The following is a 60,948-nucleotide window of genomic DNA, read 5'->3' as shown; positions in this document are numbered from 1 at the left end:
TTTTACTTTTGGACAGAGCTAGGCTAGCTGTTTCCTCCCCACTCCCATTCTTTAGGCTAGGCTAAGCTAAGCTAGGCATCTCCTGGCTCCAGCTTCATATTTAAAGATGCAGTATTTAGTGGCATCTAGTGGGCTGCGAAACTTGCAAAAAACACGCCAGAGCCGGTGTTTGGTTTGTCAATTCTGGGCTTCTGTAGAAACATGGTGGTGCAACATGGCGGGCTCCTCTCTCTACATAGATATAAAGGGCTCATTCTAAGGTAATGAAAACACAATTCTTATTTTCAAGTGATTATACACTAATGAAAACATGCTAGTGAATATTGTATTCCATTTCAACCAAGTTTGTTCCGCTATATGCCACTAAATTCTACACACTGCACCTTTAATGGACAAACATGAGCATAGTATCAATCTTCTTATCTAGCTCTTGGCTAGAAAGCAAATAAGTGTCTTTCCCAAAATGTCTCACTATTTCCTCTACCAAATACTGTTTATGAGGCAGGTAGCGAGACTCAGACTGGTAGCCTTTGGATAAATAGATTTTAGTTTGTTGGAGGAAATCTGCAAGGTTGGAACAGAAACATGATTCTCTGTTTAATTCAGTCTACATAATTTGTAAACTACCACTGATATTTTCCCAGCTTCACTTTTCACAAACTGAAACTCTTTAAACCGCTTTAGGCCACTATGTAGACCTGAATATAAAATAGGTGTCGGAAAGGATTAATAATATCTCAGAACCTGAGGTACACTTGACTGAACTGAACTAAGGCTGATTGAATGTCTAAAAACACAGTGTGCGAGGAAAAATAAATCAACCACATCTCATTTTGTCCAAAGGAAATACATACAGTGTATTTCCCTGGGGGTAGAGGCAGTCCATTTAGCAAGCAATCAAGTAATCTGATGAAGTGAAATGAATGGGAGTGGGGTGGAATGGTTAATCGCCTGTGGAAGCATTTTATCTCGTAGGAACACATTTAAAGAGGTATTCTGTCAATGTAGGCTATGTTGGGGGAGGCTGTGAAAAATCACAGTCTGCCGGGGTGTGAATCAATGTGTTCTCTTTAGCAGAATACATAATTTCTGCCAAACATGATGATTTGCTCTTAGACGCCGTTCAACATTGCACCCGACAGGGAAAGAAAACACAGTATGAAAGGATCACTGCAGAGAAACATCAATCAGAATCTGGAGAGGCAACTTCAACGTACTGGAAAATTTGCGCAAAATAAGAGACCACAGTACAGATTGCCTCAATTCCTATTTATACCCCCATCCGTGTCATCTACATTACAAATTCAAATATACTCATTTTTTCCAGGCTCTGCCATGTCCATTTGCTGTGGGAGAGAAAAGAGCGACAGGCTCCAGTTTTCAGCGGACAAGTGTGATATATGCTGTGACTGTTCTCCTCTCTCTCACCACGGAAACGCTTCTCATCAATAAATCCATTGGCAGTGTCACCATAAATATCACACAAGATCTGCATTCTGCTATTCTGTCTTTTAAGTCTTTAAGTGCAAGCCAAATCTAGCTATTCAGAGTGATATGTGTCACTTACTACTGCATTTTTGTAGTCGAGATTTTGTCTTAAAAACATTATCAAAGCCCATGAAATATTAGAATACATTTTAAGATATGTACTATAACGTCCATGTCACCAACAAGCTCCCACAAGTCAAACTTCCGTCATTAAAACTTCTTGTTTAATATCACGGAGAGAACCATTATTACAATAACCTCCAACATTACAAAAGGGATAAAACACATCATAAATCAACACCAAATGTGTATGTTGAATTTCAAAATTATTTCAGAGAGTAGAAGCAGCCTTTATGCTCCAAAGCCACAAGAGCACTCTGTGTTTATCATCTACTCTCCTGCTTCCCCTGTCATCTAGATAACATTTATTTCACTATTTGAAAGAGCATATCACATCTTAATGCTTCCAAAGTAATTTTTCTGTGATTAATCCTCCAAATTTAATAATAAACAAAATCCTATTTGTTAACCCTGCTGTAATCTGATCATATATTGTCTGTGTCATTCAGGGAAAAATTAAGTATGTTCAGATTACATCATAATTTCTTGTTAACGACTCATCCAAGTGTCACAAATTCAAGAACTGCAAGCACATGATCATGATCAGAAACAACCTGTCATATTCCTCACTTTGCAGCAGAGCGCCTGTGGTCAGAATCATCTGTGTAGCAACTCCGAGCAAGTGACAAGTGACTCATTATCAAGGACGTGTCCATTGATGTCATTAACAAAGCTATGGTCTATCTAATTTACAGCTAACACTCTAAGTGTGGCGGTAATTGCAAAAGGTTGAGATATTATCCACAATCGCCTTCATAATCAAAGTCAAATATCCTCATCTACTCATTTTTAATGTGTCACACTTATGTTCAAACTGCTCAGACTGGGAATGGGATCATAAGATTTTTTTTTTAATGAGAAAATGAAAAGTTGGCAAATTATCAATTACATTCAAGAAGTCGGGATTCAAATTGCTGCATGACTCAAAGTGAAAAGAACAACTTCTCTTGAATCGTATTTTGGAAAGCCAAGCCTTTTTTTTTTTTTTTTTTACAATATTCCTCGATCGAGTTCCTGGTGAGTTCAACTCTACCAGAAAAGACACAGGGGTGACTAGAGGCAAATAAGCAACAAGCTATCTGCCTTTGATGCTGAATTGGATGGTTTCACAGACAAGGATTAGATACGCCTGATCCTACATTGAAGTAGGCTTTCAGCTGAAAAAGACTTACATCTAGGCATGTCTGTGAAACTGGCCCCTTAAGTATTTGGATAATTCCTCCTATGCTTACAGTGCTGAAGTGTTATTGCAAATTTGGGTTTCATATCGATGCTGTATGAACGCATGTTTTTGTGGGAGCATAAAAACGAAACTTTTCACAGTTGCTCTTATAATCCTAAACATTTTCCCATACTGGATGCTATCAAGGTCGATTGCTGTTGAAGTCTTTCTTGCTCCTTGCATAAATTAATTCTCTGAAAATGAAGAGTTCTGCAAAATGGAAATGACACATGATCCAGCTAATAAACTAGCTAATGTCCAGCTAAGACATACAGTAACTGTTGAACTGGAATTGGTCATGGTTATTTTAACTAATTTACCGACTGAATACTTATATGGAAGCCTCACTGCTTTCTTCACTACATGATCTACCTAATCAGATGGCAGTCAGTGGTGGTGCATAAGAAATGCAATGCTATCTCTGTATCTAGGCCTCACATGTTTACTGCACCGTCTGGAGTCCCTCCTGAAAGTGAAAGTGTGTCATCTAATGTATGCAGCCAACAGCCACTGCTCCTGAGCTGTTCTGGGTATTGGGGATTACATAAACTAAACTGACATGCAGTGTGGAAATGGCCTCCTATCAGTGTGTGTGTGTGTGTGTGTGTATGTGTGTGTGCTGCTCCTCCTATGGTTCCTCTCGCTCCCTGACAACTGAAGCCTGAGCATCTCCAAAGAGTTGCACCGTGGGGAGCCTTGTTTTGCATTATCATTAAAGACACATATGGGGTGCGGGAGACTGTAGTGCTGCATGTATGCCACAGCAGATCAAAAACTAGGCCTACACTGTTTGCAGAGATTGCAGCAATATACGGCGTCTTTCTGTAGACACACTGAACTGAAATTTTAGGATGTTTTAGAGTGCGCTCGCTATTTTGTACCGCGTATTTCACAGGGATGCACCCAAAAGATTAGGATGAGACGGTGCTAGAGACAGCAGAATCACAGCCTCGTGCAGCGCTTCTCATTTTCCTGGGAAGCAGCCGAGTGGCGTCTAGGCAGCATTTGTCAGAATGTGAAGATTTCTGGCAAGTTTTCCATCAGAGCATGTCATCCTGAGCGAGAGAGAAACCAGCTTGTCTCATGCGGCGCCTTCAGTAGGGTACAAATGTTCCAGCAATGTGGTGCACTTACAGAGCTGAGATTAAAAGATGCACTTGTGTGGAATTTTACCTTTTCTAATCCAATAAAGAGGCAACAGTATCGTCTCTGTGTGAAAAACTTGAAAGATACTAAAGATTATTTTACTCCCTTTTCATGCTGTTGTTACAAAAACATGCCCCCCCCTTCCTCCCCCACACATACAACCCCCCCACCCCACCACCCCGTATCCTATGAAACAAAAGCATCATCAATGAGTAACTGAGAGAGACTGCAGGGCAGAGCTTCAACACCGGGGGAGACAGAGCGACTTGGCGTGGGCACGACATTTTCACTCAGCAGCTGGTGATCAACCCAATCAGATATGGTTGGAGAACTCACTCTCGTCTTTCCATCTCTCTTTTTCTTCTCTCATTACCCTCCGAGCATCTTGATTCATGTCTCCATCAAAGTTAAATGTGGATGATAGTCTGTTTTTGTCATCGTGGATGCGGATGAGTCACAGTTTAATGGATGCACAATGGTGTACAGTGAGATCTAAAGTATTTTTAGGATGTATTTTCTTTTTTATATAAATGAAGCCTGCCATAAGTGTTTTCAATGTTCATACACATTTTTAAGACATAATAAGAAGATTAAAAACAAAAGGCATAATGAGCAAGAACAGGCAAAAACAATAATCCATGAGTAAGTTTGTTTTTACTTATTTTGAGTTTCATTTGACAATATTTAAAAGGGTACATTGACATCAGATGTGGTCCATTTATTGGGCCGAACAAATACAAAAACAATGTTCAGTACATCCTTCATTTTCCTAATAACAACATAAGGCCGCTAGGGTTACCGACAGCATTACCACACCAGACACGGTGTTGAATTCCAGCATTATTATTATTTGTGCATGTTTACCGCTTAAATAACTGAAATGTCTCCACTGGGATTTGTTGATCATTAAAAACAGAAAATGTTGCATCCTATTGTAAAACAGCGCTGCATTGTCCATTAGGACAAGGTGATACAATCTCAACAGATCCCTGGAATATCGCTACTGTTTACGACACAGGTTTGGTGGATACAAAAGCCCTATATGACCTGCCAGAAAGATACGGCTCCAACTGGCAAATATCAATTTTATTGCGGCTGTGTGGACCATATTAAATTAGCATACAATATAACGCCACCGTAAAAAATCTTTTACTATCTAGGACATGTCTGGAATAACAGATGGCCACAATAAATAACCCTTTTTTAATAAGAGGATAGAATATTTATACTGCACTCACAGGCTAAAGACACGAACTGATGCAAATGGTAAAGCTGTCACTTCTTAAGTGTTCAATAAATAAAGCATGAGCACTGTATTAAGAGGCCAATTTCACCTGTTCCAAAGCAACTTTCTCAAGTCTTAAATCACGGGAAACTCAACGGGAAAAGCCAACGGGACTTTGCAGGATTGCTAGGGACCATGCACAGCTACTGTAGGAAATTGTCACCATACTCTACCAGCCCCTTTTTACCTTTATCACCCAAAAAATTCCCTCCCCTCCCTCTCTGGTGCTGACCATAATCTTCCTTTTGGTTATTTGGTCCATTTCACTTATTATCAACACAAATATGTACCACTCATAATGCCGGTGAAAGCCTTTATGGACAACCAGGAACTTTAATCCAATATGCCTGGAACTTATCGTGTGCCTTCACCTTACTCAACTATTCGATAATACTCTTTTCCAATGCACTGTAGGATTGTAAATGTACAGTAAGAATTTCTTTGCACATCTTGCACTGTCCCCTTGGGCTTGTACTATATGAGCTCATATGCACAGATGTTAGCATGCTCCTGCAACATCACCTTCACACATTACTGTACATTCATTATATTTGGCAAATAAAAGGATTCTATTCAACTCCCCCGTTGTGGTACTGGCAAACTCCAAACTCCATTTATCTTATGTTGACTGTGAGTACACCTTCAGAATCAATAGTAAAAATCTATTTAAGTACGATCGCCCCCTAACATCAATTCCTAACAAAGCTCCTTTGAGACTGATGGGCCAACAGCCTGCGGAGGTTAATAGTAAGAAAGAGGTCACCAATTGCTTCATTCAGTCTCCTCCATTATCTGCTTCTGTTACCAGAAACTGTACTCTTGATGACTTCTGTTCATAAATCAAACCTCAAGCACACAAGTATACAAGTGCTCATCTGAGGAGGATTTGGCTGGCGCTGGTCCAAAAGATAAAATCTCCATTGTGCATCTCTGACACAGAGAGGAAAGGGTGGTGATAAAGAATTGGGAGAGGTCTGGAAAATCAATCAGGCAGCCATCTGGCATTGCCAGCACTCTGGAGACACCCACAACAGTCTACCCCTCTACTGACTCTCCCTTGGTCCCTCTGCATAGCCTGGGGGACCACCACACAAGTGACCACAGCTCAGAACAGGGGAGATCTATAGTTGTCTGATTCTGACGGATGGAAACAGAAGCAATGTGTACAAACCAGTCCAACCCACCAGAGTAATATGCATACACTCAAGGGAATGCCTCCTTGCTTGTGCATATTCTCAGCAGGGGAGCATACATACTGTAAGTGTGCAGACACTCTGTCATCACTCTGACTACTGCTGTCTTTCCGTGACAATATATACATTCAGTACAAGAGCATTTCCTGGGGGGAAATCTTTAAATAGGATCTTTTTTTTTTTTTTTTTTTTTTTTACATCAGGCACTTTATGTGGGCTCCAAATGGACAGGTAAGATGAAGAAGAAGCTCCAGTTCCTACCTTACAAATTCAATGTCTGTGCATTTACATTTACCAGCAGTAAATGTATGAATTCCCACTTAGTTAAGACTAAAGTTGAGATATGTCTGCCGTGAAGCTATGAAATAACAATAATTTTAGTCTCATCTAGAGAATACATCATTTCAAACAAACAGTTGACACCACATGAAGTAAATCCATAAAATATGGCTATGATTTAGTCTTTTGAAGCTGCATATCATTTAAAGAGCACTATACAGACGCAAGTACCAAGTGACACTACACTGAAAAAAAAAGCGCTTACTATGAAAAACTAGTCAAATGACTCGTGTAAAATGACTCGTGTCATTTTACTTCAGTTAGATTTGCATTGCAAAGTGACTTCAGTCAAAGCAGAACGGAATGAGACTGGAGTTTCTCCTGTTATCAGTAGTTAGGTGATTAAGTTGAAGAGGTACTAGGTACTTGCATTAATGCCTGTGATCCGAGGCTTTTTTCTAAGCCACTGGTGTGTAAGAGTAGCAAGCACTCAAAACGTCCTGAAAGGTTCTTAACAAAATACCTGAAGATTTGTCCCACTTTCTCTTGACAAATACAGAACACAGTGATAGAACAGAACTTGCAGAGAGGAGCGTTGGCCCCCTCTACAGGAGAAGACGACAATATTTTAATATGCTTCATGATGTGCCTCTGAAAATGCCGGCCACGAGCTGACGAGAAGCTCCGGGTTTGTTGACAGAGGTATAAAGCATTTGTTCTCATTCAGATGGATGCACATGTTTCAGCGCAAGATTGCACCAGTAGTGGAGTGAGTAAAAACAAAGAAAAATTCCAGCATGTACAATTGTGCAGGTTATCACTAATTCTCAAGCATTTCCATGATTAGAAAAATCAATGTATATTCCAGTAGGCTCCTGTCTCCCAGCAACAGCATCCAAGAAAGAAAATCGTTCCCATATATATTCAAAAAAACTTCAGAAAGTAAGTAGTCAGTATAATTACTTATTGGTCCATTAAATCCAGCTGGCACAAAAATGTGCAAAGGTTGATGTTTGGAAGAGAGCACATGTGCCTCTCTTCTCTTTTGGGCTCCTTTTAGAGCAAGGCAAACGTATCAAAAAACATTTAGCAATTCAATTCAGTCAAATCCCTCCTCAGGATACTGGCCCTGAATTAAAAGTATTTGTATACATATTGTATATTCTAGATTGATACTATTATGTTCTCTCCTCAAAGAACCACTTTTGGTGGAGGCTCCCAGAGCAGGGTTGGAGTGATGGGGCTGGTGTCCCGTTGTCGGTCTTATCTATTGCTTCAACACACTTCTGGCTCATCACGTGGTACAGGCTGCCATCCTGAAAACAGCCAGATGTAGAGTGAGTATTACAAGAAATGTTTTGTAGTTGTATTACAACAAAGTAACATTAATAAATGCTCCTCAAATGGTTTCTGCCAGCAAATACTATTTAAGGGCACAAAAACTCCATAGTCTAAGAAAATTCAACAAGAAGAAAATTAGAGAAGAAGAACAACAACAACAAAGAAAATTTAAAAGGAAACTGTCATGTGGACCTGAGTCAGATTTCATGTCACATCTTGTAAACATTCCATCTTTCACTTTCACTGCCATCTTGTTACTTCTTATCTCATAACTACTTCCACTGCTGTCTCACCATACACACTGCCTCTTTTTTTTTTTATAAAGGTGGATTGGATAGTGATCAATACACGTAGTAAAATGAGCCAAGTACAGATACAGACACTAAAAACAGAAATATACTCATTACTTCTCGGAGGACAAATTTCTGGTCCACTGGTATAGGTTGCCCTCGCTTTTTGCATGGCTGGACAGTCAGGTATGTGCTGATGTTGTCACCAACAACACATCCAGCAGGTTCCCTTGTGTTGTAACGGATCTCACCATCCATGGAGTATTCAAAGAACTGTGGGAGGAGACGCAACAGCTCAAAATCTTTTTCCACTTCAACACAAATGATGGAAACACAACTTTTATTGTTACAACATTTCAGTCATAAATGATCATCACGACGGAGTCCAAGCCACTGTCACGGAATCTGCACAAGCATATGTACAGTGTATGAATGTATATGTGTGACTCAGAATAAGGATATGCAGCAAGAAAGCAAGTGAACATGGTGTACTGAGAGATGGCTTCTGTGTGCATTTGTGTGTACACACACACACACACACACACACACACACGTGTACTGCTTGTGTGCTATGGCACAGACTACGAATGAAAGTGATTCTGCAGCATAGAGAGCACTCCAATACAGCAGACAGCACAGGCACTGCAGAGCCAACTTCCAGCAGAGACAACATCAGTGTGTGTCCACAGAGGGCTGCTGGAAAAACAATGGTAAATTTCACAGTGCCTTAAAGACTACCACAGAGGATAAAGGCGTTGTGAGATGCACTCTCCTTTGTTTGTATCAACAGAGCAAACATATCATTTTTCAACCTGGGATATGCAAGAGAGTCCACTATTCCCAGATTTGTAAAAATGCAATTACAAACCCCTGCAGCCTATTGTGAAACAAGAAGACTGTATCTTCGCTTTGAGGGAGTCCGAGCTGGTATTTATGACCATGATTGCTACTGTCTCTTAGGCAAATGGAAAACAAGGCATCATGGATAATAGAAGAGTAGGGAGGGTCTGTTTTAAAGTTAATGTGCAATGAGATGACTGTGAGAAGGAAGGGTATGGGAGGAGAGAGAAAGAGGAGATGACAGGTAATGAGAAAGGGAAAGTTAAAAGTCAAGAGAAAGATGAGGAGGAGGAATAGCATGGTGAATGGGCGGGGGGGGGGGGGGGGGGGGGGGGGGTAGTATAGGGACTGACATCTGAAGAACTATTTGAAGTTCATGTAACAAATATGTTGGCACAACTCCAGATCATTGCAGATGAATCAATCAATTATAACTTGACATGACTATCTCACACAAGTGAAACAAAGACTAATAAGATGACACTTGAATTTCTCAATGTTTAAGAGAGTCAGGGTGATTTCTCACCAGACCAAAAACATTTTTACAGCCTGTGGCCTAAATGACTAATGTCCAGTACGGTACCTGGTTCTGACCCATGCCGTGGCATGGATAGAGGATGACTCTTTGGCCCACCACGATGTGTTCATCTGCAGGGTTGTAGTCAAAACAGTGGTTGATCTTGCCGCGGTTTTTCAGCTGTAATAAGCAAAAAGCAGTCATATCGATTGATCTTTTCATGCACTGATTAAAATACCACTTACAGGACTTCATACATGGGTGAGGAAATGAATGCCAAACTTAAACTTGAGGTAAGGAAATGTCACTTTTTATTTTTTTTAAAAAAGTCTCTTGCCTGCACTGCTCAGCCTGATGAGATACAATCAAATTGGTGAAAATAAGTAAAAGCACACACTAATTTGAAGCTGACAAACAACTCTGAATGTATTCTCACCATTCCAAACATGCCTGGACGATCCTCGGGGACGTGAATATCGGGGTAAATATTATCCAGGTACCACTTGAAGTTCTTACAGCCCAGCTTCTCTCTAAGCTTCCTCCGCTCTGTCACGTCTCCAAAGGCCTCCTGGAAACAATGACCACAAGTGATAATTCCACCTTGTTATTGTAGCGTCACCTCACTGCCTCATTAACCTGAAATCCAAGACAATATTAGGAGGAACACCGATGCTACAGGGATGTTACAAGAAGCTAATTATCAACCAGAAGTATTTTACATCATATTCAAATAAAGACTTTGTATGTGAACGTTCTTGATGCAGTCAGAGAGCTACAGTGTCAGAGGAAGTATTCTGACTGATGGCTGAATTGGTATACAATAGCACCATCTATAGTTGTTCCATAACTACACAATTACATCCCAACAAACAGACCTCTTAACAGCAAACCACTCCTACATCCTGGTCGAACAAGAGCCAAGAGGATAGATCTGTTTATATTACACGTGTGTGTGAGTGCGCATGTGAGGATATTCACTCTTAAAGTTTGCACGTACAAACTATACTTGTATGTGCATGGTTATGCACACACACACACACACAAACCACAGTGATGATAGGTGAGTGAGTTACCCTGCATGGTAGCACACAGTCTGCACTTTGATTTGCCAGTGAGCATATGTTCAGCACACCTACCCTGCTGGAAGAAGGGTTCAGCAGCGCTGCAGGATGATGGATGTTGGTGGTTTGCCCAAACACAGCACTAATTGTCCCTTCATCAATTTATTTGGTCGAGAGAGGGACTCCCAAAGGAGACAGTCCTTTTATCAATGGGAAGGACCAGTAAGGACCATCAGAGGACAGTGAGGGTCAGTGTGGACCACCACAGTATATGAAGCCAACAGGGAGCAAGTTAAAGCCCAGTACAGGTGCTACTTAAATGCCAATAAGGAGCAAATGGAAGCATGAAAAGTGACCGAACAACATTCCAGTTTATGGATCAGTAAGGGGTCAAAAACTAAATGGAACAACTAGAGGTCAATCTGATGTGCACAAGAGACCAGAGATGTGCCAATTAGCAGAGAGTAAAAAGGCAGTGGGAAAACAACAGAAGCATGCTTACAGATGTTTCCCAATTAACTCTTTTTTTTTTTGGTCTGATACAAGTTGCATTTTGAATCCAGTCTATTTAGGTTTCATGCTGCATTATTACTAATTAACTAAGAGTTGCATAACTCACATGGACTGACAGGTAACTTACCATCTTGACAGTTTTAGATAACTGTCATCCTTTAAACCCAATATACAATGATACTCTACTGCCTACCTGAATAACAGGGAAAATTAGTCATTCAATTTATACATTAGCTCAAGTTATCTAAATTGTTGGCTTGGAACTTGTTAGTAGACTTAAGGTGGAGACGTAGTTTAGTGATAAGCTATCAGTTGATCAATTGACCGTGCCATGTGTGTGTGTAGCTGCTGCTTTGAGAAAGTCTAAGAGCTCTAAGAGTTACAGTAGGAATATAAGACAGAACATCTTGACAAACTTTAGTTAATCATTATTTAGGTAAGGCTGTTAATGTCTGTGTAAATAGCAGAAATTCTGAGAGAGCCTTGTGTGTATGTGCGCATGTCTTCCTATTTGTCTACGAAGACAAGCAGTGTAGTTCAGAGGCTTTGTCGTATTGTGTTTGTCGTGCCACCGCGAGGTTGGCAAGGCTACCTCCTCTCAGGGAGATGAGCGCCACCTGATCTGTGTTTAGAGAGCCTCTCCACTTAACTACACTGTCACACACTGGCCCGGCCCCTCCCACGCATGCACACACACACACACACACACACACACACACAAAGGCAGGGCACCCCGTGGGTTAGCACTGCTCTCGCCCTGTCAAGGACAGGTGGATGACACCACGTTGGCACAGAGTGACACGGAAAGGTGGTAATCACACACCGGAACACCCTGACACCCCTGTCACCTTGGGTGTCTACCGCTCATGTATCCCAAGTGTCACTTAATCAGGGGAGCTATTACACCACAGCGGGACCACAGTGTGTATGTGTGTAGTTTGTGAAAGAGGAGAGTACATGTCATTTTGTGTGTGTGTGTGGGGGGGGGGGGGGGGACTGAGAGTGTGTTCACTGGTGAAATCAAGTGATTAATCTGACAGTTTTGTGATGAGTGCGGCTGCAAAACAATACACTGCCTTCACAACACTCTATAAAAGGAAAGTTTGGTTTTGTTTGATACTGCTAAAGCACACACACACACACACACACACACAACATCTGTGCAAACTCACCAGTCGTGCATGGGGGTTTCGATGGTAGTAGACCTCTTTGTATTCATCCATCCAGACCTCAGCGGCTCTCACGCTGTTTGCCAGAGCTTTGCTCCGTGAGTAAGGGGCCTTTTTAGGGAACACATGACCCACATGGGAGCATGGGTGGATCTCCAGGCTGCCCCCGCACTGCCAAATCTGAGGGACATCAACAACAACAACAACACCACCACCACGAGGATTTGGTTAGCTTCTCAGCCATGATTCAATCAAGCGACACAAAGCGAAGCCTTGTTGTGAAGGGGCTGAGAAACAGAAAAGCTGGTTTTGTTGATGGTGGGAAATATTTTTGGTCCGTTCCCTTTGGGAAATTGTAGTTATTGGAGGGAAGGGGTGTTCAAATTCTTTGCTGCAATTAAAGCATTAGGCTCTTCGGCCTTCTTTTAATAGTTGTTCAGTTATAATTCTTTCAGTATGGTTTCTCAAGGAATGAGGATGTGGTGCTGGGTAAATATAAACCAGATCTGGTCGCCTTTTTAATGCTGTTTGTTGTGTCTTAGTGCTAAAAATAGTGCATATTTCATGTCAAAATGGAGACAGTGTATGAATTGAGCTTTTCTTGCATAAAACCAGGGGCTTGCACATGCAGAATATGTGTATATGTACATGAACACACACACAAAGACATTATTTCCTACCCTGAAGGAGAATTCCAGATTCTCCCCTCCCCAGACCTCCATCCCGGTGTCATACGTCCCCAGGTAATGGAAATATTTCTTGCTCACAGCAAACAGACCACCTGCCATAGTAGGAGATCTGAAGAGAAAAATAACAGTAATAAGTATCGTTCATCTTAAGACATATTTACTTACCTGTCCAATACAAAAGCCATTAGCGTGGCTTTTATTTGTCTAAGTATTAATGTAAGACCTGTTCTGTAAAGTTGTCCTAGAACCAACAGACACACCTGATGACATCAGTGGGTGAGCGACGGCGTTGCTGCTCGTGGCTTGGGACAGCGTGCCAGGTAAAGACCAACCGCCAATCAAACCCCCCAATCTGAGGTTCACCGGAGTTCCCTAAATACTGGAAGGTGTTCCAGTCTATCACATCAATGACAGGACACACCACAGCTGACGGCTCCTCTTTGATCCTGGTGGAGGAAGGAGAGAAGTCAGCTACAAAGAGCGCTCCGTTAACTGGCTAAAGAGTCAGTGCTTCACTCTGTGACACTTCAGTTTGGCACTTTCTAACCACAAGGCCATACTTGAGACAGTAGAGAAAGAGTCCTTAAATGTTCCTGCTGAGAGTCCTCTAACCTTTGAAGCAGGGGCTCTAACCAGCCCTCATGACACTCGCAGTGACAGTCCAGAAAGGTCAGCACATCACCCGTGGTAATGGATGCTCCTAATAGCCGGGCCCGCACCAACCCCTCCCTCTTGGTGGCCCGGATCAGTCGCACCTTCCTCAAACCTGAGATGTACTTCTCCAATGGCTCCTTCAGGTGAGCTTCAAGAAATCAAACAAACCAAGATAAAAAAGCACATCTGAAAAGAGACTTCTTCTGTATGTGCACATATGAAGGCCGTGTTTATATTGAGAGCAGTTACGTTTTTTCAAAATCACTTTGAACATTATATGAATAAATGAGACAAAGACAAGAGAACAATTACAATCTGCTACACGCATTCAACAACAGCAGCTGGTAAAGCTGATAAAGACAAAAAAAAGTGTGTTTCAGGGAAATCACTTGCCAAGTATCTTGTCTTGAAGAAATTACACAGCAGAAATGAGATTTTTGAGTTATCTCATCAACCTGTGGTTCACCAACAGATCATTCTGGGTTGTTTTATGGGATATGACTAAACATATTTGTAGTTTATTAATCTATTACAATAACTAGTTGTCTGTTTTTTTTAATTCTTCCTTTTTGATTGTGAACTACTAAGTTGTTTTCCCCCTCTGTCCACTTCCTCCTCCTCCTCCTCCTCTAATGCATTCCATCAAATAATCTGAAACATCATTCAGAGGCAGGCAATGCTTCATTTCCAGGATTGGGAGCCAAAACAACTTAGAACCACTCCCTTAAAGTGTCGCAGTTCCTTCTACACAGCCTGGGCACAGACAAGAAAACACTGAGTGACTTCAAGCTACAAGACCAGGAAATCCTTGATCAGAAAACCCTCTTTACTTAATATGTAACTAAGTTTTTAGGTCAGTTAGGAAAATGAAGAGTCTGATCAAGAGCAGTGTGCTTGACTGAATTTACATACTATATTCCTTACTATTGTATTATTTGAAAAATATTCTGCGTATTCACATGGAGGAAGAAAAATGGCCCAGACAGGTGACACTGATAACTGTGAGACTTCACCTGGATGTGTATAAGATTACCCTTCTCCTATCATCTAGATCTTAGTTTCACGACATGTCACTACCATCCTCTATCTCTGTTCTCTGCCAACATGTCAGTCTACCCTCCTCCGCTCTACCTACCTCCCACGTACTAGTGACTGCCACTTGTCTGTGTGCCTCCTTGCGTGACTCCCTGACAACATTTCTGTCTTTTGTGACGGTCGACCCGCCAGCCCGCCTGCCCATCAGCCTGTCTGTCTCAACAGAACGTGGACTCTCCCCCACCTGCCTGTTACCTCTGTCGCTGTAGTCGTCCACCAGCACCACCTCTTTCAGCAGGATGTCAGGGGACATCTCCAGCACGCTGTGGACTGTCCGCAGCAGGGTGGACCAGGCCTCGTTGTAGAAAGCGATCACCACAGAGGTTGTCGGCAAGGACCGGTAGTCGTACTTCAGCTCTCTGCAGCTGCAATGTAGGGGGAGAATGGGGAGAGGTGAGGCGAGGTGACTAACCATGAGAAGTGAACACAGTAGAATTAGAATAAGATTTATTGCCAGGCAAGTTTGCACATACAAGGAATTTTTCTTAGTGTTGTGGTGCAAAACAATCAAAAAACAGAAGGTAAGAGAAAAACAAGTATCCATACAAAGTGAGAAAATTACCACAAAAGACAAGTGGTATAAATATATAAATACAATTTTACAATAAAGAGCAAGAAGAAACATATTCTATGTGAAGAGAGCTGTTGAGTGTAGAAAATAATGCACAGGATATTGACTGGGAATGTGCAAATGTTCCCAGTATAAACAGTATATGTAATGTACAAGTGTAATAATACAAAGAATACAAATAGCTGTGTTCATGTAATGCGCCATGTTTAGATGCGATGAGGTCACAGATGTGCGAGGCAAGTTCATTTGTATAGCAAATTACAAGGCAATTCAAAAGTGCTTTAAATAGAGCAATAAACTTAGTGCAATATAAGATAACAGATTTGACATTAGTCTAACGTGTAGTGTCTGTGAGCGGGCTAGAGTCCATGTCAGTGCAGGTCCCGGGCCTTGTTGATGGGACCAGTAGGGCCCAGGACCCCCACTGACAACAAGTTCAGATAGTAATTACAGTACTATTCCAGTCCGACAGCATATTCCACTCCCTTAAGAAGTACAATGACTCATTGGTAGTTACCAAGCTGGGTTTTAACTTTGCTGTGAGCTCCACACTGTGTAACATGCGTTTTCTATTTTGCTTTTATTTATTTATTTAGTCTGTGTTGTTTTAATCTTGCTATGTGAAGCACTTTGGACTGCATGTTTGTATGAAATGTGCTTTATAAATAAAGTTGAGTTGAGTTAAAATACATCTAAACTTTATTACGAGATAATGTGATGTGATATATGATATGATATGATATGATATGATATGATATGATATGATATGATATGCGGGTTGACAGCACTCATCTAGTTACTTACAGTGGGTTCCATCTCTCTGGCAGCCATCTGTGTAGTGACACTTTATCACTGACATAAGTGTTAATCTGATGCTTTTTGATGCTTTCCTCCTCTTTTATCTTCTCCTCGCCGTTCAGATTCAGTTTGACAGCCCTCCCCAACTCACCCAGGGCATTTAAATCCAGGGGGGGTTTCTCATAGACGGGCTTCTTAAGCTGTTCATTCGCCACCTCTCGCCCTTCAGAGGCCTCTCGTCGGTTCGTGTCGCTCACGTCTCCGGAACTGTGTCTCAAAAAAATGAGATATCCCACAAACGTGACTCCGAAGAGGATGAATAGTAACTTGGGTCGGTTCCTTCTTCCGCAGACTGCCATCGTGTCGGCGCAAAACTGGGTAGAGGTTTCATGCGCTGGGGAGCTGTACTCCACTGGCAATTACTGCTAAAGTGACCCTTTCACTTTCACCAGCTTCGTCGCGTTTCCGTTTCACGACCTCAACTTTCACGTGCATACTTTCAAACCAAATAACGTCCTTAAACTACATATTTCACGTCACTTTTCATTCGGTTTGACAAATGTCCAACCACCAAACTAACGGCGGTTACTTCTCCACCTCCAGTGTTTATCTTGACGGAACCTCCTCCTCCTCCTTCTCCTCCTCCTCCTGCTCTACTCTCTTGAACGGCGTGTTGAAGAGAAGTGTGAAAGGATTATCAAACTCGGATTAGTCATCGCCCGGATTAGCTAGCTAACGTTAAAGTACCTGTAGGCTCCTACTGGAGACAAAACAAATCTAGGTCAAATCAAAAGCCGAGTCCACCGTTTCGTTTAGTTTTACGCAAAACAAAATGAAAAGTTTAAAATATCGGACTCGTCAGCTCGTCTTCGACATTAAAGAGAGATAGCCAGTGTCCGACTGCCGGTATCCCTCTACAACGTTACATACAGCTCTGGAGGAGCAGGCTAAACTTTACCAACAGGTGTTATGCCGAGTTCTGCCTGCCCGCATAATGAATGCACCTCGCGGGAGCGCGCACAGCTCAGGGGAAAACTACCAGACATTGTAATGATTTTTTAGGCAAAGTACTGTTTCAAAACGATATAATCTTCTTTGTCAGCTTTATCAGTAATGATGAATGATCTGCAGTCTATAGTTTTTGAACGTTTTGTGTCATCAATGTTTTATGAGACTCAGTATATACACCTCAGTGCACATAATGCGTCCACACTGTAACTTTATTTCTGGGCATCTATTAAATGTTTTTACGAGCGCATACTTTGGATCGTTTTGGCTCGACAGTGTGAATTCATACATTTAATAATGACCTGAGCTGAAATAATAGGGGATGCATTGGCTACTCAGCAGCAACAATTACCTCTGCTGAATAATGCATACACCCATTGACACAATGACACTTCAAATCAAATGGTTTCATCAGCTCATACTTTATTTGATCGACTTTGACAGAATGAATTTGACACCCCATATTCATTTTCCCGCTTTTAAAAAACTCATTTTAGTATAACTATCTGAAATCCTATGCGTAAAAACACATCGTCAAAGAACACTGAAGAGTTCACCCGAAAAAATATTAAAAAATTAATCAAGGAAACCTTGTAAATTTTAGCCCAATGTATCAAAGAAATGCTACTACTACTGAGTCTAATTAAACACTGATGACTCTAAACATTCAAAAACTGTAGACTTCAGATCATTTGTCGTTACTGATGAAGCTGACAAAGAACATTATATCGTTTTTACACAGTACTTTGCCATAATAATCATTATAATGTAGTCTTCCCGTTCGCTGTGCGCGCTCCCGTGAAGTGCATACAATTCTCGGCGGGCAGGCAGAACTCGGCATAACACCTGTTTCTTGAATTTGGAGAAGTTCGAACTAGTGTCAAGTTAGCCGAGCGAGAAAATGCGTTTCCGGTTTAATTACAAAATAAAATTCTGCAGCTCACCTTAAAGATCCCCTCCAGGCATGTTTTAAGACGAACATACAATACTATTCATTCAATAATAGTTTGTGTCTGAAAATTGTCTGAAAAAAATCCAGAATCTATGAATATGCAAATATTGTTAATTTCAGAATTTAATAGCTGGACACAAAATGTCTCCTTTTTCACTGTAAAGTCCATTATCATTTGTGCACTGGAGGTTTCACATTTCCACATCACATTTTTGTAAATTGAATATTGGACCAGGATTGGCTCCAAACTATTTGTGATGTCACAAATCATGCTCATAGGTCCACCCCTTAAAATCTGATTTTCAACGAGCACAGAGAAACTTTCAGCACTCCAGCACACAGAGAACAGCACCCTTTTCAGTAGATGGATGTGAAAACAGCCTTCCAGTGTCAAACTCTGCACATACATCATTCTGCACAGTGAAACCCAAACATCCAACTGTAGGAACAAGAAGAAAAAACATTTTTGAGTGGAGGGGGGCATTAAATTGTACTCTAATACAGTGAAATCGATAACAACAGTTAATGAAACTATTGATTTTTTTCCCTTGTGGTGAATCAAAGAGACATAAAAAATGATCTGCAAAGTTTTCAGAGGGATATTCAGAATTCCATATTATCTGTTACATAAACATGAACATCATAAAAATCAACTTTCCATCCACTTTAGTATATGCAATAGTTGATTAAAGAATTAGCTCTAGCCATTAACTGTGTTGTGACTGCATGGTTCATTGTGGTATCTGTTATCATGATTGGTTTAATTAAAGAGAAACATAAGTGCTGTGTTATTTATTGTAGCTCTCCTCTCCATTTCCGCTGACTTCTCTCACTAATTCGATTAAGAAATTGATTACCATCATTTTGGCGCTTTTATCTTGAAGGAAAACTTGTTCAACTGGAAACGCTTTTTGTTAGTTTCTGTAACATGACGAATTCGAAGAAGTTCAACGCCAGTAAATCTACGGGTAAATCTTTTTTAGTGGGGACGCATTTTATGGCCTGAGATAAATCACGAACAAATACTTTGACTCGACTTTTTTTTCTTCCTTTTTTCCAAATGCCAAAGACAGTCAGTTAATTTCCTCTGAACCTCTTCCGGGTTCGTAACGTGTAGTAGCCCAGATGAGTCACTCATTTTCTCTCATTTGATTAATTGCATCATCCAATGTAGTTAAGGTGAGGTTATATTAAAACACATTTTTCTATAGCATACATAAAAACACATGATAAGCCCAAAATATGTAGCCCTCAGTGATAAATAGGCCAGTGGTTCTTAAAGTGGGGTCCAGGGACTCCCGGGGGTCGTTTAGGGGGTTCCAGAGGGTCCCTAGCAAAAAGGAGAATAATTTATTTTCACAATAATTCTGTCCATAAGCAACACAATGACAGGGTGTATGACTATTTTGGTCATGGCTTTCATACACTTTCTGTAATAAAACATCTAAAAGCAAAAATCGGATCAGCTGGAGGATCCTGGGACAAAATCTTATCAAATGGGGATCTCTGGTCTAATTTGTGTCAGTTTAGGGGTCCTTGATGTGAAAATGTTTGACAACCACTGAAATAGACTATTTTCTCTAACACTCTGAAACCATTAACCCTGCCTGGGAGAATGCAGGATTGGAAATCATTGATGGTCTTATCGCATATGCAGCAAGTTGTCACTCATATAAAATTGATATGAAAACTCTTGACACCAAAGCTGAAATTTGACACAAAATGTATGTTTAAGCAAATTAAAATGCTAAATAATTAAGGCGATCATTCAAAGAGAGAAGGTAATTTGAGTGGCATACCGTTTGATCGAGTACCCATATTGTGAAAACTACAAAGAGACACGTGAAGGCAACAAGCCAGCCGGAGTGTTGTAATATACCATGGTAGACTGGGCATGTCGTTTCTGTCAGAGACACAATATTAGTGTTAATGCATGAGGGCATTTCCATTTAGGACCGGATGATGGATAACATTTTCCATGCAACAGATAGCGCAGATGTATTAATGGGAAAATGAAACAGTGTTGAGCTGCATAGTCACCGTTCGACAAGTTATTATCCTTGTCACACCACCTGCTGTCTGTAGCATAAACAAAGAAGATGTATTTAGGCTATATCATTATCATTCAAGCATGACTTTAATTTATAATTTTATATTTTCTCCATAAAACACTAATAAAAAAATAAACATTTCATAATAAACCCATGTGAAACTAAACCAACACAGGCAGTGAAAGAAAGAAAGAATTGTTTTGACAAGGCAAAGCTTCAAATGTATCACGGATGACACGATGGAGGTGTGTTAATTGAACTATATCCTTCATCAACTCTACTTTGACACAATATGAAAGTGGCTGACCCTATCTGTTGTGCCACATGTCAGACTGTGAAGGAAGATAACGGTTTCACACCCCAAAAACCGTGACAGTCACATTGGAAAAGTTGATGGATCGCAGCTGCTCCGGAGCAAAAACAGCAACAACCTAAAGAGCAACCTGGTCGAGCACTAAATCTATCCTGAAAAGGAAACTTAATAAGATGGCAGTCAAAAGGGAATGAAACCAATACAAGCAGTCATTAAGCGACAAGAGGTTTCAATGGGTGTGAATGACATGAGGTGCAACTGGGCTCAACCAATTTCCTATTGTGTGAGCTCCTTTAATGAGTATAAGCTTTAACGGAAGATACTTAAGTCAGGTAAAAGCTCTCAAGCGAATCAAGTGAAGGAGATGGAGAACATGAACTGTATGAAACAGGACAGGGCAGCAGCCTCAAGAGCTTTGATTCACAATAACATCCCAAATATACAATACAGCACCTCTATGATCCCCCATTAGCCATCAAGTAGTAATAAGTCCACTGTCACCCTACATCAAAGGATAGTGACAGAGATGTCCTGAAAATATTAATGCATTCTTGATTTACAATGTAGTTACATTTGGAATGAATTAAAAATATTATAATCCAATTCTCTCTGAGACATTTTATGTTAAATTATCACAACTGTGAAAAATAAATTATTCAAAATCTTTTAAAATATCTTCAAAATCATCACCTACCTCACTTCTAGTAATGTTATCACTGCCATGCTTATATTATAAAATATATAAACAGACAAACTCAAATTCATAATATAAAATCATACGACTGGAATAGTAAATAAACTGTTTGTCATTTGATGTACATCATGACTTACATCCATAGTCATACAGAAAACAATGTGGAAAAAATACAGGCAAGCCAAAACATTTAAGGTAATCTCATACTGTTTGGTCTCGGTGGTTTCCACCATCATCAAACTAAAATAATGTCTTGACCTTGACCCCTGTGGCCTGTTTGTGGACTAATAGTATTGAATGTTATTTGCTTTCCCACCAGCAGGTGGCGCCAAATGACCATGAAAACTGTGATCCATGTTTGAATGAGGACAAATGAGGGTCAGGAATGTGGCAGCAAATGCCACAATTTTTATACATTTACAGATTTATTTAATTAATTTCAAGCAATAAAAAAAGGCACATGTATTGATTAGGGGTCTATTTTTGCTATACTGGCATTACTGACAGTTGAACTACGTTATACAGTGTGTAGCGCTGAGAAGGCACAAAGAAGATCACAATGTGTATCTGTGGTTAGTTTTTTATTCTTCCAATCATCCCAACAGCTTTAACCTTACTTCAAACATCATCCCAGTCATCCTCTTCTTCATATCAAATAATCAACATCCCTTTTGCATCATCAGTAGTTTTATAGGTGCTTTAAATTAGCACTGTCCCCCCTCTGGTCCCATAAACCAAACACTATGTACAAAGGCAACACAAAACAGGAGTCATCTTACATGTTTACCAACTGTCTCCATTGACATAATATGAATATCTCATATTCATAAATTCAAAGGACCACAGAGACCAAACATTGCTCTGTGATAAGCAGTCTTCGGCAAAAACAACAAACATTTTCACAACAGTTACACTACGTCTCCTTGAATCCCAGTAGAGACACCAGTGGGGTCTTCAGTGGAGAAAACAAAACAGGAGTGTTTTTGATGCCATTTCAAGTACAGTTTACACACAGGAGTCTTTAAAAAAAAAGTCTGGCACAGCCAAGTTGAAGGATTAAATTAAAAAGGCTTTTTAAGGCTTTTTGTGACTAAATAAAATCAAGTGCATCAAACCAGTGTTGTTTGAGTTTTTTTTAGCATTTAAAATACATTTGACATCCACTGGCACGATTTATTTTTCGGCACATTCAACCACTTTTGAGGATGACGACCTTTCAAAGGCACAGTGACAGGTGAGTCTAGAGGGTATTCCTAATTTTACACAACAGGGAAGAATAGATTACAACACTTCTGTCAACTCACTAAGCCCTCTGGGGCGAATTGCACTTAGTTCAAATGCTTAATGAATTCTTCAAGTCTTGTTCAGGCAGCATTCTACCATGAAACTGGCTCAAAAGACGAGAGATAAAATTAAGAAGCGGTCTAGTTTGACCTCTATGCTCTCTCTGTCTCGCTCTGTTTTCCTCTCACATGATGAAGCATGTTAGGGGAGTAGCTGGTTTTGGGCAAAACGCTGCTGACCTTACATTCCTTGCACATTTTCATTGAGCAGCCCATTCCTTAATTGGTTATTTTTTTTTGTCCACTAAAAACAAACAAGTATGAGGATCAGTGATAATTAATATTAATTGCACATTAAGGTAACATTCTGTAGTGCAGCATGACTTTGTGTCTAGTTTTCAAAGGAAATTCTTTGTCTTTTAAACTCTTTAAAAAAGGCACTTCTTCATGTGCTGGACAATCAAATCAGTTTCAAGGCTTTCAAGTTGTTGCATTAGATGAATAAAGAAAAAAGACACGACGATAATGACACTTCAGGTGTGCGCTGGACTCCATTTTGGTTGCAGAGGCACTTGGATGAAAGCAACACAAAAGTAAAAGTCTTTTTTAAGTTCAGCTGGTCTCCTTCAAAAGACCAATTAAACCTCGCCTTGCAATTCTCATTCACTCCACTGCAATCTGCACATACTCAGTCATTCACATGGGTATAAAAGCGCTGAATTGGGTGAATCATTGGCTTAAAGTGACTTTCCACCACCTTTTATTTGCTCGCCGTGCCCGTCCAAATGGAGTGCAGACTCGGAGAGCGAAGAGAGAATTGGGAGCAGCGGAAAAAGACATCCACTGTAGTAATTGCACTATGGTCAAAGAAGGTCACTTGAGGTTTCCTGCTACTTTCTTATTTCCTCCTTCTACCACTCGAACTTCCACTGCTGGTTTTTGTCTCCTGGGTTGCACCGCCTCATCTGGGCGTCTGTGCGGCCCTCAGTTGTGCGGTAAGCTGTGATGCACATGTCTGAGTGAGGGTGGTAGATGGTGCCGTCCTGAAAGGAGATGAAGGAGACGGGATGAGAACGAGTGCGAAATTTAGTCCTGTGGAATAATGGGTTCTTAGGTGTATGCTCGCATGAGACGGGGAGAGAGAAAAAGTGTGGATGTGTGTGTTATTGTGGGGACAGCTTACGTTTCTGAACTCCCACACGACACCAGGCGGCTTGAGGTCCTGATCGCGAGGGCAGTGCCTCATCCCGATGGAAGTCTGCCCCTCAAGCACTTCAGCGCACAGCTCTGTCACTGAGTTGAAACGGATCTCCTTCTGAGATGTGTATTCAAAGTACTGGAGCAGGAGAGAGACACATGGTTTAATGTTCTGTATATACAGTATGAATATGTGTTTCTTTGTCATGAGTTTTCATTTTGAAAGCAGTTTGAGAGGCTACCTAACTGGAAAAGTAGGAGTGACTGAGAGATTAAAATCCAGCTTTGCCTCCTTTTCAATTGTTTCCATGCATTCCTCTTTCTACCTTAATCGCTCCTTACTCAGAAATCTTTTTAACAAGCACAATAAAGCAGGTTGGCATCTATTTTTTCTACTAGGATTACACGTTTTTTCCTCTTACTCTGCTGTTGGATAAAGCAGTGTTGCATGGCATGTCTGCGTGTGTGTGTCAAGGGATCTCATCAGTAAAAGATGGGGCCTTGGCCCTCTCAATCAACCAGACGTTTGCACAAACCCGACTCCCCCCCCCCCCTCCCCGGTGTCATTTCAGCATCCTGGCCCATCGGGACAAAAGATGCAACACTCCCTGGGCTACAAGTTAAACAGAAGGTCAAGTAATCATTCATCATATTTCCCCATCCTTTTCTTTTCATCTCATACATCTTTCAGGTGCACCGGGGCCCGTAATGGTCGTTTCTAATAAAAGACTCACTCGGGGCCCCAGTGTCTGGCTTCAAACTTATTTACCCATGCTGTGTCATTCATTCTGCCTGCGAGGCTCATGTATCTTTTAAAATGGAACGTGGTTCTTATGTGGGGCAGAGAAGGGGGAGCGGGAGGGAGGCGGTGAAGGGCCCTCAGGTTTTTGTTTCAGTGGGGGAGCCACTGAAACATTGATTTTCAGTAACACATGGTGCTTTTTGTGACTGGAGACACCTGATGCGGCGCATCAGTGGGGTAATCAGAGATATAAAGCAGGACGGAGATTCACAGAAAGGAGCTCTGCCTATTGTCTGGCTCCAGCATTAAATATACATCCTCACACACAGATAATCTGCTGGTTGCTAAAACCATCCATCACTTGAGTTGGCAGGCATTCAGGATAAAAGTACCTGTGATTCAACTGCAAGATACTTTTAGGTATATATGTGGATGCAATACCAAACCTAGTTTTTCCTTTCATTACATTCAAGTCATACTGGGTGCACCAGCAGAGGGCAATTTTCTGGTGTGAATCAACTGTGGCAGCTCGTTTTAGGGGTTAGCGTAGAGCGTTGACATTTGAAAATACGTCTCCCACTGGGCCAGAGAGAGTTTGTGAGATTGTGACAAGAGACAAGAGGTGCATGAGAGAGAAAGAGAGAGATGGAGCTAAACGAGGTGTGAAATGCTTAACGTACCTGGTTGCCTCCCTGGCCGTGGCAGCCAAAAAGAGAAAGGTGGGCACCTGTGGGACTGTGCTCTGGAGCGTTGTAGTCCAGGCACTCTGAATGAATGCCAGTGCTACGCACCTGGCAGGAAGAGAACAATTAATATAAAAAAATAATGAAATGCTGTGGTTTATTGATTCCTCTGTGGAGTTTCTCTTATTGGTTTTATTCAGGGCAGACTGTGAGGTCAAATACAGGGCAGCACCACTGTGGCTGCTACATTCAGGCTCCAAAATATCACTTCCAAACACAAATTCCTGCTGTTTGCTTATTTTCCACATCAACACACACTTATTAAACAATCAATGTGAAATCGATTTTTAGTTTTTACTCGTCAAACTTTCACATCAAAATGCCAATATTCTACCTCTAAGAAAATGCCATATTTTCAGGTTATGTGCCAGTACGCACACATTTTAGACACCGATACCTTTCCAGATTTTTGACCGATTCCCCCATCACAACTTCAACTTCCCAACCTTTTATGTGAAATATGCGGCAACATGGCGAGGTAGTGGATATCTGGATGTTAAGTCCTGAGACATCTTTCAGGGATGTTTGTTTTTCTTAAGACACAGTGGTTGCGTCTCGGTGGTTGAAATGTAATCATTTTAAAACCCATCACTGAGCCAACCAAGAATTCTGTGTGCAGCATTTAATGGAATACTTCACCAAGTGTCTGGATTATAATGGTCTATAGCTCAGTCCGATAGGCTATAAAAGCCTTTGTTTGTTCTAGTCTAGCCTTCTCACTTTGAACTGCATACACACAGCCTCACACACAGTTTCAGACTCGTAATAGACTGAATTGAGGAAGCAAAACACAACTGCAATGCCATCTTTTATTGCCTTCTATAACTAGGCAGTCGCAAATCAGCATAAGATCAGTGATGAGTGTAAATAAAACACTGATGTTGACCTTTGAGTGAAACAGTATGAATAATTAAATACAGATATGCATAGCAGACACACTCACAGCCCCATGCCAGCCTGCCCTGTCCTCAGGTACGTGTAGGTCAGGGTAGATATTCTTCAGATACCAGTCAAAACTGTTGCATTTCAGCCTCTCCCTCAGCAGCAGCCGCTCTGAGATATCCCCATATGTCTCCTGTAAGGCAAGCACACAATGCATAAATCATCCTTCTTAAGTAGCGAGTGACAATGTGGTTAGATTCGGCTGTTAGGAGAGGATGCTACAGTTTACTAAGTATACTCCTCATCACTTCATCTCCTAGTTTTGACTCTACAACACATGTTGCAAATGTCACATTTTATGGTTTATCTGAAGCATCTAAAATAAAGAAGGCACTCCATAAAAGTAAACATTTATATCCTGCATATGATTGATGAATCCTACAAGTGTAACGTGACAATCAGGAAGGACCAGGAAGCCAACTAACAGGTGATTGATTGGTCTTAGCTAGTATGCATATGTGTTTGCTAAGGCGGGGAACTCCACCTTAAGCAACTCAAAGTACTTTCACACACCTTAAGACCTTCGCCCTGCCTGAGGGTGGAATGTAACAACAGGATCTTGCACACTTAACTTTTCCAGTCATGAGTTTAGTGGGCCAGCCAGTGTTTCAAAATCAGAATACAAAGAAAATGTGGCTGAGACAGAAGGAGGAATGTTGTTTCTCCATCAAACAAACATCAAACAAATAAATAAATAGATAAGTTTAATCCTTTGTGAATTATCTTACAACAGTTAAGCCATTAAATGTACAACTCCAGGATACAAAAATTCATCAAATATTCATGCTGGCTGTTCTTGTGAAAAACAGGCAGGAACAACAACTTACAACCTGAATAAAATAAATCTTTAAGACACAGTGAAGTGGTCGTCAACCTCTCTGAACAAAATAAAAATCCTATGAAGACATTATGTACTCCAAACCAATATTATGGTCTACAGCACTGAGGTCTGTTCACATGTATAATGACAGCAGCGTAATGTATTTGGATCTTGTGATCAGGTTGGGCAGTGCTGTGTTCAATCTCCTCTTGACCAGGTAATTTATTGTTTGATCAAAGATCCCTGATATTAATAATGTATTTTTTTCAGATAGGTGAAACTGAGATACATGAATTTTTGATGGTGCCCAATACCCAGAACCTGAGAGGCACAGCACATGGACCGCATACACACGTGCGCACACCCTCGCACACGTACTCCTGACCCAGTCAGAGAGATGTTTCATCAGTTGACACCTCGACATTTGAATAATATCATAGGAAATCTAACATCAAAGATAAGCCAATCTCTGTACCATATTAACATGGTGTAACATGGCATCACTACAGAGCTTCACTTTAGCACCAGTTGGATTACTGACTAGCACGTAACTTATTAACATAGAGAATGTATTTGTCCAAATATGACTCGGGGAGTATTCATGCAGCAACACAGCAGCAGCAAGTCCAGCTAGACTTTACTGTTTAAAAACTTGTTTCCTCAGATTTATGACTGGCTTACCTTTCTGGCTGGGGGGTTCCTGTTGTAGAAGTGTTGTTTATAAGAGTCCATCCAAACCTCTGCAGCTCGTACAGTATTTTGGAGGAAGTTGGGCCGTGCATATGGGGCCTTCTTGGGGAACACATGGCCCACATGAGAGCAGGGGTGAATCTCTAGACTGCCCCCACACTGCCACACCTGAGGAGATCAAAAGTAAATTCTATATTTTTGTGGATACATAATGCTCTGGGAAAGTGCACCTACTGCTTGTATACATCTATGTTAATATTTATGCGCCCTCTACAAGACTGTATAATCATAAATGTTGAATAATGATTACAGAATGGAAGCCAGGCATGAATTGCTCGATAGCAGCGTTTACATGTTCTTTGTCTCTCCATGTGGCCTGTTACGATCATGTATACACATTATGACAGACAATCAGAAGTTACAAGCACATGTTTATCATTAACCTGGTATAGTGTCAGTTGTAAACAACATATTGAACTGATATATTACAACTGAACTTAGATACTTGAGGTTAACGCTGGTGTTTATGACTTTATCTGTCTTTCAAGTACAACTGACCTGATTTGCAAGTTTCAAATAGCATTTTTTAAACTGACAAGTTCAAAATGAACTAAAATTCTTTGCATCAAGAGTTTTTTGAAATACTGTAAGTCTGCCAGATGGAACTGTTCACAACGCTAACCTTCATTCAGATAAAATGCTAATATTTGTGGCAACTGATGCTATGCTAGAGATTCCCTCTGAGTGACAAAGAAAGCTGTGTGCTCTTCACCTTCATTCGCTTTATGAAAATTCAATCCCTGCTTCCTGTGTGTCATAAGACTGCATTTGAATGCAGCTTTGATATATGGTATCAATTTGCATTGTATAATTGCTTTATCTTTCACCATGGAAAAACAAAAACACAACACCCCTAAAGAATGAAAAGTTGGCACTGAGGTATTTCTTAATACGTGGCTGAGCTATGTTCCAATTACATAGGGCAAAATCATATTGTATATTCATAGCCAAATAGCCATTACATGATAGTCGCTTCCATCTTAATCCGCAAGGCATTTCACGCCGCACTGTATTTTTTTTAGTACTCCAAAAACATAGTTGAAAGTCAATTCACTAAACATAAATTATGCATGGCAAAAAGTCCCAGTGAGAGGCATTTTTATTTCCCCATGCATAACATATCACTCAAAGGAGCAGCCTATTCATCTTCACACTGCATTCACATACACACTATAAATCATACACACACAAACAATTTACTTTGCCCTCCCCCCTTGTATGCTCCTGCTACAAACTCACACGTAGCCTAAAATCTGTGCCAATTTGACTGACGCAAACAAGTGAAAAGTGACACCAATGTCACAACAAGGTATCAGCCAATATCAGGGCTTCAGATGCCATGGTTGACTGTGGTCTGACAATGACATGACATGTCTCTCTCACACACTAACTACCCACTGACTGGTAGCTGTTAGATGGATGAATCAAAGGATGTGAAGCATACGCTAATATAAAAAAAAAGATTCCCTTTGCTAATAGAATAAACCTCAATTCATTAAGTTCATTAAGTTTGACAAGTGACAATTTCATAACTCTGGTCTCATATGGCTAAGTGATACTGCAGTGGTAAAGCAGTGTCTCTGCACTGTTTGTTCCTAATTGAAGGAGAACTGAACTCACCCTGAAGGAGAGCTCCAGGTTTTCTCCGCCCCACACCTCCATACCCATATCATATGTACCCAGGTACTCAAAGTATGCCTTGCTCACGGCAAATAATCCACCTGCCATGGTAGGAGACCTGAGGAAAAACAGGGAAAATATTTTATTATGGTCATTTTATTAAGGTAAAAGGAATTACATAGTTTACTATAACTATACTATACCATAGCTAATAATCGTGCTTGAGCTGCCGTCTAGTGGTTGGTGTATGCTGCTGACACCCTGTACAATACAGTTCCTCACAATGCAAAATTGTGCAACACAGTCGTTTGGTCGAAAGTATAACAGACCGCAACCAACTGCTGAACCTTTTGACAGTGTATTGATGCTTTTCCTCCATACAAGATTTAATGTGTAGTTTAAAAGTAGTAGCTTCAGTTTGAAGAAGCAGGAAATGTTTCTTTGATTTTCTATTGTTTCCACAAGCAATATGGGTACGACAAAGCAAAGAGGAGGACTGATCAATGGATGATGTTTAAAAGATCAGTCAAGCATTCTTAGGTTGTACTGTAAGTATGTAAGTAATACAGTAAGTAGAATGACAAATTAACAGAGCGCTACATTGGTACGTGCCAATCTGGTAAACCGATCTCCCATGTGAATAGACCTTGTGAAGTATCATACTGTCACCTGATGGGGTCAATGCGCGACTTGCGCCTCTTGCGTTCCACTTCGGGGACCGAGTGCCACTGGAAGGTGAGTCTCCAGTCAAAACCTCCGATCATCGGCTCATCTGTTTGCATGTAAAACTCAAAAGTGTTCCAGTCGATGGTGTCAATAACAGGACACACGATGGTGCTGGCATTCTCACCAATCCTAAACCCACAGCAAGGGTGCAATAACATGCAGAGAGCAGGGAGAGGGGAGAAAATACAAAAAATATGAAAACAGTACTTGCTCTTCAATGATGATATGTATTCATATTACAAGACTCATTTTTTTAATTTTTTCAAAAAAGTTTTACTCATCTAGTTTGGCCAACCCACCTTTCCAGCAGAGGTTCAATCCACCCAGGGACGCACTCACAGTGGCAATCAAGGAATGTCAGTACGTCACCCGTAGCATAAGTGGCACCAATAAGACGTGCCCGGACAAGCCCCTCTCTTTTGTTGGTGCGGATGAGCCGAACACGATCCAGATTACTGATGTAGTCAGCTAGTTGGGATTTCAGGTAACCTATAATTCAGAACACACATGAAAACACAAACATGACCATCATGTGTAACATTAAAGTTATGTATTTATCTGCCCCTCCATGTAACTGCTTTTCTTTAAAGCTGCATTAATCAATTCTTGGCCACAAGAGGTCAGAAAAACACCAAAACAAGCTGAGTTAAACAGCTACTATCAAATCAGTGGCTTAGAAAGTTTTTATGGCTGATGTGTTAGTTAAGCTAACAATTCCCTAATTTCAAATCCAGCAGACACTGAGTAACATTAGCATTCATTTGTTGAGTTGTGAATTTGGCCACCTGATGAATGTAAGTCCAATATTCAATTTTGCTTTTCTCCGTTTGGACTCCACCAACTGCTGACAAAAATATCTCTCTTTAGCTTGCTAGTTGCCCAAATTTGTTCAGCAGCTTGTCCCAGACTTTATTTGTATGGCATTTTGTGCTGGTTGCGTACAGTGACTTTATCAGAGCTTTTTTGCTCGAAACAGATGCCTTCCAAGGCTTGATGTTTGTGGGTTAGACTTGGTGGGCTGCAAAACCAAAACAATAGCTAAAAGAGGCTCAAAAACAACAGAGTTGAGTGATACTTGTCTGCAATACTGACCCTAACCCTTATTCTGTTACAGATTTATCATGTGAGTTGGCTTACTATTAATATAAACATTTTCACTACTTAAAAATACTTGTCACAGTTACAGGAAGTCCAGTATCACATGTGTGTCATGCACACATCTTTTATGCACTAAGGATAATTGAGTCAGTAAAATGCTTGGTATGCTAGGCCCTGTTCAACCAGCTTTCAAACATGAGAGAAAGCCTCTCTGCTCTACAGTCGCTGTCTGTCTGCAGTAACCGTTCTGGTTGGGGAGTGGCATGTCTAGCATTCCATTTGGTCACGGTGGTCAGAGGAGAGGAAATGATGTCATGGCATCTCAGTGCACATTGAAGTCATCTTTATGGTGTAATGTCTCCAATACACAAAGACAGACTAGCTGAGAACGAATACTAATGCCATTAAGACAGACAGACTTTAAGCTACCACTATATCCAGTTTCTGAGACTCAGTAGTATCATTCTCAGAGTTAGCATAGGTCTGCATAAATCAGTCCAAATTCCATTCACCGATGAAGACTGTGAGATGTGGTTGAAAGCTCAGAAGGCGCTAGTAAGTGGACCTTTTGAGTTGAGAATATTTTGTCACCCATGCTGTTCCCATGTTAAGAATGAACTGTGCTCAAGTTCACAGTGTGCAGCTGTATTTAAAACTCATGAATGATATCCAGAACTTCTTGTCTTTTAATTAAATATAAAATGGCCTGGAAATTGGAGGCTGCTATCAAAGCAAAACCTCACATACACACAGGGTGAGACAAGCAAAGGCTAAAGCAGAGACTGACAGGAAATGAGACAAAAAAATTTGACATAACTTTTTCAAGAATTTGCTAATCTAAGATAATGGCTGTAGCAATTTTACCTAATGAAAAACAAGCAACGTCCAATATGTCTAGAAGTAACTCTGACCCCTATTCAATCATTACAGGAATGTGTCCTGTCTTGTTTCCAAACCCATTTTTCTAATTGCTTTCGGAATATATCCAGAGGCATTATCTAGTCACCACTCTGTAGATAGCATCTTAATTCTATATATAGCCCTGTCCTGCCTCACTTGTCCTCTTGTACAGTGCGCTGTCAGTGTGACAAAATCAAAGAACAACTGAGGTTTGGTTTGTGTGCTATACTAATCTGGGCCAAGACAGTCAGTCCTCTTTGTTCTAAGTCTGAAAAACTTCTTTTGTCAGTTTCATTTTTACAGAGACAAAATGACAAATTGGTTTATTTCTTAGTGTAGAGTGTCAGACCTCGGTCACTGTAGTCATCGATTAGGATGATCTCTTTCAACAGGATGGCAGGAGTGGTCTCCAGGACACTGTGAATGGTCCTCAGCAGGGTGGACCAGGCCTCGTTGTAGAAGGCTATGATCACAGAGGTGGTGGGCAGGCGCCGGTACTCAAACTTCTTACTTCGGCATCTGAGGTATGTTCATGGGTGTGGGTGAGGTTGGCGTGAGGAGAGAGACGGAGCTGACATGAGTAATAATACACATGTACAGAACATATAAGTGCATGAATTCATATAAGCAAGAAATATTCCTGCATATGCCCAGAGCAGGTTCAGGAACTAGTGTGGTAGGAGGAGGAGGTGTCTGGTCTTAATCCAGATGGCAGTCATTAAAACCATAAAGACTAAAGAGCAGAAGCAATATGGATGGGGGCGGGGAGGGTATCACACCAATGAGCAACATACCACAGCAGTGCTCGGAGAGAGACCGCAGAAACGTGAGCAAATGGAAACGAAGAGAGCAAACTAGAGAGAGAGAGAGAGAGAGAGGATGAGGAGAGAAAAACAAGATAACAATGAAAGTGATCAAGTTCTTGGAGAATGAACAAAACGTGAGAGCAAAGAGGGTGCCAATTTTTTTTCAGGGACCTCTAGTTTTGTGAATCAGTGACATACTAAACTGAGAGGGTGTAATCACTTCTCTGGAAAAGGTTGAATGACTTCTGGTAGTTTTGTAACAGAGGCCCTTCCCGCAACTATGACACTGTTCGAGTTGGGATGGGAGGAGCGCGGTGTGCTCTTGCATCAGTCACGAGCAATCAAATCAGCTGTTTTCCTTCCCTTCTTTCTAGAGCAATTCACACTGTTGCAGGATGTTTACAGTGCTGCAAATTTCATGGTGAAGAGAGCAGTCAAAACTGCCACAAAATTGGCTCCCAAGAGCTAACTTGTGCAATTATGGGAGTAGGTGCAAAACAGCAACAAGCAACTACGTTAAAATAAATTATCCTGGGAGGACGCAACACATTTGCTTACAGTGCATAAAGCCAAACACAAACAGTAGCACACCTGGGACAGTTTGACACTGGGCAGGGGCACTCACGAACCATTCACCGATATCTGTGAAGGATGCAGTCACACATAACAGTCCGTTATGACTCATTGACTGACTGATTTCTTTGTTGGATGACCGTCAATCACACAGCTACATGTGTGTAGTTATAAAAAAATGTTATTACTCAAACTATCAAAGTCAAACTGGCCAACATATCAAGCGTGAAACAAGTCTGGAAGCTTAAGAATAGGATCTGTTCATGCAAAAATAGCACAGAGTACCACTGTGTTTGTGTTATACACTTCTGTCATGGTACGCACAAGCAGACGACCTAAGCACAAATTCCAGAGTTCCTTGACACCAAAGCTGTACACCACTCGCTCCCTGCTAACACACTCCTGACTGTGTCTCTACCAGCTAAACCAGTCACCAAAACACAAAACGTTAGCAGGCAAGAAAAAAGAAATTGTGCACCTGTCAAAAATGTTACTCTAGCAGCTCAAACACCCATCATGCACTGTTGCAAAGTGACAGCCTGTGTGGGGCCGTGATTCTGTTTTAAAATCTCCCAAAATGTTGCCACAGCATACCAGCATGCTGGGGCCTGATAACGATATCTCTTTTTTGAAACGTTATCTTTAAATGAGCACAGGGTTTGACTTTCAACCTTCCAGGCAGTTTCCCCAGCCCAGCAAGAAGATCAAAGCATTTTATCAGTCAATCTTTGGATATTCAGTCGTCTCGCCAGTAAAATGGTTTATTCCATTTTCACCTTGGCAACCTCTGAGATTCATTTTTCCGTGTCTGTAGTTTAAAGTCAAATTACATAAATAGTTTAGCGTGACATGTTTAATGCCAGTAATTTCAAAAATGTATACTTAAATTGAATCATGAATCCACCACTAAAGCAAATCTGTTCTTTGCTGATGTACTCTGGGGCACAGACAACAGAAACACAATCAAATTATTGTTCCCACCACAGTGATGGATAGCACATCTGGGTTTCATTAGGAGGAGAGCCAGTAAAGGATAAGGCAAAGACGGGAGGAGGAACTACTAATAAAAGACATCGTCATACTCTGTGTTGGACTGCCAACATCACAGAGGCTCAGCTGAGAATAGCTGTGGACAACAGCTCTGGGTGGAATAAAGCCATTGAGGCAGAGAGCTGCTTACACCAGCCTCAATAAGCCCTGCAATGCATTAGGAGAGCCTTCATCCTTGTCTCTTAACTGTCACTGGAAAACTGATTCCAGTAAAGAGCTCAATTTAATCTCTATTGAGTAATTCATCCCTTATACAGTTGTATAATAGTTATCAGCTCCATGCAGTGTTCAAGGCCAGAGATGTGTGTATGTTTTGGCTAGAAACCTCAAAGAAAATAGCAAGCAATCAAAAAAACTTTGTGATTTGCTGAAAAACATTAAGTTAACTAAGGCTGTCCAAGGCACATTAGCCAGTAAGTGATTAATGGGTCATTTCTGTTCATGTTGCCTTTTTGCTCCACTCACTCATTCATCCTGTGATCCTGAATGTGCCGGTGGAGGGAAATCTTGTCGCTGACATAGATGTTGATGGCGTAGCGCTCCACGCTTTCCTGCTCCTGTTTCTTTTCTTCAGGGCTGAGGTTGAGGTGTGTGGCCCGACCCCACTCGCCTAGCGCATTGTTGTCTGGTGATGGCTTAATGTAGAGGGGCCTAGACAGCTGCCCGTAAGCCCCGCTCTCTTCCACGGAGAGCTGTCGCACCATAGGACCGTGTTCGTCATCTTCCTCCTCTTCGGAGGAAGAGGAAGGGAAAGAGGAGCGTGCTAACAGAAGATATCCCAGCCACAGTAGCCAGAGAAGGAAAACAGCCTTGGCCAGCACACCTAGTTTTCGCGAGCAGCGCCCCCTCATGACGGCAAGCCCCGCGGAGGCACCGTGACTGGCTGAGTGTCAGGGTGCCCTACAGGACACAAGCCTCTGGAACACAGAAACAAAGAGACACTGAGTACATGATCATTAAGACATATCACATGTTAGATGCATACAACAGAGAGGGGAGCACAAGATTAATCAAAGCTCTCCCCATTAGGATGAGGTTTAATCAAGTACCAATCCCATTCATAATTAACTGAAGTTATTCACCTTAACACCCAAGAAACATAGTGCTTGCTTCTAAATTCACAAGTGCACTGAGGCTCAAATAGACCAGACCAGCAGTAATCAACACTGACATCATAAATATAAATTGCATGCTCAGGGCTGCATTAAGATGCTCATTAAATACAAATTGCAAAGATAGATGAGGCTAAATTATGGCTTTCAGTTCAGTAATGCGCTGAGAAAACTCAGCCTGCGTTGCACTGCAGTGAGAGATCTGTTAACATGATGAACCTTCAGCACAACTGCACCGTTTTATTCCCACTGCATTCACAATAAATCTTGAATAAAGAGGATTTCTGCCGTGTTGCTGCTGTGTTTCTGAACAAGTTTACAGCTTTTACAGTAATGTCGTGTGAAGTTTCCAATCAGCCGGTTCACGCTTTTTCACGTGTGAAGCATCAAGTCCTTCAGAAAAAAAAACATCGGATGTGATCTTTTGCACAGATGTTTTGCAATGTTCCAAACCTTTAATGGCACAGTGTAAAGCAAGCCCAGCTCTTAGGCTTTCACATTACTTTTACATCAAAGGTTAAACACACTTAAAAATCAGAGTGACAGTACTCAGACTGTCAGTTCTAGGTGAGCCTTGTGTTTAGATATAGAGTAAAAATTAGCCCTTCTGAAACGTTCTTCATTGTAGGATTTCCCCTGAGCCACAAATAGTTGTTGCCCAAAACGTTGGGTGGAATATTTGCACAAGAATATCCTTTTTGCTGTTTTAAAGGATTAGTCTGGGTTTGTAGATACGAGGAAGACAGCAATTTAGACATTTATGTCAGACAGATTGGCTCAGCATGCCAGGATTTGAAAGAGGCTTGCGGTAAAAACAGACCACCTAGCTATGTTGACACAGAAATGAATGTAACCACATAATTGTGTTGCATTAATATTAGAGCAGGGTGCCATTTACAATAGTGCCAGACAGTGACAGACAGGCTTAGCATTAATACTGATGTATATGCACAGATAAATACGCACCGGTACTCCTTTCCCACGCCTTAACATTTGCCATTTCCTAATTCTACCAGAAATTGTTAAATGTTTCAAACGTTTGGCTTTGTGAGAATACTAAGAAATAAAAGTGAAAAGTGTTGTAAGAGAATATAGATTTAGGATATCTTGCAACGTTTCGTTGAGTCACAGGAAACCCAATTTCCACTGGAGTTCTTCAAGGCAGCAGCACAGCCCCTTTCACTCCAGTCTGGGCCCTGGCCAGAGCACTCGGGCGTCCTGAGGTTACAAAATGGAGACGCCTGCAGACAAAACCCCCTTTTATTGGCTTTCCATCACACCTTCCACTCTCTCTGAATCTGATAGCCTTACTCGGGAGCTGTTTGGAATGAGCAGGACGGTACAGAGGGCTTAAGATGCAGCTTAAATCCTGCCCCACTTTTTGGCTAAGTGCGAGTGAAACAAAAAAAAAAGCAGTGGAGGGATAAGATTTGCATTTTCTCCCCCAAGCTGCAAATCTGTGGTGCATGTGTCAAACGCTTCACGCTAACAAGACTTTAAAAAGAGAAATCGTTGCACAGTTAGTATGGAATGAACAGTCTGTGCTGCTTACAATACATCATGGCTCATTTCCTCACCAGTCAGTCAGCAGAGAAAGACAAAAAGCTGCAACGTGTGTTATATCCAATAAGCACCAGTGGAACAGGTTACAAAAACAACAGCCGATAAAGCAAAGCAACTCTCCCCATTAATCAGTTGGTCTTTTATAGTTTCTAAAGGACCCGTAAGACAGGATCGCCAACTCCTCTCAACAATACAAACAGCTCACTGCTGATTACATTTGGTGTATATACTTCTGACAGAGAGTGTTTCTAAGGAGCCTGGTTGTGATGAGTGATGACAGGCTTGAAAAGTTGGATAGAGACTTTTTCATCATTTTTCTTTGATACTCATCCAAATACACCAAACAGACCTGAACTGTGCTATAAAACAGAGAGCTTTGACAAAATGCTGCTTCTTTTTTTCTCGCTTCACTTGAGCGGATAGGATGACAGAAATGCTCCTCCTGAAAGCCAAAGTAAACCTCAGTGTCCATATTTATACTGAATGAAATAGCAATTCCATGACATCAGGCCCTATCTATCGATCATACTTTTATCTTTAAGACATTATCTTTTTGCTTTGTTTTGAGAATTCGTAGGTGTTAAAAGGAAAAGGCGAGATTGAAGAGTGGTAGCAAGCTGTAGTCAAAACACGCAGTTAAGCAACAGGTCTCATCATCTTTCAAACTAAATAAATGTTAGGATCTTAATTTGGCTTACAGTCAGGGAGAGGCTGACAGTTAAGTGCTGAGCTCTCAGTGATAAGTATGCAAAGCAGAGCAGCAGTGACTCAGAGGAATAATGACAAATCTCAACTTTCCAAAGGCATCTATGACAAACGACTGTTGATAGCTTGATAATGACATCTTGTTCATCCTTAAAAACAGCATTATGTCCGTTACCAAACCATTAAGTCACCGCGCCGACAACTGTGTGACTTTACTGATAAACACACAAGGAAGTCAGGAATGTAAATTAAGTTTTAAACCAGATAAGCGCTGCTTTAAAATGCTAACAGTCAAACTATACTTTGAACATAACGTACATGACAGCTACAAAGGCAAAGTTAAATCAAAAAAGAAAATACAAAGTTAGCTTGTTTGCGTGAAATGATTTACCTTGACTACAAGTTACATGTCTCGGAGTTTCTTCGAGGCTGCTAAGGCCGTGGTTTGTCAGCCTGACTGCAGTCGCCTTCCAGTGAAACCTCTGGCTTGCAGATGTCAGCATACCCACATCCTCTCCTCCACGCTGGGCTTCTGACCTGAAAGTTAAGGTAGCCATAGAAACTGCACAGGTTCCGGTAAGTCCTTTCGCAACAAAAGGCTTTTAATTGGGGACACGTAGCGTTTGAGTGACAGTAGAAAGTACAAAGTAGCACAGATTCAATACTTAAAAACAACATAAAGTAAATAAATACATACATTTAGCTTTTTCGCATTCTTCAGGTCCTTCCGTTCGAAAACTATCGCTGTCCTGACTCGTCGTGAAATACAAATAAGGATTAATGCCACTAATGAAATGCCCTTTACTTGGTATTCAGTGTACTGCTTTCATTAGCGTGTTACTTCCTTTTATTATTTCCTCGTCCCACAAAAGAGGTCATTGTACCTTACTTCCGCTGTGGGTTTTTTTTTTCGCCTAGGATGGCGAAGTCATGGCCCGCCCTACTCTGCCTCTGATTGGCTCACCCTGATATTCAAACCCTCACTCTAACCAACCCAACAAACGAAGGTAACGTGTACTAGCCAATCAGAGGCAGAGTAGGGCGGGTCGTGACTTCGCCATCCTAGGAAAGAAAAACTGCCTGCCAGCGTTGGTAGCATTGTCTCTAGTGAGCTTGACGCAGCACTTTAAGCTAGCCTGTTAGCTGTCAAATGTCTGTGTGGCGATTTTCCCTTAGCTATAACTGCAACACCAGCGATTTAAAACGATTTATTCAGTCAGTGTCCACTACTCTGTATCGAGTGGCGACGATAAAGTTTATCTACATGTGTAGCAGAACCAGAAAACTTCCAGGCGTGAGTTTTTGACAACTTTGAAGTGAACAAAAGTTGCGAGAAATTAAGTTTTGATGACGATTGACATGACGATTATCTGACGTGCCTTCGTCACGTTGAATGTAAAAACTGTTGTTTAAAAAGCAGCCACTATGTGTGCGTGCCTTCAAAAGATCCCACCTTGCTGTCACTGTGCGTTGAAGTTCATCCTTTTCTGAGCAAAGCTGTCTGTGAATACTGCCTCATCTCCAGCTATTAAGAATACCGCTGTATGATATTTATGAGCTGAATAACCTTTAGTCTATAACCTGAAAGGTGTCACTGTTTCGTACACTCACTGTCAACAAAGTTAACGTAAAAAAAACTAATACACGTGTACAATATAACACCCAAGATAAATGGACTGTTAACAAAATGTGTTTATTTATACATGCTGATATTGCAACAAATACAACACAAACTACAAGACAGTCAATACAGGAGGCACAATAAGAAAGACTTGTGATTTATTTTCACAGAGCGTGGATCACTCTAATCAAGATCAAAGGCTAAACAAAAAGACATTTTACACAACACCATGTATGGTCATCTATCAGGCAAAAAAGCATAAGAAAATGTGTTTCCCTTTTAATGTACCAAGACTACTGGCTTATTTTTTAATAAGGATATTTAGAATTGGTGTTACATGAATGAAGACTAATCATGTAGCTGCTTGGGATTGAATTTACAAAATTTAAAGTCACAAAGTGCCTTGAATCCTGTTTTCATGTGTGCAAGAATGCTGAAAGGATCTATTCGTCCACCACATGAATAAACAATGTGCCACATACACACACACACAGCCACACAAACAGCCCTTCCTTCTGTGTATTTGCCGTTATAGGCTTGGTTTGTGTTCCATAGTCTCTAGGTCCTGCTCAGGCCGGACCACACTTGCCTAGAGTGTGCAATGCGCTAGTGCAGCCTGTTGTCAGGCAGACACCTGCACCACTTGGTAACTTGCCAATGTCTTTTATTCTTCCCTCTCTTTCCTCCTCCTTTTTCTTCCCCCCAGTTGATACCAATTGACACCTCACTCTGTGAGGCTGATGTGCCCCCATCCGGAACTGAAAAGGGTCCCATTTCTGTGATAAGGATCTGGGGCTTTCACGGATACAAGGAGGGCTCTTGTACAGGTCTTCAACCTTTCCCCTATTCAAACTTTTAATTAGTTTACAGATTCAACATGCCCTAAATCAGTGGCCAAACCCTTTTAATCAATTTTGAATTAAGTACTTATTCCACTGTGAGAGAACAGCAGATTTGCTTGTGCCATTAAAAGCAACTGATTTTCTACTAATCTACATATGGATTTTTGTTAAGACTAAAGCTTAACCCAGCTGGATCATTTGTCAAGAGATGTTTGTCGTTTCTGTCACACTAAGTTTTGTAAAATTAAACAAACCTCATCCTACTTCTTAAGAGGTTTTACTGAAATCCAGAGCAATTTCAATGTTTTTGTCCCTTATAAACAGGTCTGTAGAAGCTCTTGATCTGTTGGTCAGATACCGACTAAGACAGTCACTGCCCCTTATGATAATCTGCATTTGGACTCGGCTCAGCAGCTGCAGAGCTTGTGATTGCGATCTCTCTCATTTGATGGATTTGAAGAACATGAGTCAAGCAGATTTGAAGAACAGCAGCAGTCAGTGTTTGACCCTGTGCCATATAGGCGGTGAAATCAGATGACAACAGTTCAAGTAAACAGCACCACCTAGTGAATGCATGGAGCACATCCCGTCCAATTACACCTCACCCTGCCTCACCGCTTTAAAATGGAAATAACAACCTAATCCAAATTGGTTGCTGGAGTGAACAAATAAGAAGATGGCAGTGCCCTCAAATAGCTTGGTGGTTAAATCCCTCTGGAGCCTGTTTAGGCCCAAACTGACCAGCATTGAGTTCCTGCTCTCTGTCCTGAGTCACCACTACTCTGTCTCTCTCTCTACTCTCCTACAATGTAATATAAAAAATAACATACTAAATATAAGTTACAAATCTACCCTTTTTTAAGACCGATGAACTTTCTTTTTTTGGCATTTGTTTCCCGCTAACGAAAGTCAATTCATTTGAACAAGTCATTTAACCTCTAAAATTAGAAGCACAGAGGTGATATGCATGCTGGGGTTTGTTTAATAGCTGATAGACCTACAGAACAGTGATGTAAGGAATGTATGTCTGGGCCTTTTAGTTCTCTATAACTATATTCAATTACAGCTCAATTCACTTTTGAACTGACTAACTGATGGGCCAACGATTTCATTAGCTGGGTGTCCTTTCTGCTTGATGTTCATTTACTCTGTTCATGCAATAAATCATAGTGAATGGAGGTCACCTTGCAGGACCAGACTTCTTTAATTTAATGGAGATGGATTCTTGCCCACACTCTCCCTTAGCTTATTAGCTCCCCATAGAGCAGAAGACACAATGACCTTCAGCCATAAGAATTGAATATGGTTATCAATTAGCGGTTCTCATAGTGAAGGTTAGGCCTCTCTTTTATAACCTTGGTCACAACATGAGTTAATGGCCTATTATAAGATAGACCAGTCGGATCTCACTCATTGAACTATGTGCGCCTAAGTGGATGGGTGATCATATCTGTCAGCGATGCATCATAATGCCCACAGCACTGGTTAATATTTTATATTTCATCCCTCAGAGGGGTTGGCAAGTCTGCAATCGCTTTTGGAAGTGAGTTTATACATGAGACACGTTGAAAGAAAGAAAAGGCTTTGGACAAACAATCAACAAAAAAGTACATTTTATCTTAATGGCTAAAAGGACGTGATAGATGATGGACACAACTGCAAAAAACAACAACAAAACAGAAAAAATTCTGCTCAGATGCATTGTCAATTTGATGCTTTTCACCTTGTAAGGAGCAAGCATCCACAGTGCGGTACATAAGACAAGCGGCACTCCCCTCTTGATCCTGTGACAGAGACTGCTGCTGTCACTGCTGCTCTGTATGTGTGTGTGTGTGTGTGTGTGTGGTACATTTAAATCAATCTGAGCTTGTGGCTCTTTGTGCAGGACATATTATTTATAACTTAGGTGCATTTTTTGATTCCGGCCTAAACTTTGATTATCACATTAGTAAGCTTGTCCAGTCCTGTTTTGAGCTTCAAGGATGCAGTAATGCCCTTGTTTCCTTGCAGCTAGACTACTGCAACTAGAAATCACTCGATAGCTTCCATCTAACAGAACGCAGTTTCTAGACTTTTAACCAGAAACAAGACAAAAGATTGTGTCACTTGACTCTTAGCATCCCTACACTGGTTACCCATTTATTTTTTCAAGTTCTTCATGGTCAAGCTGGAGTTGCTCTCCCATAGACAAGAACCTGCTGGGTGTTCCCAAAATTACATCTAAGTCTAAAGGGGACCTTTCCTGTTAAAGACCACTGGCTCTGGAATAACCTGCCTGTTCACTATCTTTTTATATATCACTTCTTAAAACTAGTTTTTATTTGACTGGCCTCCAAAACATTTTTATTTTTCTTTTGTTTGACATCTTTTTATTTTTTATACTAATTTGATACATTTTTATCTTGTGTCTGTTTTATGGTTTTCTGCCATATCTTTTATCCCCGCACATTTGTTTGTACTGTTTGTTTTGTGTAAAGCACTTTGTAATATTGGGTTTGAGAAGTGCCATAAAAACTAATTTTATTATTATTGTTAGTTTTTCAGCCAAAGACTAAATGTTGCTTTTATGGGTCTGTATGCTCCTAATCATTTTCTGGTAATTTCCTTCAAAGTTTGCTGGAAAGACTTTTGTAATTTGGTACTAATTAAATGGAAAATAGACATAGTGTTTAAATGATATACTTCTACTTAACCCAAAGAGTCTTATTGTCAGTGCACAACAGATCACTTCACATGCAAAAATGTGAAATTTGACTACAGGCAAATACACAATTCAACATATACATTCAATATAACATTTGCATCAATAAAATAATACAAAATTAGTATTTTGGGGGGATTTAAATGAGCAGTTCTTTCAAGTAAATGATTAGGAAAATATAGACCTGTAAAATAAATAATAGGTGAATGACAAAAGAAATGGGTAGTTGCAGCAACATAAAGTGCAATAAAGTATGCTCATATTTGTAAGCATATGTAGGCTACAGAAACTATGTAAATAATGTAAACACTTTATAAAACTTTAAATTTGAAGTGACTAAAGCACCAGTCACTATTGCAAAAGTTGCTACAAAGTTGAGTCATATTCTATGGAGCCCCCCTGGGGTTAGCTGAGAAAAAGAAAAGATCCATGTGTAAATCTATACCATCTATTTTGGTTTAGAGATCTGTGTGCATGGTTTATAAACTGCTCTCAGACTCATAATCCGTGCCTTGGAATCATGAATCCATGATAAAAATCATAATCCAATTATAGTTACTATTTCAAAGTTTTTATTATTTTAAACAATGATGTAGTTGGTAATTTAAGGGCTCTGTAATATCTGACTGTTTGTAAGTTAGCAGCAAACATTTTAAATATTGTATGTTTCTGTCAAGCACCCTTTGGTCAGTTTCAGCATGTGATCACTATTCTATATTGTTGTTGTGGATGGTTTGGCCTTTTTGGAGTGCTATTAGTTGTCTCGTGACATATCAAAGAGCTGTTTGCCAGATCTCTTTTGTTGCTGACAAATGCTGCTAATTCAGTGTGGGTTCCTCTGAAAGCAGTGAGGAAAAAGCTTTACTTTAGTTTACTTTAGCGTAAACATGACATAAAGCTTTTTGTGCAACTTTGTTCTTTATCTGCTCTAAAATAAGAATTGTGGTCGTTAAGGTCAGTGTGCTGAGCTGCATTCTCCCTGCATGCTAATTGTGTATAGAGAAGAGTCTGATCATGGAGGACAAGTGTCTCTTTCTCTAGAATGGTTGCTAACTGAGGCTGACTGTGTGTGTGTGTGCTTGTGTTTTTTGTTGTAGTGTGTATGCTGGATGTCCATACCAAGGTTGCAGGACAAAGCACCATCCACTTGTTAATGCATTTGAAGTAGACCTGGAGAAGAAAGTATCATCAGCATTACAGAGAGAGGGTGGAGAAAGAGACGAGATGAGAGGGAGGGAGAGGAGGAGGAGCAGGAGGGGGGGATTGTCTATGTGCCAATCAGCCCACTCAGCAGTCAGTCCTCGCCAGCCAGGGGGCCCGATGGGAGTGTCTAAAAGACACACACGCACACACACACACACAAAAATACACACACATCCACCTCCTCATTTTTCTCCAATCTCTCATCCAGCACCAGACTCCCCAGGCCTGTCCCTCCGTCGTCAAGGCAACGCATCACATTCAATCCAGTGAGCATCTAACTTGTTTGTTTCACTTCTGATTCACAATTGAATCAGATGGATAGGGTGGCAAGAAAGAGACACATGGAGGGGGAGAGTGTGGGAGGGGGGGGGGGGGGGGGGGGGGGGACAGAAAAGGGTGTGAGAGAAAATGAAGGAGAGTAGGGTGGCATGCAAACGAAGCTGCTGAGACAGAACAGGAACAAAGTTCTGAGTCCCAGGCAGAACGCCAGGTCTGCTCCTTTGAAACAGGATCTGTTGAGAAATGAGCACAACTGTCAAATTGCTATAATTGGCTCCTTCTTAAATGAGTGTGACAGCTGCTGATGGTTTTCTCTGGGGGGGTTGTGATAAAGATTCTTTTCTCTCACTCTTTTTCTTTTGGGACATTGTTTGGGTAGCAAATGTCGGAAGGATTGGTGGACTGGAAGAATGAGCTGTTCATCAATCAACCTCATTTGTAGGGAAACGGTGTAATATTTGTAATTAGAAACAAGACAGATAATCATCATAGGGAATTATGGCACAGCTGCCAAAGATAAAAGTGCATGTCTAGACTTTAAATAACGATGGTATTTGCTATTGCTTAGGCTTCAAAGGAAGTCTCACATCAGGCAAATACGTATCTGCCCTTATTTGATGGACTTAATTTCAATTCAAAATATTTACATCATAATAGATTTAGATGTGAAATGCATGGAGATTGTTTATCTGAGGTAGTTGGTAAAACAAAGGGATTGTGTCAGCAAGGTCAAACCAATCAGCAGTTAAGTGCAGTGGAAGAGTGATTTTCAATCATGGGGTAAACACAGAAACACAATTCCCTCCATCCCAGCTGTGAGCACAAGGACACACGGGTGCAGAGATGCACACATGCAGGCACACATGTAGGTAAACAGAACTATAACCCACATCAGGCTATCAGTCCAGTTGTATGAATCAAAGCCAGACGACATGGGGACCTACTGATGGGGCCCCTGCTGAGCTCTGGGGCCCTTGTCTCCCTCTGTTTGCTCCTGATAACACTGCTGGAATTGTTCCTCAGCCACCCTTCACATTAATCAATAGCCCTGGGACAACACGATTGTTCATAGCCGTTCGCACAGTGCTGCTTTCATGGCCGCTAGCCTCATAAAAACATCCTCACCCCACCAGCAAATAATGTATATCATCAGCGGCTGCGGCACCAAAGTCCTGCTCCCAAATGAGCGACTGGCAACTGCCGGCGCATGACTGAGGATTTTTAAAATCTTCCTTTCCACTCCGGTTGTAACAGCCATCACACTGCAGCTTCATATCAGGCTTAGATTCCTGAAAATATCTTTGCCGATTTACAATTTACAACTTTGTGTACTTTTTCTTAAGATGTGTGTATGCTTTGTACCCATAAAGGATGAGTTCAAACTGCTTCTTTTGTGAGGTTGGACATTCTGCGAGGTGAATCTTTTCCTTTGAGAAAAGCGTTAAAAGCCATGCTAGCGGCTGTATGAGGCTATGCTTAGTCACAGTGGTGCTTTGAGCTAAATGCTTACACAAGTAGGGCTGCAACTAATGATTATATTCATTATTGATTGATTAATCTGTTGATTATTCTCTTGACGATTAGTTGTTTGTTCTATAAAATGTCAGAAAATGGTAAAAAAAAAAAAAAAAAATGTTGATCACGGTTTTCCTCATGACATCCTCAAATGCTTTGTCCCGTCCAATTGTCCGCAACCCAAAAATATTCAGTTTACTATCATAGAAGAGTAAAGAAACCAGAAAATGTTCACATTTGAGAAGCTGGATTAGGAGAATTTGGACTTTTTTTCTCTTAAAGAATGATTCAAAACAATTAATCGATTACCAAACGAGCGGCCATTAATTTAACAGTTGGCAACTAATCGATTGATTGACTAATCGTCACAGCTCTAAACACTAGCATGGCATCACGCTCACAATGACAGTGTTAACATACTGATGTTTAGCAGCTGTAAAGTTTACCATGTTCACCAGCTTAGTTTAGCTTGTTAGTATGTTAAGTTTTGCTAATTAGCACTAAACACAAAGTGCAGCGGAGCTCATTGGAATATCATTAGTTTGCAGGTATGTGGTTATAAAGCAAAGTAGAGGAAAAATTCTAATTTTTATTTGATGATGTGCAAGAGGAAAACTAATAGTGCCATACATAGTGCCATGGCTAAACAATTTTTGATAAAGGAATGGAAATTTGTGTTGTGATAGTAAATTAAAATAAAAACCTAATTTTTGCCCTCCAGATCTTGTAGAACCTGAGCGAATTAAATTCACATTTCACCGATATATTACAGTCATTATCTCTTTCACTAGAAAAAATAGGCTCTGTAGAAACACATTATCTTAAGCAGTCAGGAAATGCAGCCATTCATCATTTCAGCTTGTGTCCTCATAACCTATTTCAAAGCTCTGCCCCTTTAAAGAACAACCTCATAATTAGCCTCACATCATTTCTGAGTGAATCTGACAGGGTGTCAACATTTACGCATTCCCCGTCGCATCTGGTGTAATTTCCCTCATTGAATGTGCATCGCAGCCCTTTTACAACCAAGCAAGGATTACTGTACTGCATGTGCAAGAATGCTTGATTCATGTCCACCCTGCGGGGGACCTTTTTATCCTTTAAAGTTCTGAGTGAATTCCAAATGAATGAATAAACCACAATGACTGTGTGCCGGTGGGAGATTGGAGCTGAAAGTGAACACCTGTCACTGTCAGCAGTCTGCAGCTCACTGCCCAATGACTGGCTGATTCACAGAAGGTCACCTTGTGTCTGTAGGACCTAAGCAGAGGACTGGCAGCTGATAACTCAGCACTGGACTATAGGTTACTCCCACTGAGGATAGAGAGGGGGACACTTATCATAACTGACCTCTATCTACTGTCAACCAAAGATTCGTTTCTCAGCCTTTTGAAGCTTGTATCAGTCGGGCTGTCCTCTGTTTCTCCTCCTCTATCCTGTCTGCTACGTCAGGAACTTTTGGTCTGTTTTTACATTTCATCTATTTTTTTACTACGTCGCCTGTTTTTCAGTTTTTTAATTATTTTTCTAACACTCCTTGTTTTGATTTCTATTTCCTCTACCTCTCTGACTGTCGTCAGAGCGTCTCTGAATGGTAACTTTCCATTTTTGGCTGGACCGCAGCAGGCCAGCCCTATAAACGCAAAAGCCTGACTGACCAAGTGACCGTCTGAGTAATGAAGTTACACCATTAAAAAAATTAAAAGCCCTCTAGCATTTCGTACACGGTCCAGCCATATACTACATTTTGACCTAGTCTTTTTATACGAGTTAAGCTTTTCTTTCCACCTCACCCATAGAAATTGTGATGTTACTTGACTTGGACTCTTTCTTTCCCTGCCTGTCTATGGCTAGACAGGCCCACACACACACACACACCATGTACACACCATGCACACACACACACCATGAGCCATTGGGCTGGAACAGTGGCACTCATGGAAGCTGACATGGTGTAAAACAGTGGTCACCCAATCCAACACTGTAAATGAGAAAAAGCATTTCCTTCTGAGGCAGTTTCTCTCCATCAGCGGATGCAATTCTGCTGCGAATATGAGATCCAAAAGACAAACTTAAATTTGTATTTACTTCGCATATTGCTTCTGCCTGAGAAATAAAGTTCAAGTCTATTTATTTTGTTTGCAAAGAGACACCCGCTGGAAAAGCAGCATGATTTTTTAAAAATCCGCTTCCCCGTAAGTAAAGAAAGCATACAATGGATTTCACCTCAGGCGCCGACACAATGATGAAATACAGGATTTCATTCAAATCACAAGCAAATTCCCCCACAAACTACCGGCCATCGGCCCGTTGAGGCTTAGCATATGTTGACATTTGCATTATCAAAGTCACACTCCAACAGCTTACAAGTGCTTCCACGCGCATCACAAAATGTCTGACTGCCTGTTCCTGCAATACGGCTCAGTGGATTTACAGGAAATCTGTGATCCGAATCTCTCCATCAACTCAATGAACCTTTCAAGGGCATTCCCCAGTGCAAGCGCCCACACGCATACACATGCAGACAACCATGTACATGCAACCGACACATCAACATACAGACATAATATGTACACTGGGTAGATTAAATTGTGTAAATACTTAATGACAAAGGCTTTTTAATTTGAAGAAACTAAATCCCCATCGTACTGCAATGAAGGTGATTCATACAAGGTTGGATGTGAGTTAGCATTTGTCAACTGCTGATATAACACAGACCAACTGGATATGCAGTTTGTATTTGACATCATACATTTCAAGACTGGTCCCCAAATTAATACACCTGAAACTTTGTGTTAATTTGCTTCCTCTTGACGACCTCTCATGTTGCTTTGACAAGCTCACATATCAAAGTTTGCATTCAACCGCATGTGACCCACTTTTGTAGCAGCGTTTACAAATTCTCATTTAGTTACTGTAGCATCTCTTTCCATTATGTTTTTATTTTCTCTGTCACCTGTAGGAGGGAAAGATCTATACCGCACCACAGAAGAAGGCACACATTGTGATGCTGGTAACGGTTGTTTTGTGTGCTGACTCTGCAGTGGGTGAAAATGTCTCTTATTCATTCTCAAACTGCTTATTTTGTTTCAGCGTGACTAGGACTGTATCCTTGTATGTATTGAGATTTTTTTTGTTTGTGGGTAAGCAGATTCACATATAAAATCTTCATGAACATAGGGACAACAAAAAAAAAAACCCTGAAATGAGGAGACCAGACTCTTCTTGCTGCACTATAACTACTAAAAACACCACACCACGCCTCTGGGATACTTGAAGAACATGTTTTATCTCTTAGAGTTTTTCTGATACATACAACCTCAGTGACATCCACCATCAGATATCAAGCATTATTCATAACTTTTTTGCCGAACACTTGGGCAAAGTTTTTGTTTCTATATTGACTGATGTGTCACTGTCACTCCTTGTCTGAAACTCTGTGAAAAGTGGCAGCTGTCTCTGAAGTGCCAGTTTTAATAAATCATCCCCAGTCAGTCTATTCTCCACTCTCGCCCTCCCTATCCTCTTCCTCTCTAGCTTTCACGACTTATCTAAGCCTGCCTTTCCCTCCGCGCCGCTCTCTATCTCTGTTTTGCCATTCTTTTTCTTTCCCTTCCCTTTCCCTTTTCTGCTCGCCTGTCTTTATGTCTCCCAGCTGCCAATCTCTTCGTCCCTCTCCTACCATCTCTAACTCCCCCGCTTTAATACTCAGCTTCCTTTTCCCTCTCTCTCTCTCACTTTCTTTCTCGCTCTTTTCCGGTTTCCCTTCAGAAGCTCTTATCATTTCTAAGTTGCTCAAAAAGAGCCACTTCCTCTGTCATTTCCCCCGGGAGTGCTGGGACATTGAGCCCGTTCTCAAAGCTCAGGGCCCTTGGATGGAGTCGAGCACTGTGGGTTCCTCACTCTTTGTAAAGTGGTGGCAGAGGTAAGGTATAATTAATGGAGGAGAAGCTCTCCCTCGCTCACTCTCGCTTTTCTCCAGCATGTTTTCTTTGCTCTTATTGCCCATATGCTCCCAGTTACTCCTCCTCAGGCCATCTTTCCCTCTGTAATAGGCGCCACAGCACAGAATGCATTATGACCTTGTGAGTGTGAATGGGCCTACAACCACTGGAATAGACTGAGGAATTGATTACACCGCCATATACGCTATCTCGTAAATGAGCCCCATGTATATCGGCGATCCGTCATCACAGTGCGCAAGCCTGACTTTATGAGGCCTTGGTGTCCACTCTTTGTCTTTGACTACATTTAATATGCTGTAATTGATTATGAGCATCCAACCATATTATCGTTTATTCCTTTGTCTATACCTGCACTTCAGCATGAATGACTGCACATAAATAATAGTTTATTAGCCCAGAAATGCAGCAGAATTGATGATTAAAAAGAGTTGTGTTATGTCTCTTTTTCTCACTTTATTGTTCCATCTGTAATTTTATTTTGTCTCTTGTTCAGAGGACAACGCCCGACAGCATGTCTTTTAACCTGGTGGCATGACATTGAGCCTAGAGTGCCTGCCATGTCACATGCTACACACACATCCAATTTAACAGAAAGTGACAAGACACCTGTAACAAGAGGACTTGGCTCTCGGCTCCCTCCCACTCCCAACCCTTCCTTCAGACTCTCTCTTCATCTCCCCCCGCTGCGAACTGAATAAATTCCTTGATATTGTTGCTGTAGCATTACCATACGCACTAGGCCGTTAGAAGCAGAGATTAAACTGCAGCAGCAAGGGGGATACTCTCTCTTTCTCAATCTGTAACTGCTGATTGCAGACACCAAGTGCACTGGTGTGGAAAAATATGCGGCACAGCAAATCCTTGTTAAGACCTAGCAATCTGTTAGATCTCAGACTGATGTGTCCTGCTCACTTCTCTGGGTATAATATGCAAATGTTTCTTTTAGCTAATTAGGTGCTTTACAAGGTCAGGCATTTGTTAGCATGGGGTTTTAGGTATAAATTGTTAATTTATGGACAGCGGAGCTAGGGAGAGAATACGGAGTATCAAGGGCAGAATTCGCTCAATTATTATGTAATTAAAGGAATACTTATACATTTTAGGATATACTCTCATTCGCTTTCTTGAAGAAAGTTAGTTGTGAAGATTGATAGCACACCCCTGTCTGTACAGCTTGTTTAGCTTAGCTTGGAATTAAGACTGGGAACAGGGGGCAAAGGTTGCCTGGCTCTGTCCAAAGGTAACATCCACCTACAAACATTTCTAAAGCTCACTCATGAACACATTATATCTTGTTTATTTAATCCATATAAAAACTAAGTTGTGGTGTTAACCTCCTTCAAAACCACAAATGATCATTTCCACGGATTAAACAAACAAGATGTTAATTAGTAAGCTTTAGAGATGCGGTAGGCAGAGCCAGGAGAGCTGTTTCCCTGTTTTCTGTCGTCATGCTATGCTAAGCTAATCAGCTGCTGGCTGTAGCTTATTTACCGCATAGGAATGAGAGTGGTATTGATCTTCTCATCCAATTCTCGACAAGAAAGCGAACAAGTGTATTTTCCAGAACACTGAGCTAATTTAGTTATCCTTTGCATTCAAAATGTCAACTGTAAACATCCAAACAAAGTGGAAAAGGAAACTTTAAACTGCAAAGAAGTTCCCCTGAATTGGTTATGGTTCATTTTGGAGTCCATGAAAAGATGTAAACCAATCATAATGTCATGACAATTTTTTATGATTTTTCTTAAGGTTGGACAAGGCTAAGATCTGATCATGGAACACTCCAGGAGGGATGTCACAAATATATTGGGAGGCGCTTGGGGCTGTGTACTACTAGTAAATAAATAATATTGCTTCTGAGGCATCTGCACCAACGCAGGGTAAACACAGTCAGCCAATATCAGCTCACACAGCATTCAGCACACAGCCTCCTTTCAATCCCTCTGGTAAACAATCCCGGTGGAGGGAGATTGAAAACAGCAAGCATCCGCACCCGGATTTACATTCCAATCAAGTGACACTCCTGTCAGAAAATGGCTTTATAAAGCTTACACACACACACTCACACACACTCCATTATTACAAAGATGCACACATACAAAACAAGCACACCTGAGGTGCACAAACACATCCACTTCTCCTCACCCCACCGTCACACAGACACATACATTCACACACTGGTTTCTGGCCAAGTCTGAGTCACTGGAGCAACAATGCAAGGTGAACGGTCTCATCTGGTAGCAGAAAGCGTCACATGTCTGTCTTCTTCCCTACTCCCCCCGGTTCACTCATATCTCCTCTTGTTATTGAGATAAGAACAAAGACAAATGCTATCTCGTGTCACTTTCTAACCTCTTCATCTGTTCTGTATGATTGGAACCCGGGGGAAGACAAGGAAGCATTTAAAGGTGCTCAGAGATCCAGTGTGTGCCTCCCCAGCACCTGCCCGCCTCTCCCAGAGGTACATCACTGTTGACCTTGTCAGGAGCTATTGCTTCATGATGATGTTTGCTCCCTGGGAAAGTCAGATGTACTGCTTCATTTGGTGCAAGTCAAAGCTAATTAAAAACCCATTTGACTTGCCTTGTGTTTAGAGTTTCAAAAGAATAATAATCCTCAGGGGTGCTAACTTAGCTTTAAATGTCACAGTGCAAATGTCACCGGGGACTTGTTCTCTTGGGGCTGCAGATAAGTTTTATAAGATATGAGGGGAGTTTTTCCTTGCCACTGTCACCAAGTGCTTGCTCACTGGGGAATGTTGGGTCTCTGTAAATTAAATAGGAAGGTCTAGACCTGCTCTATGTGAAAAGTGTCCTGAGATCATTTCGGTTGTGATTTAGCGCTATATTAATAAAACTGACTAAATTGACCTGAAACAAGTTTTAAATCTAAACTGAGAACACTGAGCACATTGCATTAAAGTCCAAAACAAATCATCCTTGACCCTGTTATCATTACACACACAACAGAACTGACAATATATTTTAATAAATTACTTTATTATTTTTTATATATGAGATAGAACAATATACTGATTTGGAAAAGTACAGTGAATGACATTGTTAAGGCACAAGCTAGCTGTAAAGTGAAGAGCAGGGTCGGCAGGTACGCAGCTGGTGGGATCCATCTGTTCTGGGAGCTGCGGTGGGCAGACAGAGAGGCAGACAGGCTGCACCACTGGCTGCAACACAAGACACGAGCGGGGAGGAGAGGCAGGACCCATGTCCTGTGTTGCAGCCCCTGGCCCAGCCAACAGGTCACCTTCAGCTCAGGCCGGCAACAGCTGATCCACTGTGAAAAGGAAGAGAGGGAGACACAGAGGAAGGAAATGAGGGAGGATGGGAGGGGGAGAAAGAGAGATACAGTCAATTACAATAGATTCTGTGTGTGTGAAAGAGAGGGTGCAGATGGGAGAAAATGAGAGGAGAGTGACAGAGTGGTGGGACTAGAGACGGGGGATGGGGGAGGAAAATGAACGAGTACGGGTAATAGAATGACGGAAAATACTAATGGAGAGCGAATGAGAGCGAGAAAGGGAGCGCCAAAAGGGCGATGCACCTACACAGACACCACATTCATCACCTGGCCAATGAAAATAGCCTTTTTCACCTTGTGAAGAGGGGGGTTGGCCTTCCCAGCTATCTCATATCCACACCGCCTGACACCCAGAGAAAAACGCTCCTCTGGCCCAAATTGCCTGACTAGAAGGTTAATGACTACTAGTGCCAGGGGTCCACAGAAAAAGATCTGTCTGCAATGTCCTTATATGGAAGCTCTGTGGCGAAGTTGAAGCTTGTCATTGGAAATAAATGTAATTATTATTATAGTGGTGCATTGCACACTGAGAAGAAAGAAGATTTATTGGGGTGATTTGGGGGTAAAAATTTGAGATGTGTGCTGGCAAACTGTTGTTTATGCTGTCCATTGGTCTCACAGGGAAACAGTTTGTCATTAAAGAGGTAGAAGGCACACAATCAATTCCCAAACTACTGCCAAGCCTGTTATTCTCCCTCATTTTCTTCTCATCTTTCTTGGGGAGTCTGCAAAGTAACAGGCATTAAAAGGTCATAGCTGAGTGAACTCTAAGCTGCATGTATCACAAACAAAGGTCTGAAAATGTCATGGCTTTGCAGACATGTCCTTGTATCTGCATAAAGGAATATCAACAGGCAAAACAGCAAAAATAGTTTTTCCTGTGACATTTACCCCAGATTTGTGATATACGGTATTCCTGTCAGGTTTGTTCTCCAATCTCCCAGTCCTTTCAAAGATGCTTACATCAGCCTCACTGGTTCAACCAGACTTTTGCTTTTGTGATGCAGTACGGTTAGACAATTACATGAGTATCTTTTTCTCGCCTAGTTCCTTGTATGAAAATGGGTCCAACCTAGATTTGAGACTACAGGGATATGAACTCAGAGGACAGATGAAAGGAGCTGAAGGACGAAGCAAGCAAAAAAAGAAAGCATAGGGGAGCCGAGGGCAAAATTCAAGTCATTTAACCCCTTTTTTTCTCCTGTTTTTTGAATAAGACGGTTGTAAAAGAGAACACATATGAATGCAGTTGGGATTTTGAATAGGTTTTGGGTCAGAATGAAGTCTTTGGAAGCTTGAAAGGTATCAATGTCAGCTAGAATTGCAATGGGAGAGAGAAAAGGCTTCCAAACACTGATCCTTTGAGATATGCTGTCAGGAATAGATGATCTCCTACATCAACTACATGAGGCATAACCAGGCATTGGCACCTTTTGTCACACTGCATCCCTACTTTCATACAGGACATGTGACAAAATCAGAGACTAATAATGGATGGCATACTGCAGGAAACTGCTCAAGGCAACTTGGCTGTAGCGAGAAAGAGGCCACCCAGATTCTACATTTAATCGTTTACGTGAATTGCCTTTCATTACCGCTACAACAATGGGTTTTGACAGAGCTGAAATTACTTTGCCAGACAAAATGCCGCAGACTCAGTGTGCAATTAATGGGACTTATAATTGAAGTATTGATGTTGAGTAATAAAGTACTATGTCCCACTTATTCTCCATAATCAGGACAATGATCACACAGAGTGTAATGGATACGTGCCCAGCATCCCTTTACCAAAACCTTATCATTTGAAAGGATCCTCCCCTATTCAAAGATCTACACAATAGATGACTCAACAATGGTGCATTGTGCCAGCCGTGACAATGGTGTGGCTCCTCTGATCAGTACGTGATATGGTGGTAGAATTATAGGTTGCTGGCAGATCACAGGGAATTAGACCATGATGACAGAACTGCACGTAATGTTATTCCTGAATTCAAAAGGAAATAGTTTGAGGAAACAAACGATAATCAGCATTCCAGATCCGCACATTTACATAATTCCAGAGCCCCTATCTTGCCCCAGCTCCATCTGTAGTTTATGTTCATTAATATCACTCTTGTATGAACTTGTTCATGATGAGACAGATATGAGGGCTTGTGGAAAAAAATACAGATGTCAAATTACTCATGGCAATTACTCAGGCGGTTCATTATATCACATTAGGCAAAACACATCACTGGTTCCATCCATAATGTCACAGCAATGACAGTAAAAATAAAACTTCATGTTCTCATGTATGCATTAATTTGCATGTGTTATATGTGTACATCAAATATGCCTGTATGCTTGAGGTCCTTGAGCCTGCAGATTGGCTCTGCTTCAATCAGTTAGCTGTCTGGGCTTTGACTTAAGAGGGAAAAGAAAAGTCCTGTCTGGCAGCCCCTTTGGGTGTGAAGCTTTGAGTCCATTCATTTTACTAAGCAAGGCAGCAGTGAGCTAACAAGCAGGCACCAGAATCACTGCAACAAGATTGAACTCTTCACTATAAAGCCTGACATCGCAAGACAACTTGATCTCGGATTCATCAGATCATCGATCACACATTAAAGTAATCTGTCAAACACAGCAGTGGAACATTCCCATTATGTCGATTCAAAGCTAATGTGCAAAGAGGCTTACCAATAGTCACTTTACCGTGAAAGTTATGTAAGCCTTTCAGTGCTTTCCAGGGCATATCTTTCAAAATGAAATTATTATGAAAGGCATATAATGGGAGAAGGCTGTACTATTCCTCTCTTTGTCATTCTCCAGGGATACACAACATTTTAGAGACCTTTGCTGCTCCCTGTCCTTGGTGTCTTGTGAATGAGCCACTGTTCTCTTGGGTTCTGGATGCCGGGATCATCCTGATCCAAACAAACACTGTTTGTAGAACTAACATCTTTGTTCTCCTCAACCTGATTATGCATGGTGTAGCAAAGTAGCCTGTACCAGCAGCTCTGCTTCCCAAGCACACACACCAACCAGAGCACATACAGTGGGGTCCAAAAATCTGAGATCACTCTCCCATTCAGTACATGTGTCCACTGCTCTCATTGCCTAAAATTGGATTTTAACACTGAGATTTTTAAAGAATTTTGCTCCAAGGCATTGGTTAAAAAAGTGTTAAAAGAAGAATAAGAAACAAGGTCGAATAACCAGATCACCTCCTTTTGAGATTTCACATATTCCTCCATCAAGAAGTAGGTCCGGGAAGTTTTTGTTGAAAATAGAAAAATGAAGTCTCTTGGCTTGTACATGTGCAGCTTCCAGTAAGAGTTGAGTGACTCAGCCCTCTTCACAAATAATCTCCGTGGAAGGAGTAAACACTTCAAATCACAAATGTTGAATATAAAATTACATTTATCTCACAGAGTAGCTTTGTGAAACAGCATTTCAAAAGCATCAGACTGCTGATTGTGAATGTATTAGAACTTGAGAGCTGTTGTCCTTGAAATAATGTGTGTGTGAGAAGCTAATGTAAAGACAACTTCCAACCTGCGCACAGAAAAAATTATTGTGAGCAAATGATGCTGTGACCTTGGTCTTCCCTTACGCTGTGTTGCATCAGACTATTCATCCACATTGTGATTCAAAGAATGACTGAATGCATCACAAGCTCTGGGGGTGCTTGAAGAGTGCTTACTCTCTAAATGATGCATAAAAGGATAAATGCTTAATAGCTATAATAAGGTGCAAAGGTTTTGAAAATTTAGCCATACAACTACAGTACATGTCCACACACGCACACACACGCACAAACATGCATGTTTGCATTGAGAAACCAACATAAAGATTGAATCACTAGATGCTAAAGCGCAATACACAAGCAACACTCTGGCAAGGCTGCATTAACAAGATGTTTACAGGCAAAGGAATAAAACAGATGCAGTCAGTTATCAGGATACAGCATTAAAACTGACAAATTGAGTGACCTTATCAATATTAATTCAAATGGTTAATTACACTCATTACAGAATACAGACTGTTAAACTCAGCGATGTTCCAGCGAGAGATGTGTGAAGTGCTGCAGGAGAATGACCCCGGATAACAGCTGCAGACAAATGCATGTCTGCGATTCACATCAGTATGCAGGAGAAAGCTGATTGAAGTGGACCCTTGAGTTGATATTGCTGCATGAACTGCAAGAAGTCATCACAAAGATGTACAACATGCCGCAACTGACTGTAATCACACATGTGCATACACTTAAGCACACACACACACACACACACACACAAACACACACACAGCAGTGCAGCACATTGTGCCTTTTCTCCTGAGCTTTCTCAGCACTATTGGAGTTGGTGTTGCGTTTCAGAAGCTGGCTCGATGGCTGCTGCTAGGATTGGCTGTTCCCTGCAGATGCTGACAGGACACTTTGGGATGTCTCTGCTCCCCTGTGAGGTCCTCCATAGGTGAAAGGAGAGTCCTGCTGGCACCCGACCTGTTTTTTCCACAGCACAATGCAGACAGGTGTGGTGACCCAGGTTGTGCATTAATACTGTCAGGGCGGCAGGTTTCATCCTCTGAGTGAGTCAGTATAGAGCACAACACTAATCAGACAATCGGGGGTTTAAATCCCCACTGGTGAAACAGATTCTAAAAATGTGCACAACTGTGGACTTTCTAATGTTTGTTGAAACACATTTCCTCAAATTTCCAGGCAGCCTTCAAAGACTACAATATTGCCTGGTAGTTACGTGATGGCTCTCCATGGACTTAAGGTTTTCTGTGCCCTGTAGGAAAATTAGGTTCATTTATAACAGTGTGCGGATCAGTGGGAAAGTATTCTACAAGTCTTTTATCATTCAGGCTGCAATTTTGACTCATCACAGTAACAACACTCATTTGTACCAATTTACTGCGAGATCTCAGAATCAGTGAAGAGGAAAGCGTGGTGCTTACCTTTCCATCGCAGTCCCTTTTTCATTTCAGCAGCACGGCAGTAAAGACGGGATGAGGATGTGATCGCACTTTGAGCACCATATCAACCTTTCTCTGCCTGCCTGCCTGTCTGTCTCCCTGTATGACTCGCCCCCGGTCGGAATCGCAAGTCAATTTAGTCCCGGTAGTGGAGGAAAATCCGTTTATCCGCGGACTACACTTACGCGGAGCTGCACCGCTTGGCTATTTCAATCTTGTGTGGAAGCGCCCGCCTGACAGCGCCTGATAAAGTGAAGATTTACTCGCGGACAAAGTGAAGAGCAATCCCTCACACTTTAGCTTACCCCATCAGTTTCTGTACGGTCTATACTGGCCCGGTGATTTAATATCTCTCCAGTGTCCTACACCCCCTCTCCCCCTCCCTCCCTCCCTCTCTCTCTCTCTCTCTCTCTCTCTCTCTCTAGGGTAAAAACTGACACACACATGCACGCACACGCACGCACGCACACTGCAAAGAAACAAGTAGGCTATAACCTGTACCAGAAAGAACAACATTTCTGAGGACTTCAAATATTACAGAAGGAAAATATATAGATAATATAAAAATAGTCATTGTAATGAAAGAATACTGGGTATTAATTGCATAAATGAGCATAAAATTATGAACTCAATATCAAGAGGTTATAGTGTATTATGTTCATTGTGTAACTCTAATGCCCTATATACCCAATATTCTATATTAATATGCCAAAGTCTCAATCGGACTACTATATATTAAAATGATAAACTGGGATTAGCTTTTCAAGTTATCAGTTTGCGTCAGAGGTGATGCCTGTTTATAACCAAGAGTAAACACAATTAGACTGTTTGCACGTGGTACCGTGATAAGCTCCAATATGATATCGTTAAAGTGTCTGTCTGTGGCTAAAATCGCAACATTTGTCATGAATGAAGGCGACCAACCTACCGTTAGACTGTAGATATTCCGGGAAAAGATGCGCGTAAAACGCACCAGTCTGACAATCAGTCCTTGGACACTCTGAGATGAGCAGGGCAGGGGCTGTATTCTCACTGGTGCTGAATGAAACCCCTCTTGTGTCGAACAAAACCTCTTTGTAAGTTATGGCTTGTCATCTCACGTCTCTGTTCCACCGGGCGTGTGTCTGACCGGGTTGCTTCTATTGATATCCGCACCCCAGAGGGTGCCCAACGGTGCGCACTCAGTAGGCTTTTCTTCCCTGCTGCTGCTGCTGCTGCTGCTTTTGCTGCTGCTTCAAATATCCAATTTCACATTGTAGCTCTTCGTCTCCCAGCAGAATTCCCTGTTAATTTAATTGGATCCGCCAGGAGTTTAATGGACCAGGGCGATACCTCAAATCCTTGTCGGATGCCATGTAGGCCTATGTGTTTTTGGGCCCAAGAAACCTGGTTTGTAGTGCAGCTGATATATACGCAGGATACATCAGTAATGATGTCAATATATACCACTGTCGTCTAACAATAAGATATAAGGAATGATTACATCAAAGGATATCTCTTTAGTGGGGCTGGATTGACTGTACTCGCGCTAAATTAATAAGTTTCGTTATTTTTTGATATCTCAGAAAGGAAGTTATGAGTTCTATCATGTGAGTCGTCTGTTACTTTTGCATAGGTAACATGACATAGGTAACAAATGATCAAACGCAATGACTTCAGACTGGGGCTATTAGTGGGATACCAATTCCTGAAATATTAAGACGCATTTATTTATTATTCCAATTTCTCAACGGTTTATAATAATAATAATAATAATAATAATAATAATAATAATAATAATAATAATAATTATTATTATTATTATTATTATTATTATTGTTGTTGTTGTTGTTGTTGTTGTTGTTGTTGTTGTTGTTATTATTATTACATTTTTAGGACTAACTACAAAGTAGCCAAGAGAGATTTGATTTAACAACCATACCGAAACGCACAGCGGCTCCGCAGTGTGCGACTGATTGACTCAATCTCCCACAATGCACTGCAAATAACGTCAACAGCGCGCGACCCAACGTGGGTTTCTGTCGTGTAGCAACTGGGGCTAGCTTTTTCTAGCAAATTTGATATCTTTTTCACACTTCTCGGCCGTTGTAACTCCAGCAGAGTGTGTGTGAACCCTCCGTTAACCTCAATTTCGACCTTATTGGCCCCTTAAACGTTTTAACGTCTTAAAACGGAATCGTAGACTTCCAGTTTTTCACGAGTCGCACTCTTGTTTGAAAAATGAAGATTCCTCCTGAAGTAATATCAAGCAACTTTCTGCTAGACGCGTCTCTGCTGTACAAAGAAAGCTGTCCGGAGCTGTCACGGTTCTTTCTGTAAGAAACTATTTAAAACACACAACAGTTACATAATTTTCACTTTGACAGCCGAGTCTTTGCTGTTTGGCCTCTATTGTTGTAATGGCGGCAGGTAGACGCTAGGTGGAAGAGCTCGACCAGTGTTCACGGTTGAGTCACCGCCAATATAATGTTAATTCACTGGGAAATTTAACTTTTTAATGTGTTAAGAGGTTAAAGTGGCAACATTATGCTGAAAGATTTATTTTCCCTGGAGTGGAGATATTATTTAAGAATGCTATTAATTCATTCTGCAGATATTACACAATGAGACAGTGGAAAACAAT

General features: G+C 41.1%; 3 protein-coding genes across 4 annotated transcripts in view; 1 reads left to right on the top strand and 2 right to left on the bottom strand.

Moving 5' to 3' along the window:
* Positions 1-4,613: 4,613 nt before the first annotated feature.
* galnt12 (UDP-N-acetyl-alpha-D-galactosamine:polypeptide N-acetylgalactosaminyltransferase 12) lies at positions 4,614-17,241 on the bottom strand. Its single transcript, XM_067613226.1, has 10 exons — positions 16,278-17,241; positions 15,098-15,267; positions 13,766-13,955; positions 13,414-13,599; positions 13,145-13,262; positions 12,468-12,644; positions 10,158-10,289; positions 9,788-9,901; positions 8,482-8,637; positions 4,614-8,049 (listed from the first exon to the last, which is right to left on the bottom strand). Exons 1-10 carry the CDS (start codon positions 16,628-16,630, stop codon positions 7,912-7,914), a joined length of 1,734 nt encoding a protein of 577 aa, XP_067469327.1. The 5' UTR covers positions 16,631-17,241; the 3' UTR covers positions 4,614-7,911.
* Positions 17,242-21,855: 4,614 nt separating this feature from the next.
* poc1bl (POC1 centriolar protein homolog B (Chlamydomonas), like) lies at positions 21,856-39,508 on the bottom strand. 2 transcript variants are annotated; one of them, XM_067613224.1, is made up of 12 exons: positions 39,373-39,508; positions 38,311-38,456; positions 35,005-35,456; positions 32,460-32,629; positions 30,412-30,601; positions 30,056-30,241; positions 29,387-29,504; positions 27,698-27,874; positions 26,198-26,329; positions 25,192-25,302; positions 23,756-23,908; positions 21,856-23,615 (listed from the first exon to the last, which is right to left on the bottom strand). In XM_067613224.1, exons 3-12 carry the CDS (start codon positions 35,388-35,390, stop codon positions 23,484-23,486), a joined length of 1,755 nt encoding a protein of 584 aa, XP_067469325.1. In that variant the 5' UTR covers positions 35,391-35,456; positions 38,311-38,456; positions 39,373-39,508; the 3' UTR covers positions 21,856-23,483. The 2 variants fall into 2 exon arrangements, with proteins under 2 accessions (XP_067469325.1, XP_067469326.1); XM_067613225.1 differs by lacking the exon at positions 39,373-39,508 and adding an exon at positions 38,617-38,829.
* A 20,804-nt stretch (positions 39,509-60,312) lies between these two features.
* c15h18orf21 (chromosome 15 C18orf21 homolog) overlaps positions 60,313-60,948 on the top strand; it is a 19,870-nt gene continuing 19,234 nt past the window's right edge. The window contains exon 1 of the mRNA XM_067613223.1: positions 60,313-60,640. Within this exon, the coding sequence (XP_067469324.1) occupies positions 60,546-60,640 (95 nt within the window). The 5' untranslated portion in view covers positions 60,313-60,545. The remainder of the gene's footprint in view (positions 60,641-60,948) is intronic.

Source organism: Thunnus thynnus, chromosome 15, assembly GCF_963924715.1.
Source record: "Thunnus thynnus chromosome 15, fThuThy2.1, whole genome shotgun sequence".
Classification (NCBI taxonomy): Eukaryota; Metazoa; Chordata; class Actinopteri; order Scombriformes; family Scombridae; genus Thunnus; species Thunnus thynnus.
The sequence above is the reverse complement of the archived record's forward strand: the minus strand, read 5'-3'. Positions and strand labels throughout refer to the sequence as shown.

Bases quoted from the DNA above. Each gene is read 5' to 3' on its own strand.
- galnt12 (XM_067613226.1), bottom strand. From the start codon at position 16,630: ATGGCAGTCTGCGGAAGAAGGAACCGACCCAAGTTACTATTCATCCTC. The intron at 12,645-13,144 runs GTAGGAAATAAT...GATGTCCCTCAG, and splicing joins ATCTGGAATTCTCCTTCAGG to ATTTGGCAGTGCGGGGGCAG. The intron at 8,638-9,787 runs GTACCGTACTGG...CTCCTCCCACAG, and splicing joins ACGGCATGGGTCAGAACCAG to TTCTTTGAATACTCCATGGA.
- poc1bl (XM_067613224.1), bottom strand. From the start codon at position 35,390: ATGAGGGGGCGCTGCTCGCGAAAACTAGGTGTGCTGGCCAAGGCTGTT. The intron at 32,630-35,004 runs GTGAGTGGAGCA...AACATACCTCAG, and splicing joins CAGGATCACAGGATGAATGA to ATGCCGAAGTAAGAAGTTTG. The intron at 27,875-29,386 runs GTGAGTTCAGTT...TGATCTCCTCAG, and splicing joins ACCTGGAGCTCTCCTTCAGG to GTGTGGCAGTGTGGGGGCAG.